This window comes from Gavia stellata, unplaced genomic scaffold (assembly GCF_030936135.1).
Source record: "Gavia stellata isolate bGavSte3 unplaced genomic scaffold, bGavSte3.hap2 HAP2_SCAFFOLD_279, whole genome shotgun sequence".
Classification (NCBI taxonomy): domain Eukaryota; kingdom Metazoa; phylum Chordata; class Aves; order Gaviiformes; family Gaviidae; genus Gavia; species Gavia stellata.
Genome location: NW_026777031.1, coordinates 4,921 through 77,009, shown reverse-complemented (window position 1 = coordinate 77,009; position 72,089 = coordinate 4,921). Strand labels below are relative to the sequence as shown.

Genomic DNA, 72,089 nt, shown 5'->3' with positions numbered 1-72,089 from the left:
AGCACTGTCATCCCCACAGAGGGGACCTCCTCTGCAGCCCCCACCACCTCACAAGATGTCTCCACGCTCTTCCCGACCACTGGAGACACCTCCACTGCTCTCACCTCCACTGAGGTGATCTCCACAACATCTCCCACCACCTCCGGAGACTTTCCCACTTCCTTCTCGACCACCGGAGCCACCCCCAGCACTGTCATCCCCACAGAGGGGACCTCCTCAGCAGCCCCCACCACCTCAGAAGACCTTTCCACAGTCTTCACCACTGGAGCCACCACCACTCCTGTCACCTCCACACATATGACCTCAGTGGCATCTGCCACCACCACACACTTACCCACTTCCTTCCCAACCACTGGACTCACCCCCAGCACTGTCATCCCCACAGAGGGGACCTCCTCTGCAGCCCCCACCACCTCACAAGATGTCTCCACGCTCCTATCGACCACAGGAGCTACATCCACTGCTCTCAGCTCCACTGAGATGACCTCCATGGCTTCAATGACCACCTCAGGAAACTTTCCCACTTCCTTCTCAACCACTGGAGCCACCCCCAGCAGTGTCATCTCCACAGATGTGACCACCACAGCAGCCCCCACCACCTCAGAAGACCTTTCCACGGTCTTCTCAACTGGAACCACCTCCACTCCTGTCACGTCAACACAGGTGACCTCAATGGCATCTGCCACCACCACAGACTTATCTACTTCCTTCTCAACCGCTGAAGCCACCCCCAGCACTGTCATCCCCACAGAGGGGACCTCCTCAGCCCCCACCACCTCACAAGATGTCTCCACGCTCTTTTCGACAACAGGAGCCCCCTCCACTGCTGTCACCTCCACGGAAGTGTTCTCCACAGCATCTCCCACCACCTCCGGAGACTTTCCCACTTCCTTCTCGACCACTGGAGCCACCCCCAGCACTGTCATCCCCACAGAGGGGACCTCCTCAGCAGCCCCCACCACCATAGATGTCTCCACGCTCTTTCCATCCACTGGAGCCACCTCCACTGAGGTGAGGTCCACTGAGGTGACCTCCACTGAGGTGATCTCCACAACATCTCCCACCACCTCAGGAGACTTATCCACTTCCTTATCGACCACTGGAGCCACCCCCAGCACTGTCATCCCCACAGAGGGGACCACCACCGCAGCCCCCACCACATCAGAGAGCCTTTCCACGGTCTTCACCACTGGAGACACCTCCACTCCTGTCACCTCCACACATATGACCTCAATGGCATCTGAGACCACCACGGACTTATCTACTTCCTTCTCGACCACTGGAGCCACCCCCACCACGGTCATCCCCACAGAGGGGACCTCCTCCTCAGCCCCCACCACCTCAGAAAACGTCTCCACGCTCTTCTCAACCACTGCAGCCACCTCCACTGCTCTCTCCTCTACTGAGATGACCTCCATGGCTTCTATGACCACCTCAGGAGACTTTCCCACTTCGTTCTCGACCACTGGAGCCACCCCCAGCACTGTCATCCCCACACACACGACCACCACAGGAGCCCCCACCACCTCAGAAGACCTTTCCACCGTCATCTCAACTGGAACTACCTCCACTCCTGTTACCTCGAGACAGGTGACCTCAATGGCATCTGAGGCCACCACAGACTTATCCACTTCCTTCTCAACCACCGGAGCCACCCCCAGCACTGTCACCCCCACAGAGGAGACCACCACAGCAGCCCCCACCACCTCAGAAGACCTTTCCACGATCTTCACCACTGGAACCACCTCCACTCCTGTCACCTCCACACATATGACCTCAATGGTATCTGAGACCACCACGGACTTATCTATTTCCTTCTCAACCATTGAAACCACCCCCAGCACTGTCATCCCCACAGACATGACCACCACAGAAGCCCCCACCACCTCAGAAGAACTTTCCACGGTCTTCACCACTGGAGACACCTCCACTCCTGTCACCTCCACACATATGACCTCAATGGCATCTGAGACCACCACGGACTTATCTACTTCCTTCTCGACCACTGGAGCCACCCCCAGCACTGTCACCCCCACAGAGGGGAACTCCTCCACAGCCCCCACCACCTCAGAAGATGTCTCCACACTCTTCCCGACCACTGGAGCCCCCTCCACTGCTCTCACCTCCACAGATGTGACCTTCACAGAATCACCCACCACCTCAGCAGGTCCCTCCACTGCCATGGCCACCACAGGAGCCACCGCCACTGCTCTCACCTCCACGGAGGTGATCTCCACAACATCTCCCACCACCTCCGGAGACTTTCCCACTTCCTTCTCGACCACCGGAGCCACCCCCAGCACTGTCATCCCCACAGAGGGGACCTCCTCAGCCCCCACCACCTCACAAGATGTCTCCACGATCTTCTCAATCACTGGAGCCACCTCAACTCAGGTGACCTCCATGGATTCCATGACCACCACGGAAAGGTTATCCACTTCCTTCTCGACCACAGGAACCCCCTCCACTGCTCTCACCTCCACACATGTGACCTTCACAGAATCACCCACCACCTCAGCAGGTCCCTCCACTGCCATGGCCACCACAGGAGCCACTGCCACTGCCCTCACCTCCACTGAGGTGACCTCCATGGCTTCCATGACCACCACGGAAAGGTTATCCACTTCCTTCTCGACCACTGGAGCCACCCCCAGCACTGTCATTCCCACAGAGGTGACCACCACAGAAGCCCCCACCACCTCAGAAGACCTTTCCACGGTCTTCACCACTGGAGACACCTCCACTCCTGTTACCTCCACACATATGACCTCAATGGTATCTGAGACCACCACGGACTTATCTATTTCCTTCTCGACCACTGGAGCCACCCCCAGCACTGTCATCCCCACAGACATGACCACCACAGAAGCCCCCACCACCTCAGAAGAACTTTCCACGGTCTTCACCACTGGAACCACCTCCACTCCTGTCACCTCCACACATATGACCTCAATGGCATCTGCCACCGCCACACACTTACCCACTTCCATCTCGACCACTGGACTCACCCCCAGCACTGTCATCCCCACAGAGGGGACCTCCTCCACAGCTCCCACCACCTCAGAAGATCTCTCCACACACTTCCCGACCACTGGAGCCCCCTCCACTGCTCTCACCTCCACAGATGTGACCTTCACAGAATCGCCCACCACCTCAGCACGTCCCTCCACTGCCATGGCCACCACAGGAGCCACCACCACCTCAGATGTCTCCACACTCTTGTCAACCACTGCTGTCACCTCCACTGAGGTGACCTCCATGGCTTCCATGACCACCACGGCAGAGTTATCCACTTCCTTCCTAAGCACTGGAGCCACCCCCAGCACTGTCATCCCCACAGACATGACCACCACAGAAGCCCCCACCACCTCACAAGATGTCTCCACGCTCTTCCCGACCACTGGAGACACCTCCACTGCTCTCACCTCCACTGAGGTGATCTCCACAACATCTCCCACCACCTCCGGAGACTTATCCACTTCCTTCTCGACCACCGGAGCCACCCCCAGCACTGTCATCCCCACAGAGGGGACCTCCTCAGCAGCCCCCACCACCTCAGAAGACCTTTCCACAGTCTTCACCACTGGAGCCACCACCACTCCTGTCACCTCCACACATATGACCTCAGTGGCATCTGCCACCACCACACACTTACCCACTTCCTTCCCAACCACTGGACTCACCCCCAGCACTGTCATCCCCACAGAGGGGACCTCCTCTGCAGCCCCCACCACCTCACAAGATGTCTCCACGCTCCTATCGACCACAGGAGCTACATCCACTGCTCTCAGCTCCACTGAGATGACCTCCATGGCTTCAATGACCACCTCAGGAAACTTTCCCACTTCCTTCTCAACCACTGGAGCCACCCCCAGCAGTGTCATCTCCACAGATGTGACCACCACAGCAGCCCCCACCACCTCAGAAGACCTTTCCACGGTCTTCTCAACTGGAACCACCTCCACTCCTGTCACGTCAACACAGGTGACCTCAATGGCATCTGCCACCACCACAGACTTATCTACTTCCTTCTCAACCGCTGAAGCCACCCCCAGCACTGTCATCCCCACAGAGGGGACCTCCTCAGCAGCCTCCACCACCTCACAAGATGTCTCCACACTCTTCCCGACCACTGGAGCCCCCTCCACTGCTCTCACCTCCACAGATGTGACCTTCACAGAATCGCCCACCACCTCAGCACGTCCCTCCACTGCCATGGCCACCACAGGAGCCACCACCACCTCAGATGTCTCCACACTCTTGTCAACCACTGGAGCCACCTCCACGGAGGTGACCTCCATGGCTTCCATGACCACCACGGCAGAGTTATCCACTTCCTTCCTAAGCACTGGTGCCACCCCCAGCACTGTCATCCCCACAGAGGGGACCTCCTCTGCAGCCCCCACCACCTCACAAGATGTCTCCACGCTCTTCCCGACCACTGGAGACACCTCCACTGCTCTCACCTCCACTGAGGTGATCTCCACAACATCTCCCACCACCTCCGGAGACTTTCCCACTTCCTTCTCGACCACCGGAGCCACCCCCAGCACTGTCATCCCCACAGAGGGGACCTCCTCAGCCCCCACCACCTCAGATGTCTCCACGCTCTTCTCAACCACTGGAGCCACCTCCACTGAGGTGACCTCCATGGATTCCATGACCACCACGGAAAGGTTATCCACTTCCTTCTCGACCACAAGAACCCCCTCCACTGCTCTCACCTCCACAGATGTGACCTTCACAGAATCACCCACCACCTCAGCAGGTCCCTCCACTGCCATGGCCACCACAGGAGCCACCGCCACTGCTCTCACCTCCACTGAGGTGATCTCCACAACATCTCCCACCACCTCCGGAGACTTTCCCACTTCCTTCTCGACCACCGGAGCCACCCCCAGCACTGTCATCCCCACAGAGGGGACCTCCTCAGCCCCCACCACCTCACAAGATGTCTCCACGATCTTCTCAACCACTGGAGCCACCTCCACTGAGGTGACCTCCATGGATTCCATGACCACCACGGAAAGGTTATCCACTTCTTTCTTGACCACTGGAGCCCCCTCCACTGCTCTCACCTCCACAGAAGTGACCTTCACAGAATCACCCACCACCTCAGCAGGTCCCTCCACTGCCATGGCCAACACAGGAGCCACCGCCAATGCTCTCACCTCCACGGAGGTGATCTCCACAACATCTCCCACCACCTCCGGAGACTTTCCCACTTCCTTCTCGACCACTGGAGCCACCCCCACCACGGTCATTCCCACAGAGGGGACCTCCTCCACAGCCCCCACCACCTCAGAAAGTGTCTCCACACTCTTATCGACCACTGCAGCCACCTCCACTGCTGTCACCTCCACTGAGATGACCTCCATGGCTTCTATGACCACCTCAGGAGACTTTCCCACTTCCTTCTCGACCACTGAAGCCACCCCCAGCACTGTCACCCCCACAGAGGGGACCTCCTCCACAGCCCCCACCACCTCAGAAGATGTCTCCACACTCTTCCCGACCACTGGAGCCCCCTCCACTGCTCTCACCTCCACAGATGTGACCTTCACAGAATCGCCCACCACCTCAGCACGTCCCTCCACTGCCATGGCCACCACAGGAGCCACCACCACCTCAGATGTCTCCACACTCTTGTCAACCACTGGAGCCACCACCACTGAGGTGACCTCCATGGCTTCCATGACCACCACGGCAGAGTTATCCACTTCATTCCTAAGCACTGGAGCCACCCCCAGCACTGTCATCCCCACAGAGGGGACCTCCTCTGCAGCCCCCACCACCTCACAAGATGTCTCCACGCTCTTCCCGACCACTGGAGACACCTCCACTGCTCTCACCTCCACTGAGGTGATCTCCACAACATCTCCCACCACCTCCGGAGACTTTCCCACTTCCTTCTCGACCACCGGAGCCACCCCCAGCACTGTCATCCCCACAGAGGGGACCTCCTCAGCAGCCCCCACCACCTCAGATTTCTCCACGCTCTTCTCAACCACTGGAGCCACCTCCACTGAGGTGACCTCCATGGATTCCATGACCACCACGGAAAGGTTATCCACTTCCTTCTCGACCACAGGAACCCCCTCCACTGCTCTCACCTCCACAGATGTGACCTTCACAGAATCACCCACCACCTCAGCAGGTCCCTCCACTGCCATGGCCACCACAGGAGCCACCGCCACTGCTCTCACCTCCACTGAGGTGATCTCCACAACATCTCCCACCACCTCCGGAGACTTTCCCACTTCCTTCTCGACCACCGGAGCCACACCCAGCACTGTCATCCCCACAGAGGGGACCTCCTCAGCCCCCACCACCTCACAAGATGTCTCCACGCTCTTTTCGACAACAGGAGCCCCCTCCACTGCTGTAACCTCCACAGAAGTGTTCTCCACAACATCTCCCACCACCTCCGGAGACTTTCCCACTTCCTTCTCGACCACTGGAGCCACCCCCACCACTGTCATCCCCACAGAGGTGACCACCACCGCAGCCCCCACCACCTCAGAAGACCTCTCCACAGCCTTCACCACTGGAGCCACCTCCACACATATGACCTCAATGGCATCTGAGACCACCACGGACTTATCTACTTCCTTCTCGACCATTAAAGCCACCCCCAGCACTGTCATCCCCACAGAGGGGACCTCCTCCTCAGCCCCCACCACCTCAGAAAGTGTCTCCACACTCTTATCGACCACTGCAGCCACCTCCACTGCTGTCACCTCCACTGAGATGACCTCCATGGCTTCTATGACCACCTCAGGAGACTTTCCCACTTCCTTCTCGACCACTGAAGCCACCCCCAGCACTGTCACCCCCACAGAGGGGACCTCCTCCACAGCCCCCACCACCTCAGAAGATGTCTCCACACTCTTCCCGACCACTGGAGCCCCCTCCACTGCTCTCACCTCCACTGAGGTGACCTCCACAACATCTCCCACCACGTCCGGAGACTTTCCCACTTCCTTCTTGACCACTGGAGCCACCCCCACCACGGTCATCCCCACAGACGTGACCACCACAGAAGCCCCCACCACCTCAGAAGACCTTTCCACGGTCTTCACCACTGGAGCCACCTCCACTCCTGTCACCTCCACACATATGACCTCTATGGTATCTGAGACCACCACAGACTTATCTACTTCCTTCTCGACCACTGGACTCACCCCCAGCACTGTCACCCCCACAGAGGGGACCTCCTCAGCAGCCCCCACCACCTCACAAGATGTCTCCACTCTCTTCCCGACCACTGGAGCCACCTCCACTGCTCTCACGTCCACTGAGGTGACCTCCATGGATTCCATGACCACCTCGGAAAGGTTATCCACTTCCTTCTCGACCACTGGAGCCACCCCCAGCACTGTCATCCCCACAGACGTGACCACCACCGCAGCCCCCACCACCTCAGAAGACCTTTCCACGGTCTTCACCACTGGAACCACCTCCGTTCCTGTCACCTCCACACATATGACCTCAATGGCATCTGAGACCACCACAGACTTATCTACTTCCTTCTCGACCACTGGAGCCACCCCCAGCACTGTCATCCCCACAGAGGGTCCCACCACAGAAGCCCCCACCACCTCAGAAGAACTTTCCACGGTCTTCACCATTGGAACCACCTCCACTCCTGTCACCTCCACACAGGTGACCTCAATGGCATCTGCCACCACCACACACTTACCCACTTCCTTCTCGACCACTGGAGCCACCCCCAGCACTGTCATCCCCATAGAGGGGACCACCACCGCAGCCCCCACCACCTCAGAAGACCTTTCCACGGTCTTCACCACTGGAGCCACCTCCATTCCTGTCACCTCCACACATATGACCTCAATGGCATCTGAGACCACCACGGACTTATCTACTTCCTTCTCGACCACTGGAGCCACCTCCAGCACTGTCATCCCCACAGAGGGGACCTCCTCAGCAGCCCCCACCACCGCAGATGTCTCCACGCTCTTCTCAACCACTGGGGCCACCTCCACTGAAGTGACCTCCATGGATTCCATAACCACAACGGCAGGGTTATCCACTTCCTTCTTGACCACTGGAGCCCCCTCCACTGCTCTCACCTCCACTGAGGTGACCTCCATGGCTTCCATGACCACCACAGCAGGGTTATCCACTTCTTTCTTGACCACAGGAGCCACCTCCATTACTTTCACCACCACAGAGGTGACCTCCATGGCAGCCCCCACCACCTCAGGAGACACCTCCACTTCCTTCACGACCACTAGTGCCACTTCCACTGCTGCCACCTCCACAGAGCTCACCTCCACTGCAGCCCCCACCACCTCAGCAGATGCCTCTACAGTCTCCTTCACCACTGGAGCCACCTCTACTGCTGTCACCTTCACGGAGGTGACCTCCACGGCAGCACCTGTCACCTCAGCAGACTCCTCCACAATTTCCTTGACCACCTCTGCTGCTGTCACCTCCATGTCATCCCCCATCACCTCAGAAGACACTTCCACAGTCTTCTCCACCACTGGAGCCACCTCCACAGAAGTGACTCCCACAGCAGTACCCACCACCTCAGGAGACTCCTCCACTACAGGCACCTCCACTGCTGTCACCTCCACAGAGGTGACCTCCATGGCAGCACCTACCACCATCGAGGTGACATCCACAGCCACCTCTACCACCCAAGAGACCTCCAAAACACCCACCACCACCACCCAAGTGACCTCCATGGCAGCCACTACCACCCAAGAGACCTCCACAACACCCAACACCCAGTCTACCTCTGCAGCAACCACCACCGAACTGACCTCCACAGCCACCTCTGCCATCCAGGAGACCTCCATGACACCCAACACCCAGTCTACCTCTACAGCACCCACCACGTCCACCCAAGAGACATTCACAGACACCTCTGCCACCCAAGAGACTTCCATGACACCCATCACCCAAGGTACCACTACAGCACCCACCACCACCACCCAAGTGACCTCCACAGCCACCTCTGACACCCAGGAGACCTCCACAACACCCAACACCCAGTCTACCTCTGCAGCAACCACCACCACCACCCAAGTGACCTCCACAGCCACCTCTGCCACCCAGGAGACCTCCATGACACCCACCACCCAGTCTACCTCTACAGCACCCACCACCACCACCCAAGTGACCTCCACAGCCACCTCTGCCACCCAGAACATCTCCATGACACCCACCACCCAGTCTACCTCAACAGCACCCACCACCACCCCCCAAGAGACCTCTACAGCCACCTCTGCCACTCAGGAGACCTCCACGACACCCAACACCCAGTCTACCTCTGCAGCACCCACCACCACCACCCAAGAGACCTCCACAGCCACCTCTGCCACCCAGGAGACCTCCACAACACCCACCTCTCAGTCTACCTCAACAGCACCCACCACCACCACCCAAGAGACCTCTACAGCCACCTCTGCCACTCAGGAGACCTCCACGACACCCAACACCCAGTCTACCTCTGCAGCACCCACCACCACCCCCCAAGAGACCTCCACAGCCACCTCTGCCACCCAGGAGACCTCCACAACACCCACCTCTCAGTCTACCTCTGCAGCACCCACCACCACCACCGAACTGACCTCCACAGCCACCTCTGACACCCAGGAGACCTCCATGACACCCACCACCCAGTCTACCTCAACAGCACCCACCACCACCACCCAAGACACCTCCACGGCCACCTCTACCACCCAGGAGACCTCCACGACAGCCTCCAGCACAGCTATTCCTCCTGGTGAGTCCCCCACCCACCCACCTCCACCCCAACGGGCCATCATGTCCCACCCATCACCTCCACCCTCCCCAGCTCCAGGCGGGTGCCCCGGCCCTGGGGGTCCCCCCAAATTCCTCTGCTGACCCCCCGCACCCTTCTCCCTCCCAGTTTTCTGCCAGAATGGCGGCACCTACGATGGCATCAAGTGTCTCTGCACCCCCTATTTCTACGGCCCCTTGTGCGAGTACTCCACCAACTCCATCGAGACCAACCTCCGTAAGTCTCACCTCCACCCAACCCCATGGCCGCCCCCGAGGTCCTGGCCTCCGTGGAGGTCCTGGACGCCCTGGAGGTCCTGGATGCCGTGGAGGACCTGGCCGTCTTGGTGGTCCTGGACACCATGGAGGTCCTGGACACCATGGAGGTCCCGGCCTCTCTGGAGGTCCTGGACGCCCTGGAGGTCCCGGCCTCCCTGGAGGTCTTGGACACCATGGAGGTCCTGGACACCATGGAGGTCCTGGACGCCCTGGAGGTCCTGGACACCATGGAGGTCCCGGCCTCCCTGGAGGTCCTGGATGCCCTGGAGGTCCTGGACACCCTGGAGGTCCTGGACACCATGGAGGTTCCTGGACTCCATGGAGGTCCTGGCCTCGCTGGAGGTCCTGGACACCCTGGAGGTCCCGGCCACCCCGGGCCAACGTTCTGAGCTCCCTTCCTTCCCCCCTTGTGTCCTCTAGCTTACCCGGGGACCATCGTGGCAGACGTGGAGCTGGTGGTGACCGTCACCAACTTCAACTACACGGAGGAGCTGAAGGACAACCGGTCGGAGACCTACCGTGACTTTGAGGAGCACTTCCGGAGGGAGGTGAGGAGAGGGGGGCTGAGTTGTCCCTCTGCGGCCATCTTGTCCCCTCGGTGGTGGCTCACGCAACCCTTTGGCTTCGCAGATAAAGAAGATCTACGGTAACATCCCCGGCTACGAGGGTGTGAGGATCATCAGCCTCAAGTAAGGGGTCCCTGACAGGCAGGGAACCGAGGTGTCGGGGTGGGGTGGGGTGGGTGTGGGGTCTCCTCGTTGACCTTTAACCCCCACAGCGCCCCTTTCCCAAAGGCCCGGCAGCATCGTGGTGGACCACGAGATCATCTTCACCACGATGGAGAGCGGCAACCTGACGGAGAAGTTCGAGGCCATAACGAAGAGCCTGGTGGAGAGGTTGCAAGAGACGGAGGCCAACCAGGGCGCCTGCCAGCACAACACCTGTGGGTGCCCCTTCTGTGTCCCCCCGCCCCTCTCCCCCCCACACTTGGGTCCCACCCGGGCACCCATGGATGGGTCTTTGATGCCACCTCCTCTCTCTTCCCCCCCCAACCACCACAGCCATCCTCTGCCTCACTGTGTCGCCCAACCCCGTCGTCAGGAACATGATGGAGGTGTCTTCCCTGGATGGTGAGACCCCCGGGGACCTTTCTGCCCATCCCACCAGCCCCCAGTGCACCCCACACCAGTTACCCCAGTGCACCCCACCAGTTACCCCAGCTCCCTATGCACCCCACCTTTCCCTCACATACCCCACAAGTTTTTCCCATTCTCCCAGTGCACTCCACCAGTTCCTGGCCCACCCCACCAGCCCCTTGCCCACTCCACCAGCCCCCCATGCACCCCACCAGTTCCTGGCCCACCCCACCAGTTCCTGGCACACCCCACCACCCCCCAGTGCACCCCACCAGTCCCCCGTGCACCCCACCAGTTCTTTGACCACCCCACCAGCCCCCAGTGCACCCCACCAGTTCCTTGACCACCCCACCAGCCCCCAGTGCACCCCACCAGTTCCTTGACCACCCCACCAGTTCCTGGCCCACTCCGCCAGTCCCCAGTGCACCCCACCAGTCCCCTGTGCACCCCACCAGTTCCTTGACCACCCCACCAGCCCCCAGTGCACCCCACCAGTCCCCTGTGCACCCCACCAGCCCCCCATGCACCCCACCAGTTCCTTGACCACCCCACCAGTTCCTGGCCCACCCCACCAGTCCCTTCCCCACCCCACACCCCCCAAGCACATCCCACCAGTGCTCCCATTCCCCCCTAACCCTCCCACCCTCACCCCCCCAGAGATCTGCCGGCAGCGAGCACCCAACAAATACCGGGATTTCTACTACCCGGTGACCACGGAGGGCATCATCCACTGCATCACCGACTGCACGCCCAACAGGCCGACCACCATGGATTGCCACTACGGCCAGTGCCACATCACCCTCACCGGTCCCCAGTGCTTGTGAGTGCCACCGCCGCTGCCCGCGGCCATGGGGTTGGCCGGTGGAGGAGTCTCCATCATCCCTGCTCCGGTCCCATGATCCTGTCTCCTTCCCACAGCTGCCAGGAGGAAGCCCTGTACTGGTACACGGGTGCCCACTGCTCCGGGCGCGTCAGCAAGTTGGCCACGGGGTTGGGGCTGGTGGCCGTCGTGTTGCTCATCAGCTGCATCGTCCTCGCCGCGGCGCTGGTCAGGGGCCGCCGGAGGAAGTACATGCTGAGGTAGAGGAGCCCGGACACCTGGGTTCCCTGTTCCGGGGGGAGCGGATCATCCAGTTCGGAGGAGGGTTGGCACCCAGACGCCTGGGTTCGCTGGCGGAGGGGACCCCCCTCCTCTGGTTCTCTCCCCCACCACCTCTGAGACACCCTCTTGTTGCCCACCCAGTGATCTTCAACCCTACGCCGGTGGCGACTGGTACGAGGAGGATGGTCTCACCTGGCGCTCGCCTGATGGTTTCCTCTATCACAACACGGGAGCCCACAGCACCACAGGTGACCCCCAGCCCCAATTGGGGCTGATGGAGACCAACGCTTGGGGAAGACCCCCGAGATATCCAACAGCCCCCCACCATCTCCCCATAGGTGCTGAGATGCCACACAACTTCACGCCTTCGTTGGAGCTGGTGGATACCTCCACCCCGGTATGTTCTCCTCCTTCTCCTGCAGCACCCACCACCCTCCCCTGGACTGAGGACCCAAGGGAGACCCCCACACCGCTCTCACCCCTTTCCCCCTCCTTCTTTTCCCCCCACCCCAGATGAAGATCTCCAGGCCGAAGGTCACAACCCAGTTCTGATCCCGCATCGGGGACATCCGGGGTGTCAACAAAGGGAATTCCCAACTGGGATGAAGACTTGAGACCCCCCCCAACCTCAACACAACGGGTCTTTTCTCTCCCACGGGGACACCCCAATCCACCCGGCGTGGCCGGACCACCGGCACGCGGGCCGTGCCAAAAGCCGGGCAAGATGCTCGGGGCGGGCAAGCCCCAATATTTATTATTTATTTGGACGATGAACTCTACAGCGCCGGGCGCCACAAAACCTCCCACCGCTCAAGGGCTGAGTCCGGGGGGGGTCCACAAAGAGATGACGCCCCTCCCTGCTCCCCACATTAGCAGGGGGGCGCAGGACTCCTAATGGGGGTGCGGGCTGTGGCGAGCCGCAGGGAGGCTGCCACGGAGGACCCTCCCCCCTTTCCCCCCCCAAATTTCACGCGAGTATCACGTGGTGTAATAAATTTATTGTTATTCTTACTCTTGCTCATCTTAATTACTTTCTTTTCCTTTCCGGGGGGAGGTTTGCCCGGCACGTCTCGGGGCGGGGGAGAGGGACGATCCCGGGGACTCCAGAGCAATTGCTGGGGAGGGCGCTTCGACACCTCCCCTCCCCCCCAACATGGCAGACCAGCCCCATACGGGTTTGGGGGGTGCCCAGCACCCCGGAGGGGCCCCCAGCACCTCTTGCCTCAGGGTGAGGCTCAGCCCTGGGGTGCACCGGGGGACACTGGGGAGCGTGTGGTGCCTGGGTCATGCTGGGATGCACTGGGGAGCCCTGGGAGGTACGGGGACACCCCGAGGAGCACGTGGCACCTAAAACAAACTGGGGAGCCCTGGGAGGTACTGGGACACCCCGAGGAGCACATGGCACCCAGGACAAACTGGGGAGCCTGTGGCACCCAGGACAAACTGGGGAGCCCTGGGAGGTACTGGGACACCCCGAGGAGCACGTGGCACCCAGGACAAACTGGGGAGCCCTGGGTGGTACTGGGACACCCTGGGGAGCACGTGGCACCCAGAAGACACTGGGACACCCCTGGAAGAAGGGAGCACAATGGGGTGACATGGGACACCCCAGAGGGGAGGGAGAAGGTGGGGGAGGACGGACATGGGACACCCTGGGAGGGGTGACACGCCCAGTGCCTGGCTCGTCAGCACCACGGACAGCGCCGGGCCGCGGGGGGGCACCCATGGGTGCCTGGGGATGGGGGGACAGGGATGGCACCCATGGGTGCCTGGGGACAGAGGGTCCTGGGGACACTGCCCACAGGTGTCTGGTGATGGGGGGAGGCCGGGGATGGCACCCATGGGTGCCTGGTGATGGGGGGGGGGTGTGGTGATGGCACCCATGGTTGGTTGCACAGGGGGGTGGGGGGGTCGGGGGCACTGCCCACAAGTGCCTGGGGACGGAGGACCCCGGGGATGGCACCCATGGGTGGCACAGGGTCCCCCCCACCCAGCACCCAAGGGACTCGTACCCCTGGGGATGGCATGGGGGTGGCACAGGGTGTCCCCCACCCAGCACCCAAGGGGCTTGTACCCCTGGGGATGGTGTGGGGGTGGCACAGGGTGTCGTCCACCTGGGGATGGCATGGGGGTGGCACAGGGTGTCGTCCCCCCCAGCACCCAAGGGACTCGTACCCCCGGGCTGGCGGTGAGTAGAGAGGAGAGGGTACGTGGACGTGGCGTCGCTTTGCCGCGTCCCAGCCTGGCTCCGGCCATCCGGGATGATTCAGCAGGACCCAAGCTCTTGACCCCCCCTTTCCTTCTCCATCCATCTCCAGGAGGTTTGGGGAGGGGGACAACGCCCCAAGGTGGAGCAGGACGAGTGGGTGCCGGTAACAGAGGGGACCCGCCACGTCTCGCCCTAATCTTATCAGCCTGCCGTGGGAAACGCAGCTCCCTCCCTCCCTCGTCTCCGGCGCAAGGGTTGGGCCCATTGTGGCCGGTCCAGAGCTGCCCGGGAAGGTGGAACACCATGGGGACGTCCGGATCTTCTCACGCCCTTTCTATTTCGGGATTCGATAAAAATTACTCAGCGATTATTTACCGGCGTGGTCCTACCTTGCGGTTGATGACCGTGCCGGACTCAACACACAAAGTCACTGCGTCCGGTGCCTCCGGCTCAGTCGTTCCGTGGCTCCCTGCTCCTTCAGGTTCTGCTGGTGATGGCTCTGGATTGCTGCTTCTTCCTCCTCCTCCTCCTCTTCGTCCCCTTGGAGGCTCTGTCAGGTAAGAGAGGGACAAGATGGAGAGATCTCCATCCTGCTGGCAGCGAGGCATCATCCCACCCTGTCCTCCTCCTCCCACCCCCTTCCCACCTCCCCTGAAAAATCCCTCGAGGGGGGTTTTGGCTCTTCCTGGGCTTCCCGGTCCACTGGAAGCTCCTCGTCAAAGAACTTGGACCACCCAACTGCCCTCGGCACATGGGTGTTATTCCCAGCCTAGGGTGCCCCACCTGCCCTCCAAGGGCAACGTCACCCTGTGGGTGCCCGGTTCCTTTTCTGGGTGGGGGTTTAGCACCTTGGGCACCTCTCAGATGTGGCTTTTGGGGAGGGGGCTCCCCGACTCCCTCCCCGGACTCCTGGGTCCTCTCCCGGGGAGGTGGGTTGGAGGGTGTTGACTCACCAGAGGTGGGGTGGGAGCGGAGCCGGTCTCCCGGATCCCTCCTCCAGCCCGGGGGAATCCGGGATTCGCACACACGTCCCCCCACGCCTGCCCTACCCCCCCCCCAACCTGAGGTACCTTCCAGCCTCCTGCGAGAACGGCGGCACGGCGGTGGGGGAGGGATGCGTGTGCCCCCCCGGCTACAACGGCACCCGCTGTGAGACCGGTGACCCCGCCAAGGCTTGCCAAAACGGCGGCACCGCCGTGGGAACGAAGTGCTACTGCCCGCCGGGATTTCGGGGTCCCCTTTGTGAACGCCCCGACCCCGCCAGCGCCTGCCGGAATGGGGCCACGGCTTTTGGGATGGCGTGCGTGTGTCCGCCGGGATACCGGGGAGAAGTCTGCCAGTACCCAGAGCAGCCCGTCTCCTGCCTAAACGGTGGCACGTTGGTGGGGGCGGCCTGCCGTTGCCCCCCGGCAGCCTGGGGACCCCGGTGCGAGTGCACCAGCCCGTCCACCACCACGGTGCTCACCACGGCCGGGAGCCCAAGCACAATGGGTGGTGAGAAGGTCTCCACGCCGGCGTTGTATATCAACCGCATCACACATCCCATGGAGACCCATGCCACCATCCTGACCACCCTGGAAAGCAACTCCACGACCACGCTTCCGACTACCCCCCCGGAAAGCAAGGCTACGGCCATGCTACTGGCACGCCGGGAAAGAAACACCATGGCCACCCCCCTAGAAAGCAACACCACAGCCGTGGCAAGCAACACCACGGCCATCCCCATGGAAAGCGAAACCATGACCACACTAACGACCACCACGGTAAGCAACACCACAGCCGTGGCAAGCAACACCGTGGCCATCCCCATGGAAAGCGAAACCATGACCACACTAACGACCACCACGGTAAGCAACACCACGGCCATGGCAAGCAACACCATGACCATCCCCATGGATAGCGAAACCACGGCCACACTAACGACCACCATGGTAAGCAACACCACGGCCGTGGAAAGCAACACGACAGCCATCGCCATCGCAAACAACACCATGGCCATGGAAAGTGAAACCACGGCCACACTAACGACCACCACGGTAAGCAATACCATGGCCGTGGAAAGCAACACCATGGCCATCCCCATGGAAAGCAAAACCACGGCCACACTAACGACCACCACAGTAAGCAACACCACGGCCATGGCAAGCAACACCGCGGCCATCCCCACGGAAAGCAAAACCACAGCCACACTAACGACCACCACGGTAAGCAACACCATGGTTGTGGAAAGCAACACCATGGCCATCCCCATGGAAAGGACCACCATGGCCACGGAAAGCGAAACCACAGCTACACTAACGACCACCGTGGTAAGCAACACCATGGCTGTGGAAAGCAACACCACGGCCATCCCCATGGAAAGCGAAACCACGGTCACACTAACGACCACCATGGTAAGCAACACCACGGCTGTGGAAAGCAACACCACGGCCAACCCCATGGAAAGCGAAACCACGGCCATGTTACCAAACCCTCTAGAAAGCAACACCATGGCCATGGAAAACACCACGGCCACCACCCTGGAAAGCAACACCACGGCCATGCTCCCGACCACGTCCACCAACGCCTCTGCTACCCCAGCGCTGGCTCAGCCCAATGCCACCCACACGGTCCCCCTGGATGGCACCACAGTATGTGCCGGCAACTGCACCAGCCCCGCCACCGAGACCACAGCGGTGACGCCACAGTCCCCTCCTAACACCACGGTGCCCACCACGACGTCGGGTCCTGGCTCCACCACCGTCACCACCTGGTCCTCTTCAACCGGCAGAGCCACCAGCACCAGCACCACGTTGGCCGCCCTCTGCCTCTACCTCCCGCACGGGTCCAGCCCTCCAGCTAGTGGGTGTCTTGGCATGGGGGTCCTTGGGGTGGGTGGGTGGGTGGGGGTCTCCTTCCCAGGACCAGGAGGGGCATGGGGTCTTCCGGGGTGAGGGGAGAGGAAGAGGAGGGCGAGAAGGATGGATTTGGGTCCAGCCCTGTGGTTGGTGGGTGTCCTGGCATGGGGTCCTTGTGGTGGGGGGTCTCCTTCGCAGGGGATAAAGGGGGAGGAAGAAGGATGGATGTGGGTCTACCATGCCCACGGACCAGAGCCGGGGTGGGGGGGAGGCCAGGACGCCTGGGTCCCCTCACCAAGTCCTTCCGCCCCCACCTCTCTTCCAGTCATCTGCCACAACGGCGGCGTCGCCAACTTGACCGAATGCCTCTGCCCGCCCGGCTACTCCGGCCCCACTTGCGAGACGGTGGATGCCACCGACCAGTGCGCCGGCGGCAGCACGGCAGTGGGCAACCGGTGCGTCTGCCCGCCGGGGAGGTCGGGGCCCCGTTGTGACAGACATGACGAAGCCACGGCTTGCCGGAATGGAGGCACGGCCGTGGGCACTGAGTGCTACTGCTCCGGTGGGTTTTACGGCCCACGGTGTGAGTACCACCACACCACGGCTGTCCCCACCACTGGAAGGACCACCACATCCCGAGCAACACCCACGCACCCTACGAGGAGCAGAGCTACACCAAGGAGCACCAGGAGAACCACCACCACACCCGTCCCTACCACCACAGGTGGGTCTTCCTTGGCATGGGTGCTCATGCGAAGACCCCACCCTGGCCATTTCTGGGAGAGGACACCCACCCACCCACCCAAAGGGGCTTGCACCCCTGAAGCCCCACTGTTGGCCCCACCCAAGGGGGGGACACACCAGGGAGCCGCCGGTTGGCACCAGGCACCACTTTTCTCCTTGTCCCAGTTGGGTGCACCCAACTGGATAGATCTGGGAAGGGACGCGGGGTGCTGGACATCATGGGAGGGGGGAAAAAGGGGGTGCAGGCAGGCAATGGCGGGGGGCACCCATGCGTCCTTGTGTCCTTCTCCCCACAGACCCTTGCCAGAATGGGGGACACTGGACGGGGACGGGTTGTCTCTGCCCCCCCAACGTGGACGGAGCCCGCTGCCAGTTCGGGGCATCAACCATCAACATCACGGCAGGTATGGGACACCCCAACCCTGTCCTCCCTGTCCCCAAGAGGGACACCCCATGGGACGTCCCCATCTCAACGGGCATCCTACCCCTTCCCATGAAGAGCTGGGCCCCTCCGTGATGATGCTGGCGCGTGTCACCAACCGGAACTTCTCCGAGGACATGGGGGACGCCTCGTCCCCCACCTATCGCAGCTTCGTGGCTGAGTTCAGCCGGACGGTGAGTCCCCCGTTGTGTCCTCCCCCAAGTCATTGGGGGACCTTCGGGACCACCCCAAGGGACCACCCAACCCCGCCCCGCTGGTGACACGTGTGTCTCTGTCCCCAGATGGACCGGATCTACCGCAACGTCTCCGGCTACCGTGGCACCCGGGTCCTCACCCTGACGTGAGTGCGTGGCTGATGGTGGGGATGGGATGGGATGGGATGAGATGGGATGAGGAACCCATGGGATGGGATGGGATGGGATGGGATGGGATGGGATGGGATGGGATGGGATGGGATGGGATGGATGGGTGAGGAAACCCTGGGATGGGATGGGATGAGGTGGGATGGGATGGGATGGGATGGGATGGGATGGGATGGGATGGGATGGGATGGGATGGGATGAGGACCCCCTGGTATGGGATGGGGTGAGGAACTCCTGGAATGGGATGGGTGAGGAACACGTGGGATGGGATGGGATAGGTGAGGAACGCATGGGATGGGATGGGATAGGTGAGGAACCCCTGGGATTGGATCGGATAGGTGAGGAACCGATGGGATGAGGTGGGATGGGATGGGATGAGGACCCCCTGGTATGGGATGGGGCGAGGAACTCCTGGAACGGGATGGGTGAGTAACACCTGGGATGGGATGGGATAGGTGAGGAACGCATGGGATGGGATGGGTGAGGAACCGATGGGATGGGATGGGATGGGATGGGATGGGAGAGGAACCCCTGGGATTGGATCGGATAGGTGAGGAACCGATGGGATGGGATGGGATGGGATGGGATGGGATGGGATGGGATGGGTGAGGAACCCCTGGGAAGGGATGGGTGAGGAACCCTGTGCCCCATGCCGATGCTCTCGCTGCCCCACAGAAGAGGCAGCGTGGTGGTGAACTACAAAGTCCTGCTGGACCCGCCGGCCAGAGACAAGCCCACCACCAGCCTTGACGACCGAGCCCGGGAGCTGCTGGAGGCTGCCAACGCCGCGGCTCAGCCCCGAAACTGCAGCCATTCAGGGGGTAGGCACCAAGCGACCCACTGCCAACCAGGGCTGATCCCCCACATCTCTGGTGGCCTCCGGTGACCGCTCTCCACTCTTCCTTCCCCCAGAAGGACTCTGCTTCAGCATGTCCTCCTCCAGATCTGCCCACGCCGAGATGCCGGTGCTCAATGCCACGGGTGAGTGCGAGTGGCTGGGACACAACGGGGAGTCAGATGGGGTCGGGGCTCACCTGACTGATGCTTCTCCCCTCCAGAGCTCTGCAGAAAGTACACGCCGGCCAACTTCAGCCGGTATTACTACCCCTACCGCATGCAGAACAGCCTCCTCTGCGTCACCAACTGCACCCTCAACGTCCCCGGCTCCATCAACTGCAACAGCGGGTTCTGCCGGCTGACGTTGGAGGGACCCCGCTGCTTGTGAGTGGACCCAAACCTCACCCCTCCCCGTCCCTTACCCATAATTCCCACCTTACCCCCAAAGTCTTGAACCCTCACCCGGGCCCAAACCTCCCCCTAACGCTGACGGTAAACCTGATTCCGGTCCTAAACCTAATGAGGACCCTAATAATAACCCCAGCCCTAACCCAAACCTACTCCCAGTCACAGCATTAACCTTTTAACCTTAACCTGACCTTTAACCCCACCCAAGCCCTAAAACCCCAGTGGTAACCTGAACCCCAATCCTTGACCCCAACAGCCCAACCCTTGACCCCCAGGCTCCCACCGCAACCCAAAACCTTGACCCCCAACACCCCAACCCTTGACCCCCAAGCTCCTACCACAACCCAAAACCTTGACCCCAAAACCTTGACCCCACCACCCCAACCCTTGACCCCCAAGCTCCCACCACAACCCAAAACCTTGACCCCAGACACAAAACCTTGAGCCCAACACCCCTACTCTCGCCCTCCAAACCCAACCCTTGCCCCCCCCAAGCCCCAACTCTTGACCCCCAAGCCCCAAAGCTGTCCTCCAAACCCAACCCTTGACCCTCAAGCCTCAACTCTTGACCCCAAAGCCCCAACCCTGCCCTCCAAACCCAACCCCTGACCCCCAGGATGCAAATTTGAGCCCAGCACCTCAACCTTTGCCCTCCAAACCCAACCCTTGACTCCCAAAAGCCCTTCACCACAACCCCAAACCTCAAGCCCAACCCATGGACATGGGGATGGGTCTCCTGAGTTCTCCCCAGCTCTGGGAAGAGCCCAGAGGGTTTCCTGGAGGATCCCAACCCCCAGTGCCCACCCTGGGCCAGATCCAGGGGGGAGGGACCCTGCCCATGACGCGTCACACCCGCAGCTGCCCGGACATGCCCTGGTACCTGACATCCGGCGACCGCTGCCAGACCCACATCAGCAAACTGGGGCTGGGGCTGGGTGTGGGGCTGGGGCTGGGACTGACCCTCCTCATCCTGCTCGTCCTTTGCATCGTCCTCACCATCTGCTTGGCCCAAGGGAAGAAGAAATCTGCTGATCCCAGGTGAAAGGGCTGGGGGGGGTCCATGGGGGGTCCAGGGAGGAGAGTTGGGGTTGGTACCAAGCTGGGCTGCCCTCAAACGTGCTGCTTGACCAAAACTTGGGGGGGCAGCAGCTTTTCCCCGTGGGGGTGGGAGAGTTCAGCCCCCCCAACCCCAGAGAGGGCTGAGACCCCCAACGCTGGAACCCATGAGCTCCAGCATCTCCCCCCACCCTCCACCAGCCCCACACACAAGACCCATGGGCTCACCGGTTCCCGGCTTTGCAGCCTGACCAGCGAGGACGGCAGCTGGCCGGAGGGCAGGCGCAACGCCCGTGCCACCGGCATCTACCACGTGAACGGCAGAGGCTCCACGCCCCAGCAAAGTGAGACTCATTGACGGGGGGGGGCAAAACCATCCCCTTAGTGGGGAGACCCCCACCGTTGCCAGACCCTCACCCCGCCTTCCTCTTCCAGGCCCCTACGGACACAGCTCCTACAAGTCCAACGCAGAGGTGGCAGCACCCACCACGCCGGTAGGTGCCTGGGCAACGCCGGTTCTGTATCCGGCACCGTGGATGTCGGGGGGGACCCATCCTCACTGCTCCCTCCCCTCTTTGCAGGTGCTGGCAGAAGGTGCAGCATCCCTGTGACACCCCCCCCCCTCCAAAAATAGCTGGTGGGGGGCTGGCCAAGGCTTCCTTGGTGCCCCACACCGGGCAAGACCCTTGGCACAGGGTGGGGGGCAGCGACCGAAGACCTCAGCCCCTCTGCAGAGGGGAAGTGGGGAATGTCCATTCCCCCTCCCCAGCATTTTTGGGGCAAAAGCAGGTGGGATGCGGTTCCTCTGTGAGAAAAGAGGGGTCTCCCCATGGTTGGGAGGGGGACTCCTCACTGGAGAGGATATCCCTGCGCCCGGCTGGGGCTCAATCCCGCTCGTGAAGCCTGACCTAAGTCGGATAAGCCTTATCTTGGCGGAAATTATATTTATTAACGTATTTATTTCACCTCCTGAAAAATAAGCTGGATAGGTGGAGTGGGGCGGGGCGGAAGGGGGGAGAATTCCCAAAGGCAGGATGCCAACGCTGCCATCCCACTTGGGAGGTCAAGATTTGGGGATGGGGGTCACGGCTGGGGTTTTGGGGGTCCCAGTTAGAGCCTTGTGGGACACGACTGGGGTCTTGAGCATCCAGATTGGGGTTGTGGGGGGTCACGGTTGAGGTTTTGGAGGTCACAGTTGAGGTTTTGGAGGTCACAGTTGAGGTTTTGGAGGTCAAGGGGTGGGTTTGGAGGGGGATTCCCAGGGCAGTGCAACCAGCCAGGGCTGGAAATGATGCAGGAAGACCCAACCTCAACTGTTTGCTCAGCAAGGAGGAGGAGGAGGAAGAAATTCTGCAAAAAAAAAACTTGTTTGCCAAATACCGGCGGGGAGGAAACCCTCAGGCGACACCTGCCCATCCAGAAATACAATAAAAATTTACCCTCTGCCACAACAAATTATTACGTGCCCTGCCCAGCATCTCCTCACCCCTCCCAGTGCCATAACGGAGAGATTACGAGTATTTGCTTTCTGGGTGGAAAACGGTCCTTCCCCTCTCGCCGCTGTGCGTGGGGCGGGGGGGTGGGAAAAGCGGGAGGAGGGTGGCCAACAATTTTTGGGTAGGTCTTGGGGTGGGGGGCGTTGCAAGGGGCCCCCATTTTCCCCACTGGCGATGTGCGATGGGTAGCGCTGGCGTGTCGCCCGTGCCCATCTCGTGGTGGGGTGGCGGGGGGGGGATGCAGCGCCGAGTTCCACCCCCCTCCCGGCCAAGACTGGGGGTTGGCTTCGGCTTCATCCCCCGGCTTGGGAAAATGAGGCTCAACGATGCCCCAACGGCTCTCAACGGCCACGAGGGGTTTTGGGAGAGCCTCAGCAGCTCAACCTCCAACGGATCATCAAATGGGGTGTGCGGTTTGGTCCCTGCCCACTATGGGGCAAAGGTCTTCCTTTGCCTCTTCTGCCTGCTCCGAGCGCAGTCCGGGCTCTGGGATGTTGCCGGCGTGGGATTGATGAATGGGAAGATGAGAGTTTCCATCTTTCGTCTCCCCTTCTCCCTCCTCCTCCTCCTCGCTGGAGGCAGAATGAGTGAGTAGGGCTGGCGGGGGGGCTTGCCTTGCGTGTTTTGGGGGGGACAGAGGGGATGCCACAAGGTGGGATGGGAGGTGCCGTCTCCTGTTGGGTTTCTCCGTGGGATCCCCCTGCAAAGGGGCAGCTTCGCCCCCCACTATCTCCATCCCCTGGCCAAAAAAATCCAACCCCCCCCCTCCAAGCTCCCATCCCACCCCACGGGGGTCCACGGAGATGGGTCAGGGTTCCAAGCCAGCTGCCCCCCACCATGGGCTGGTGTCCCCAAACGGGTGACACTCGGCGCCTTCCCATAACCATGTCCAGTCCCACCACCGGGACGTGGTTGCACCTCCGGATCTAAGCCAACGTGCCCCCCACCACCCCACGCAACCAAGAGCTGACCCCCCCCACCACCACCCCACATCACCATCACCCTCTCTGCTCCAGCTTTTCACCGGTTATCCACCCCCATCCTCCTCTCCTGCAGCCGCTGCATCGCAGCCGGCGGCCGCCGATGCCAATTCACCCCCCGCCCGCGTCCCCCCCCGCCACGCACAGCGGCTGGCGTGCGCCGGAGCTTTTAAACCTCGTTAAGAGCAGGGAAGACGGGGAGTTGATTGCATAAGGGAGGCTAATTTAGGAGAAAGGCAGCACGGCCTCGGCTGGAGAACATCAGTTAAGAGCAAACGGGCTGGAAAGACGGAGCTTTTTGAAACAGCATGGATTTGGGGCGGGTGTGGGGGTGGTTTTTTGTTGTTTTTGGGTTTTTTTGGAGGAGGGGGTCGTTTTGGGTTGGGGGTTTGGTTTTTTTTTTGAGCTAAAACCAGCTCAAACAAGCTGGGGAATTTTCTAGGGCAAATTTGAGGAAAAAACTTCATTTGAAGGACACCATCGCCATGATGGGGAGGTGGTCTCCTCATCAGCCTCCACCCAGTGCCGGGATGTCCTATGATTGAGCAAGAGATAACAGCTCAAGTGTGTCACCATCATTCACCCCTAAATGGCATGTGTTCCCGGTCCTGTTCACCTCGACCTTGGCACGAGCCCACACCCCAACTGTTGGCGGTGACTTCTTGTGCTACACGTGCTGCCAGCCACGTGTGTGGGTTCATCCCTCTCCTTCGAAAAGGAAAGTCAGGGAGATGGCAGGGAAAAGACAAGGCCATGGACATGGTCCAAGGAGAATGAGCTGTCGAGGAAACTCGTTCTGATAACAGATTCTAGGCTGGGTGGAGGACATCCAAGGGGTGCTTTGGGTGGGAACTGCTGGTGGGACGGGACTGGGGCCACCGCCTGAACCCCGGGGGGACACAGCACCCAGGGCAGCAGTGGATCCACAGGGAGAAAGAGGAGGATGAAGTTCTCCTTCTTCCCAGCCCTGAGGAACCCTGTCCTACAGCAACCACTGACACATGCCTCCCCCTCAACTCCTTCACAACAACCCCGGGGCTCTCTGCGAGCACCCCCACACCCACCACAACCACCAGCTGGTCTCCCAAAACTACCAGCTCCAATGAGGCCATCGACACCACTACACCCACCAAAGCTACTACCTCCTCTGCACCCACCACAGACACCAGAACCTCTGCTCTCTCCACAGACTCCAGCACCACTGTAACCTCCACGGTCACCACCACCTCTGCTACCACCACAGCTACCAGCACCTCTGCACCCACCACAGGCACTGGCACATCTGCTCCCCCCACAGACACCGGCTCCTCTACGCCCACCACCGCCACGGGCACCTCTGCAACCACCACGGCAACCAGCACTACTGCTCCCACCACAGCTACCAGCACATCTGCTCTTACCACAGCCACGGGAATATCAGAAACCTCCCCAGACACCACAACATCTGCTCCTGCCATGGCCACCACCACCTCTGAACGCACCACGACAGCCTTGAGAACCTCTGAAGCCACCACAGCCACCAGCACAGCTGAAACCACCATGGCCACCACCACTTCTACACCCACCACAGCTACCTCCACCTCTGCACCCACTGCACACACTGGCACATCCGCAGCCACAATGGCCACCACCACCTCTGCTCCCACCACCACAGCCTTGAGAACCTCTGAAGCCACCACAGCCACCAGCACAGCTGAAACCACCATGGCCACCACCACCTCTGCTACCACCACAGGCACGGGCATCTCTCAACCCTCCACAGACACCAGCACCTCCGCTCCCAACACAGCTACCACCACTTCTACACCCACCACAGCTACCTCCACCTCTGCACCCACTGCACACACTGGCACATCCGCAGCCACAATGGCCACCACCACCTCTGCACTCACCACAGGCACCGGCACCTCTGCTCCCACCACTACAGCCTTGAGCGCCTCTGAAGTCACCACAGGCACAAGCACTTCTGTTCCCACCACAGCCACCACCACCTCTGCAACCACTACAGCTACTACCACCTCTGCACACACTACAGACTCCGACACATCTGCTCCCACCATGGCCACCACCACCTCTGAACCCACCACCACAGCCTTGAGAACCTCTGAAGCCACCACAGCCACCGGCACCTCTGCACCCACTATGGCCACCACCTCCTCTGCTACCACCACAGCTACCAGCACATCTGCTCTTACCACAGCTACCACCACCTCTGCACCCACCACAGACACGGGCATCTCAGAAACCTCCCCAGACACCACAACATCTGCTCCTGCCATGGCCACCACCACCTCTGAACCCACCACCACAGCCTTGAGAACCTCTGAAGCCACCACGGCCACCAGCACAGCTGAAACCACCGTGGCCACCACCACCTCTACTCCCATTACAGACACTCTCACATCTGCATCCACCATGGCCACCTCTGAACCCACCACAGTCACCAGCACCCCTGCACCCACCACCACGGCCTTCAGCACTTCGGAACCCACCACATTTACCAGATCCTCTCAGCCCTCCACGGACAATGGCATATCTGAAACCACCACTGCCACCACCACCTCTGCACGTACCACGGTGGCCTACAGCACCTACGAACCCTCCACAGGCAACAGCATGTCTACTCCCATGACCACCACCACTGGCACCTCTGCAATCTCCACTGCCACCAGCCCCTTCGAACCCACCACGGGCACCACCACCTCTGCTCCCACTACAGCTACTACCACCTCGGCACACACTACAGACTCTGGCACATCTGCTCCCACCATGGCCACCACCACCTCTGCGACCACCACTACAGCCTTGAGAACCTCTGAAGCCACCACGGCCACTGGTACCTCTGCACCCACTATGGACACCACCACCTCTGCTCCCACCACCACAGCCTTGAGAACCTCTGAAGCCACGACGGCCACTGGTACCTCTGCACCCACTATGGACACCACCAACTCTGCTACCACCACCACAGACTTGAGAACCTCTGAAGCCACGACGGCCACCAGCACAGCTGAAACCACCATGGCCACCACCACCTCTGCAACCAACACAGCTACCTCCACCTCTGCACCCACTGCACACACTGGCACATCTGCAGCCACAATGGCCACCACCACCTCTGTGCCCACCACCACAGCCTTGAGAACCTCTGAAGCCACCACGGCCACCGGCACCTCTGAAAGCACCACAGCTACCAGCACCTCTGCACCCACCACAGGCACCACCACATCTGCTCCCTCCACAGACACCGGCACCTCTACTCCCACCACCACCATGGGCACCTCTACACCCACCTCTGCAACCAGCACTACTGCTCCCACCACAGCTACCAGCACATCTGCTCTTACCACAGCTACCACCACCTCTGCACCCACCACCACAGCCTTGAGAACCTCTGAAGCCACCACAGCCACCAGCACAGCTGAAACCACCATGGCCACCACCACCTCTGCTACCACCACAGGCACGGGCATCTCTCAACCCTCCACAGACACCAGCACCTCCGCTCCCAACACAGCTACCACCACTTCTACACCCACCACAGCTACCTCCACCTCTGCACCCACTGCACACACTGGCACATCCGCAGCCACAATGGCCACCACCACCTCTGCACACACCACAGGCACCGGCACCTCTGCTCCCACCACTACAGCCTTGAGCGCCTCTGAAGTCACCACAGGCACAAGCACTTCTGTTCCCACCACGGCCACCACCACCTCTGCAACCACTACAGCTGCTACCACCTCTGCACACACTACAGACTCTGACACATCTGCTCCCACCATGGCCACCACCACCTCTGAACCCACCACCACAGCCTTGAGAACCTCTGAAGCCACCACAGCCACCGGCACCTCTGCACCCACTATGGCCACCACCTCCTCTGCTACCACCACAGCTACCAGCACATCTGCTCTTACCACAGCTACCACCACCTCTGCACCCACCACAGACACGGGCATCTCAGAAACCTCCCCAGACACCACAACATCTGCTCCTGCCATGGCCACCACCACCTCTGAACCCACCACCACAGCCTTGAGAACCTCTGAAGCCACCACAGCTGAAACCACCATGGCCACCACCACCTCTGCTACCACCACAGGCACGGGCATCTCTCAACCCTCCACAGACACCAGCACCTCCGCTCCCAACACAGCTACCACCACTTCTACACCCACCACAGCTACCTCCACCTCTGCACCCACTGCACACACTGGCACATCCGCAGCCACAATGGCCACCACCACCTCTGCACACACCACAGGCACCGGCACCTCTGCTCCCACCACTACAGCCTTGAGCGCCTCTGAAGTCACCACAGGCACAAGCACTTCTGTTCCCACCACGGCCACCACCACCTCTGCAACCACTACAGCTACTACCACCTCTGCACACACTACAGACTCTGACACATCTGCTCCCACCATGGCCACCACCACCTCTGAACCCACCACCACAGCCTTGAGAACCTCTGAAGCCACCACAGCCACCGGCACCTCTGCACCCACTATGGCCACCACCTCCTCTGCTACCACCACAGCTACCAGCACATCTGCTCTTACCACAGCTACCACCACCTCTGCACCCACCACAGACACGGGCATCTCAGATACCTCCCCAGACACCACAACATCTGCTCCTGCCATGGCCACCATCACCTCTGAACCCACCACCACAGCCTTGAGAACCTCTGAAGCCACCACGGCCACCAGCACAGCTGAAACCACCGTGGCCACCACCACCTCTACTCCCATTACAGACACTCTCACATCTGCATCCACCATGGCCACCTCTGAACCCACCACAGTCACCAGCACCCCTGCACCCACCACCACGGCCTTCAGCACTTCGGAACCCACCACATTTACCAGATCCTCTCAGCCCTCCACGGACAATGGCATATCTGAAACCACCACTGCCACCACCACCTCTGCACGTACCACGGTGGCCTACAGCACCTACGAACCCTCCACAGGCAACAGCATGTCTACTCCCATGACCACCACCACTGGCACCTCTGCAATCTCCACTGCCACCAGCCCCTTCGAACCCACCACGGGCCCCACCACCTCTGCTCCCACTACAGCTACTACCACCTCGGCACACACTACAGACTCTGGCACATCTGCTCCCACCATGGCCACCACCACCTCTGCGACCACCACTACAGCCTTGAGAACCTCTGAAGCCACCACGGCCACTGGTACCTCTGCACCCACTATGGACACCACCACCTCTGCTCCCACCACCACAGCCTTGAGAACCTCTGAAGCCACGACGGCCACCAGCACAGCTGAAACCACCATGGCCTCCACCACCTCTGCAACCAACACAGCTACCTCCACCTCTGCACCCACTGCACACACTGGCACATCTGCAGCCACAATGGCCACCACCACCTCTGTGCCCACCACCACAGCCTTGAGAACCTCTGAAGCCACCACGGCCACCAGCACCTCTGCAACCACCACAGGCACCACCACATCTGCTCCCTCCACAGACACCGGCACCTCTACTCCCACCACCACCATGACCACCACCACTGGCACCTCTGCAATCTCCACTGCCACCAGCCCCTTCGAACCCACCACGGGCACCACCACCTCTGCTCCCACTACAGCTACTACCACCTCGGCACACACTACAGACTCTGGCACATCTGCTCCCACCATGGCCACCACCACCTCTGCAACCACCACTACAGCCTTGAGAACCTCTGAAGCCACCACGGCCACTGGTACCTCTGCACCCACTATGGACACCACCAACTCTGCTACCACCACCACAGCCTTGAGAACCTCTGAAGCCACCACGGCCACTGGTACCTCTGCACCCACTATGGACACCACCAACTCTGCTACCACCACCACAGACTTGAGAACCTCTGAAGCCACGACGGCCACCAGCACAGCTGAAACCACCATGGCCTCCACCACCTCTCCAACCAACACAGCTACCTCCACCTCTGCACCCACTGCACACACTGGCACATCTGCAGCCACAATGGCCACCACCACCTCTGTGCCCACCACCACAGCCTTGAGAACCTCTGAAGCCACCACGGCCACCAGCACCTCTGCAACCACCACAGGCACCACCACATCTGCTCCCTCCACAGACACTGGCACCTCTACTCCCACCACCACCATGACCACCACCGCTGGCACCTCTGCAATCTCCACTGCCACCAGCCCCTTCGAACCCACCACGGGCCCCACCACCTCTGCTCCCACTACAGCTACTACCACCTCGGCACACACTACAGACTCTGGCACATCTGCTCCCACCATGGCCACCACCACCTCTGCAACCACCACTACAGCCTTGAGAACCTCTGAAGCCACCACGGCCACTGGTACCTCTGCACCCACTATGGACACCACCAACTCTGCTACCACCACCACAGCCTTGAGTACCTCTGAAGCCACCACGGCCACCAGCACAGCTGAAACCACCATGGCCACCACCACCTCTGCAACCACCACAGCTACCTCCACCTCTGCACCCACTATACACTCTGGCACATCTGCAGCCACAATGGCCACCACCACCTCTGCGACCACCACTACAGCCTTGAGCACCTCTGAAACCACCACGGCCACCAGCACAGCTGAAACCACCATGGACACCACCACCTCTGCTCCCACCACCACAGCCTTGAGAACCTCTGAAGCCACCACGGCCACTGGTACCTCTGCACCCACTATGGACACCACCAACTCTCCAACCACCATCACAGCCTTGAGAACCTCTAAAGCCACGACGGCCACCAGCACAGCTGAAACCACCATGGCCACCACCACCTCTCCAACCAACACAGCTACCTCCACCTCTGCACCCACTGCACACACTGGCACATCTGCAGCCACAATGGCCACCACCACCTCTGTGCCCACCACCACAGCCTTGAGAACCTCTGAAGCCACCACGGCCACCAGCACCTCTGCAACCACCACAGGCACCACCACATCTGCTCCCTCCACAGACACCGGCACCTCTACTCCCACCACCGCCATGGGCAACTCTGCACCCACCTCGGCAACCAGCACTACTGCTCCCACCACAGCTACCAGCACATCTGCTCCCACCACAGCTACCACCACCTCTGCACCCACCACCACAGCCTTGAGAACCTCTGAAGCCACCACAGCCACCAGCACAGCTGAAACCACCATGGCCACCACCACCTCTGCTACCACCACAGGCACGGGCATCTCTCAACCCTCCACAGACACCAGCACCTCCGCTCCCAACACAGCTACCACCACTTCTACACCCACCACAGCTACCTCCACCTCTGCACCCCCTGCACACACTGGCACATCCGCAGCCACAATGGCCACCACCACCTCTGCACACACCACAGGCACCGGCACCTCTGCTCCCACCACCACAGCCTTGAGCGCCTCTGAAGTCACCACAGGCACAAGCACTTCTGTTCCCACCATGGCCACCACCACCTCTGCAACCACTACAGCTACTACCACCTCTGCACACACTACAGACTCTGACACATCTGCTCCCACCATGGCCACCACCACCTCTGAACCCACCACCACAGCCTTGAGAACCTCTGAAGCCACCACAGCCACCGGCACCTCTGCACCCACTATGGCCACCACCTCCTCTGCTACCACCACAGCTACCAGCACATCTGCTCTTACCACAGCTACCACCACCTCTGCACCCACCACAGACACGGGCATCTCAGAAACCTCCCCAGACACCACAACATCTGCTCCTGCCATGGCCACCACCACCTCTGAACCCACCACCACAGCCTTGAGAACCTCTGAAGCCACCACGGCCACCAGCACAGCTGAAACCACCGTGGCCACCACCACCTCTACTCCCATTACAGACACTCTCACATCTGCATCCACCATGGCCACCTCTGAACCCACCACAGTCACCAGCACCCCTGCACCCACCACCACGGCCTTCAGCACTTCGGAACCCACCACATTTACCAGATCCTCTCAGCCCTCCACGGACAATGGCATATCTGAAACCACCACTGCCACCACCACCTCTGCACGTACCACGGTGGCCTACAGCACCTACGAACCCTCCACAGGCAACAGCATGTCTACTCCCATGACCACCACCACTGGCACCTCTGCAATCTCCACTGCCACCAGCCCCTTCGAACCCACCACGGGCACCACCACCTCTGCTCCCACTACAGCTACTACCACCTCGGCACACACTACAGACTCTGGCACATCTGCTCCCACCATGGCCACCACCACCTCTGCGACCACCACTACAGCCTTGAGAACCTCTGAAGCCACCACGGCCACTGGTACCTCTGCACCCACTATGGACACCACCACCTCTGCTCCCACCACCACAGCCTTGAGAACCTCTGAAGCCACCACAGCCACCACAACAGCTGAAACCACCACGGCCACCACCACCTCTGCTACCACCACTGGCACGGGCATCTCTCAACCCTCCACAGACACCAGCACCTCTGCTCCCAACATGGCAACCACCACTTCTACACCCCCCACAGCTACCTCCACCTCTGCACCCACTGCACACACTGGCACATCTGCAGCCACAATGGCCACCACCACCTCTGTGCCCACCACCACAGCCTTGAGAACCTCTGAAGCCACCACGGCCACCAGCACCTCTGAAAGCACCACAGCTACCAGCACCTCTGCACCCACCACAGGCACCACCACATCTGCTCCCTCCACAGACACCGGCACCTCTACTCCCACCACCGCCATGGGCAACTCTGCACCCACCACGGCAACGAGCACTACTGCTCCCACCACAGCTACCAGCACATCTGCTCTTACCACAGCTACCACCACCTCTGCACCCACCACAGACACGGGCATCTCAGATACCTCCCCAGACACCACAACATCTGCTCCTGCCATGGCCACCACCACCTCTGAACCCACCACCACAGCCTTGAGAACCTCTGAAGCCACCACGGCCACCAGCACAGCTGAAACCACCGTGGCCACCACCACCTCTACTCCCATTACAGACACTCTCACATCTGCATCCACCATGGCCACCTCTGAACCCACCACAGTCACCAGCACCCCTGCACCCACCACCACGGCCTTCAGCACTTCGGAACCCACCACATTTACCAGATCCTCTCAGCCCTCCACGGACAATGGCATATCTGAAACCACCACTGCCACCACCACCTCTGCACGTACCACGGTGGCCTACAGCACCTACGAACCCTCCACAGGCAACAGCATGTCTACTCCCATGACCACCACCACCGGCACCTCTGCAATCTCCACTGCCACCAGCCCCTTCGAACCCACCACGGGCACCACCACCTCTGCTCCCACTACAGCTACTACCACCTCGGCACACACTACAGACTCTGGCACATCTGCTCCCACCATGGCCACCACCACCTCTGCGACCACCACTACAGCCTTGAGAACCTCTGAAGCCACCACGGCCACTGGTACCTCTGCACCCACTATGGACACCACCAACTCTGCTACCACCACCACAGCCTTGAGAACCTCTGAAGCCACCACGGCCACTGGTACCTCTGCACCCACTATGGACACCACCAACTCTGCTACCACCACCACAGCCTTGAGAACCTCTGAAGCCACGACGGCCACCAGCACAGCTGAAACCACCATGGCCTCCACCACCTCTGCAACCAACACAGCTACCTCCACCTCTGCACCCACTGCACACACTGGCACATCTGCAGCCACAATGGCCACCACCACCTCTGTGCCCACCACCACAGCCTTGAGAACCTCTGAAGCCACCACGGCCACCGGCACCTCTGAAAGCACCACAGCTACCAGCACCTCTGCACCCACCACAGGCACCACCACATCTGCTCCCTCCACAGACACCGGCACCTCTACTCCCACCACCACCATGGGCACCTCTACACCCACCTCTGCAACCAGCACTACTGCTCCCACCACAGCTACCAGCACATCTGCTCTTACCACAGCTACCACCACCTCTGCTCCCACCACCACAGCCTTGAGAACCTCTGAAGCCACCACAGCTGAAACCACCATGGCCACCACCACCTCTGCTACCACCACAGGCACGGGCATCTCTCAACCCTCCACAGACACCAGCACCTCCGCTCCCAACACAGCTACCACCACTTCTACACCCACCACAGCTACCTCCACCTCTGCACCCACTGCACACACTGGCACATCCGCAGCCACAATGGCCACCACCACCTCTGCACACACCACAGGCACCGGCACCTCTGCTCCCACCACTACAGCCTTGAGCGCCTCTGAAGTCACCACAGGCACAAGCACTTCTGTTCCCACCACGGCCACCACCACCTCTGCAACCACTACAGCTACTACCACCTCTGCACACACTACAGACTCCGACACATCTGCTCCCACCATGGCCACCACCACCTCTGAAACCACAGTGGCCACCACCACCTCTGCTACCACCACAACGGCCTTGAGAACCTCTGAAGCCGCCACAGCCACCGGCACCTCTGCACCCACTATGGCCACCACCTCCTCTGCTACCACCACAGCTACCAGCACATCTGCTCTTACCACAGCTACCACCACCTCTGCACCCACCACAGACACGGGCATCTCAGATACCTCCCCAGACACCACAACATCTGCTCCTGCCATGGCCACCACCACCTCTGAACCCACCACCACAGCCTTGAGAACCTCTGAAGCCACCACGGCCACCAGCACAGCTGAAACCACCGTGGCCACCACCACCTCTACTCCCATTACGGACACTCTCACATCTGCATCCACCATGGCCACCTCTGAACCCACCACAGTCACCAGCACCCCTGCACCCACCACCACGGCCTTCAGCACTTCGGAACCCACCACATTTACCAGATCCTCTCAGCCCTCCACGGACAATGGCATATCTGAAACCACCACTGCCACCACCACCTCTGCACGTACCACCGTGGCCTACAGCACCTACGAACCCTCCACAGGCAACAGCATGTCTACTCCCATGACCACCACCACTGGCACCTCTGCAATCTCCACTGCCACCAGCCCCTTCGAACCCACCACGGGCACCACCACCTCTGCTCCCACTACAGCTACTACCACCTCGGCACACACTACAGACTCTGGCACATCTGCTCCCACCATGGCCACCACCACCTCTGCGACCACCACCACAGCCTTGAGAACCTCTGAAGCCACCACGGCCACTGGTACCTCTGCACCCACTATGGACACCACCAACTCTGCTACCACCACCACAGCCTTGAGAACCTCTGAAGCCACCACGGCCACTGGTACCTCTGCACCCACTATGGACACCACCAACTCTGCTACCACCACCACAGACTTGAGAACCTCTGAAGCCACGACGGCCACCAGCACAGCTGAAACCACCATGGCCACCACCACCTCTCCAACCAACACAGCTACCTCCACCTCTGCACCCACTGCACACACTGGCACATCTGCAGCCACAATGGCCACCACCACCTCTGTGCCCACCACCACAGCCTTGAGAACCTCTGAAGCCACCACGGCCACCGGCACCTCTGAAAGCACCACAGCTACCAGCACCTCTGCACCCACCACAGGCACCACCACATCTGCTCCCTCCACAGACACCGGCACCTCTACTCCCACCACCACCATGGGCACCTCTACACCCACCTCTGCAACCAGCACTACTGCTCCCACCACAGCTACCAGCACATCTGCTCTTACCACAGCTACCACCACCTCTGCACCCACCACAGACACGGGCATCTCAGAAACCTCCCCAGACACCACAACATCTGCTCCTGCCATGGCCACCACCACCTCTGAACCCACCACCACAGCCTTGAGAACCTCTGAAGCCACCACGGCCACCAGCACAGCTGAAACCACCGTGGCCACCACCACCTCTACTCCCATTACGGACACTCTCACATCTGCATCCACCATGGCCACCTCTGAACCCACCACAGTCACCAGCACCCCTGCACCCACCACCACGGCCTTCAGCACTTCGGAACCCACCACATTTACCAGATCCTCTCAGCCCTCCACGGACAATGGCATATCTGAAACCACCACTGCCACCACCACCTCTGCACGTACCACCGTGGCCTACAGCACCTACGAACCCTCCACAGGCAACAGCATGTCTACTCCCATGACCACCACCACTGGCACCTCTGCAATCTCCACTGCCACCAGCCCCTTCGAACCCACCACGGGCACCACCACCTCTGCTCCCACTACAGCTACTACCACCTCGGCACACACTACAGACTCTGGCACATCTGCTCCCACCATGGCCACCACCACCTCTGCGACCACCACTACAGCCTTGAGAACCTCTGAAGCCACCACGGCCACCAGCACAGCTGAAACCACGGTGGCCACCACCACCTCTGCTACCACCACCACAGCCTTGAGAACCTCTGAAGCCACCACGGCCACCAGCACCTCTGCAACCACCACAGGCACCAGCACATCTGCTCCCTCCACAGACACCGGCACCTCTACTCCCACCACCGCCATGGGCAACTCTGCACCCACCTCGGCAACCAGCACTACTGCTCCCACCACAGCTACCAGCACATCTGCTCCCACCACAGCTACCACCACCTCTGCACCCACCACCACAGCCTTGAGAACCTCTGAAGCCACCACAGCCACCAGCACAGCTGAAACCACCATGGCCACCACCACCTCTGCTACCACCACAGGCACGGGCATCTCTCAACCCTCCACAGACACCAGCACCTCCGCTCCCAACACAGCTACCACCACTTCTACACCCACCACAGCTACCTCCACCTCTGCACCCACTGCACACACTGGCACATCCGCAGCCACAATGGCCACCACCACCTCTGCACACACCACAGGCACCGGCACCTCTGCTCCCACCACCACAGCCTTGAGCGCCTCTGAAGTCACCACAGGCACAAGCACTTCTGTTCCCACCACGGCCACCACCACCTCTGCAACCACTACAGCTACTACCACCTCTGCACACACTACAGACTCTGACACATCTGCTCCCACCATGGCCACCACCACCTCTGAACCCACCACCACAGCCTTGAGAACCTCTGAAGCCACCACAGCCACCGGCACCTCTGCACCCACTATGGCCACCACCTCCTCTGCTACCACCACAGCTACCAGCACATCTGCTCTTACCACAGCTACCACCACCTCTGCACCCACCACAGACACGGGCATCTCAGATACCTCCCCAGACACCACAACATCTGCTCCTGCCATGGCCACCACCACCTCTGAACCCACCACCACAGCCTTGAGAACCTCTGAAGCCACCACGGCCACCAGCACAGCTGAAACCACCGTGGCCACCACCACCTCTACTCCCATTACAGACACTCTCACATCTGCATCCACCATGGCCACCTCTGAACCCACCACAGTCACCAGCACCCCTGCACCCACCACCACGGCCTTCAGCACTTCGGAACCCACCACATTTACCAGATCCTCTCAGCCCTCCACGGACAATGGCATATCTGAAACCACCACTGCCACCACCACCTCTGCACGTACCACCGTGGCCTACAGCACCTACGAACCCTCCACAGGCAACAGCATGTCTACTCCCATGACCACCACCACTGGCACCTCCAATCTCCACTGCCACCAGCCCCTTCGAACCCACCACGGGCACCACCACCTCTGCTCCCACTACAGCTACTACCACCTCGGCACACACTACAGACTCTGGCACATCTGCTCCCACCATGGCCACCACCACCTCTGCAACCACCACTACAGCCTTGAGAACCTCTGAAGCCACCACGGCCACCAGCACCTCTGCAACCACCACAGGCACCACCACATCTGCTCCCTCCACAGACACCGGCACCTCTACTCCCACCACCGCCATGGGCAACTCTGCACCCACCTCGGCAACCAGCACTACTGCTCCCACCACAGCTACCAGCACATCTGCTCCCACCACAGCTACCACCACCTCTGCACCCACCACCACAGCCTTGAGAACCTCTGAAGCCACCACAGCCACCAGCACAGATGAAACCACCATGGCCACCACCACCTCTGCTACCACCACAGGCACGGGCATCTCTCAACCCTCCACAGACACCAGCACCTCCGCTCCCAACACAGCTACCACCACTTCTACACCCACCACAGCTACCTCCACCTCTGCACCCACTGCACACACTGGCACATCCGCAGCCACAATGGCCACCACCACCTCTGCACACACCACAGGCACCGGCACCTCTGCTCCCACCACCATACAGCCTTGAGCGCCTCTGAAGTCACCACAGGCACAAGCACTTCTGTTCCCACCACGGCCACCACCACCTCTGCAACCACTACAGCTACTACCACCTCTGCACACACTACAGACTCCGACACATCTGCTCCCACCATGGCCACCACCACCTCTGAAACCACAGTGGCCACCACCACCTCTGCTACCACCACAACGGCCTTGAGAACCTCTGAAGCCGCCACAGCCACCGGCACCTCTGCACCCACTATGGCCACCACCTCCTCTGCTACCACCACAGCTACCAGCACATCTGCTCTTACCACAGCTACCACCACCTCTGCACCCACCACAGACACGGGCATCTCAGAAACCTCCCCAGACACCACAACATCTGCTCCTGCCATGGCCACCACCACCTCTGAACCCACCACCACAGCCTTGAGAACCTCTGAAGCCACCACGGCCACCAGCACAGCTGAAACCACCGTGGCCACCACCACCTCTACTCCCATTACGGACACTCTCACATCTGCATCCACCATGGCCACCTCTGAACCCACCACAGTCACCAGCACCCCTGCACCCACCACCACGGCCTTCAGCACTTCGGAACCCACCACATTTACCAGATCCTCTCAGCCCTCCACGGACAATGGCATATCTGAAACCACCACTGCCACCACCACCTCTGCACGTACCACCGTGGCCTACAGCACCTACGAACCCTCCACAGGCAACAGCATGTCTACTCCCATGACCACCACCACTGGCACCTCTGCAATCTCCACTGCCACCAGCCCCTTCGAACCCACCACGGGCACCACCACCTCTGCTCCCACTACAGCTACTACCACCTCGGCACACACTACAGACTCTGGCACATCTGCTCCCACCATGGCCACCACCACCTCTGCGACCACCACCACAGCCTTGAGAACCTCTGAAGCCACCACGGCCACTGGTACCTCTGCACCCACTATGGACACCACCAACTCTGCTCCCACCACCACAGCCTTGAGAACCTCTGAAGCCACGACGGCCACTGGTACCTCTGCACCCACTATGGACACCACCAACTCTGCTACCACCACCACAGACTTGAGAACCTCTGAAGCCACGACGGCCACCAGCACAGCTGAAACCACCATGGCCACCACCACCTCTCCAACCAACACAGCTACCTCCACCTCTGCACCCACTGCACACACTGGCACATCTGCAGCCACAATGGCCACCACCACCTCTGTGCCCACCACCACAGCCTTGAGAACCTCTGAAGCCACCACGGCCACCGGCACCTCTGAAAGCACCACAGCTACCAGCACCTCTGCACCCACCACAGGCACCACCACATCTGCTCCCTCCACAGACACCGGCACCTCTACTCCCACCACCACCATGGGCACCTCTACACCCACCTCTGCAACCAGCACTACTGCTCCCACCACAGCTACCAGCACATCTGCTCTTACCACAGCTACCACCACCTCTGCACCCACCACAGACACGGGCATCTCAGAAACCTCCCCAGACACCACAACATCTGCTCCTGCCATGGCCACCACCACCTCTGAACCCACCACCACAGCCTTGAGAACCTCTGAAGCCACCACGGCCACCAGCACAGCTGAAACCACCGTGGCCACCACCACCTCTACTCCCATTACGGACACTCTCACATCTGCATCCACCATGGCCACCTCTGAACCCACCACAGTCACCAGCACCCCTGCACCCACCACCACGGCCTTCAGCACTTCGGAACCCACCACATTTACCAGATCCTCTCAGCCCTCCACGGACAATGGCATATCTGAAACCACCACTGCCACCACCACCTCTGCACGTACCACCGTGGCCTACAGCACCTACGAACCCTCCACAGGCAACAGCATGTCTACTCCCATGACCACCACCACTGGCACCTCTGCAATCTCCACTGCCACCAGCCCCTTCGAACCCACCACGGGCACCACCACCTCTGCTCCCACTACAGCTACTACCACCTCGGCACACACTACAGACTCTGGCACATCTGCTCCCACCATGGCCACCACCACCTCTGCGACCACCACTACAGCCTTGAGAACCTCTGAAGCCACCACGGCCACCAGCACAGCTGAAACCACGGTGGCCACCACCACCTCTGCTACCACCACCACAGCCTTGAGAACCTCTGAAGCCACCACGGCCACCAGCACCTCTGCAACCACCACAGGCACCAGCACATCTGCTCCCTCCACAGACACCGGCACCTCTACTCCCACCACCGCCATGGGCAACTCTGCACCCACCTCGGCAACCAGCACTACTGCTCCCACCACAGCTACCAGCACATCTGCTCCCACCACAGCTACCACCACCTCTGCACCCACCACCACAGCCTTGAGAACCTCTGAAGCCACCACAGCCACCAGCACAGCTGAAACCACCATGGCCACCACCACCTCTGCTACCACCACAGGCACGGGCATCTCTCAACCCTCCACAGACACCAGCACCTCCGCTCCCAACACAGCTACCACCACTTCTACACCCACCACAGCTACCTCCACCTCTGCACCCACTGCACACACTGGCACATCCGCAGCCACAATGGCCACCACCACCTCTGCACACACCACAGGCACCGGCACCTCTGCTCCCACCACCACAGCCTTGAGCGCCTCTGAAGTCACCACAGGCACAAGCACTTCTGTTCCCACCACGGCCACCACCACCTCTGCAACCACTACAGCTACTACCACCTCTGCACACACTACAGACTCTGACACATCTGCTCCCACCATGGCCACCACCACCTCTGAACCCACCACCACAGCCTTGAGAACCTCTGAAGCCACCACAGCCACCGGCACCTCTGCACCCACTATGGCCACCACCTCCTCTGCTACCACCACAGCTACCAGCACATCTGCTCTTACCACAGCTACCACCACCTCTGCACCCACCACAGACACGGGCATCTCAGAAACCTCCCCAGACACCACAACATCTGCTCCTGCCATGGCCACCACCACCTCTGAACCCACCACCACAGCCTTGAGAACCTCTGAAGCCACCACGGCCACCAGCACAGCTGAAACCACCGTGGCCACCACCACCTCTACTCCCATTACAGACACTCTCACATCTGCATCCACCATGGCCACCTCTGAACCCACCACAGTCACCAGCACCCCTGCACCCACCACCACGGCCTTCAGCACTTCGGAACCCACCACATTTACCAGATCCTCTCAGCCCTCCACGGACAATGGCATATCTGAAACCACCACTGCCACCACCACCTCTGCACGTACCACGGTGGCCTACAGCACCTACGAACCCTCCACAGGCAACAGCATGTCTACTCCCATGACCACCACCACTGGCACCTCTGCAATCTCCACTGCCACCAGCCCCTTCGAACCCACCACGGGCACCACCACCTCTGCTCCCACTACAGCTACTACCACCTCGGCACACACTACAGACTCTGGCACATCTGCTCCCACCATGGCCACCACCACCTCTGCAACCACCACTACAGCCTTGAGAACCTCTGAAGCCACCACGGCCACCAGCACCTCTGCAACCACCACAGGCACCACCACATCTGCTCCCTCCACAGACACCGGCACCTCTACTCCCACCACCGCCATGGGCAACTCTGCACCCACCTCGGCAACCAGCACTACTGCTCCCACCACAGCTACCAGCACATCTGCTCCCACCACAGCTACCACCACCTCTGCACCCACCACCACAGCCTTGAGAACCTCTGAAGCCACCACAGCCACCAGCACAGATGAAACCACCATGGCCACCACCACCTCTGCTACCACCACAGGCACGGGCATCTCTCAACCCTCCACAGACACCAGCACCTCCGCTCCCAACACAGCTACCACCACTTCTACACCCACCACAGCTACCTCCACCTCTGCACCCACTGCACACACTGGCACATCCGCAGCCACAATGGCCACCACCACCTCTGCACACACCACAGGCACCGGCACCTCTGCTCCCACCACCACAGCCTTGAGCGCCTCTGAAGTCACCACAGGCACAAGCACTTCTGTTCCCACCACGGCCACCACCACCTCTGCAACCACTACAGCTACTACCACCTCTGCACACACTACAGACTCCGACACATCTGCTCCCACCATGGCCACCACCACCTCTGAAACCACAGTGGCCACCACCACCTCTGCTACCACCACAACGGCCTTGAGAACCTCTGAAGCCGCCACAGCCACCGGCACCTCTGCACCCACTATGGCCACCACCTCCTCTGCTACCACCACAGCTACCAGCACATCTGCTCTTACCACAGCTACCACCACCTCTGCACCCACCACAGACACGGGCATCTCAGAAACCTCCCCAGACACCACAACATCTGCTCCTGCCATGGCCACCACCACCTCTGAACCCACCACCACAGCCTTGAGAACCTCTGAAGCCACCACGGCCACCAGCACAGCTGAAACCACCGTGGCCACCACCACCTCTACTCCCATTACAGACACTCTCACATCTGCATCCACCATGGCCACCTCTGAACCCACCACAGTCACCAGCACCCCTGCACCCACCACCACGGCCTTCAGCACTTCGGAACCCACCACATTTACCAGATCCTCTCAGCCCTCCACGGACAATGGCATATCTGAAACCACCACTGCCACCACCACCTCTGCACGTACCACCGTGGCCTACAGCACCTACGAACCCTCCACAGGCAACAGCATGTCTACTCCCATGACCACCACCACTGGCACCTCTGCAATCTCCACTGCCACCAGCCCCTTCGAACCCACCACGGGCACCACCACCTCTGCTCCCACTACAGCTACTACCACCTCGGCACACACTACAGACTCTGGCACATCTGCTCCCACCATGGCCACCACCACCTCTGCGACCACCACCACAGCCTTGAGAACCTCTGAAGCCACCACGGCCACTGGTACCTCTGCACCCACTATGGACACCACCAACTCTGCTCCCACCACCACAGCCTTGAGAACCTCTGAAGCCACGACGGCCACTGGTACCTCTGCACCCACTATGGACACCACCAACTCTGCTACCACCACCACAGACTTGAGAAACTCTGAAGCCACGACGGCCACCAGCACAGCTGAAACCACCATGGCCACCACCACCTCTCCAACCAACACAGCTACCTCCACCTCTGCACCCACTGCACACACTGGCACATCTGCAGCCACAATGGCCACCACCACCTCTGTGCCCACCACCACAGCCTTGAGAACCTCTGAAGCCACCACGGCCACCGGCACCTCTGAAAGCACCACAGCTACCAGCACCTCTGCACCCACCACAGGCACCACCACATCTGCTCCCTCCACAGACACCGGCACCTCTACTCCCACCACCACCATGGGCACCTCTACACCCACCTCTGCAACCAGCACTACTGCTCCCACCACAGCTACCAGCACATCTGCTCTTACCACAGCTACCACCACCTCTGCACCCACCACCACAGCCTTGAGAACCTCTGAAGCCACCACAGCCACCAGCACAGCTGAAACCACCATGGCCACCACCACCTCTGCTACCACCACAGGCACGGGCATCTCTCAACCCTCCACAGACACCAGCACCTCCGCTCCCAACACAGCTACCACCACTTCTACACCCACCACAGCTACCTCCACCTCTGCACCCACTGCACACACTGGCACATCCGCAGCCACAATGGCCACCACCACCTCTGCACACACCACAGGCACCGGCACCTCTGCTCCCACCACTACAGCCTTGAGCGCCTCTGAAGTCACCACAGGCACAAGCACTTCTGTTCCCACCACGGCCACCACCACCTCTGCAACCACTACAGCTACTACCACCTCTGCACACACTACAGACTCCGACACATCTGCTCCCACCATGGCCACCACCACCTCTGAAACCACAGTGGCCACCACCACCTCTGCTACCACCACAACGGCCTTGAGAACCTCTGAAGCCACCACAGCCACCGGCACCTCTGCACCCACTATGGCCACCACCTCCTCTGCTACCACCACAGCTACCAGCACATCTGCTCTTACCACAGCTACCACCACCTCTGCACCCACCACAGACACGGGCATCTCAGAAACCTCCCCAGACACCACAACATCTGCTCCTGCCATGGCCACCACCACCTCTGAACCCACCACCACAGCCTTGAGAACCTCTGAAGCCACCACGGCCACCAGCACAGCTGAAACCACCGTGGCCACCACCACCTCTACTCCCATTACAGACACTCTCACATCTGCATCCACCATGGCCACCTCTGAACCCACCACAGTCACCAGCACCCCTGCACCCACCACCACGGCCTTCAGCACTTCGGAACCCACCACATTTACCAGATCCTCTCAGCCCTCCACGGACAATGGCATATCTGAAACCACCACTGCCACCACCACCTCTGCACGTACCACCGTGGCCTACAGCACCTACGAACCCTCCACAGGCAACAGCATGTCTACTCCCATGACCACCACCACTGGCACCTCTGCAATCTCCACTGCCACCAGCCCCTTCGAACCCACCACGGGCACCACCACCTCTGCTCCCACTACAGCTACTACCACCTCGGCACACACTACAGACTCTGGCACATCTGCTCCCACCATGGCCACCACCACCTCTGCAACCACCACTACAGCCTTGAGAACCTCTGAAGCCACCACGGCCACCAGCACCTCTGCAACCACCACAGGCACCACCACATCTGCTCCCTCCACAGACACCGGCACCTCTACTCCCACCACCGCCATGGGCAACTCTGCACCCACCTCGGCAACCAGCACTACTGCTCCCACCACAGCTACCAGCACATCTGCTCCCACCACAGCTACCACCACCTCTGCACCCACCACCACAGCCTTGAGAACCTCTGAAGCCACCACAGCCACCAGCACAGATGAAACCACCATGGCCACCACCACCTCTGCTACCACCACAGGCACGGGCATCTCTCAACCCTCCACAGACACCAGCACCTCCGCTCCCAACACAGCTACCACCACTTCTACACCCACCACAGCTACCTCCACCTCTGCACCCACTGCACACACTGGCACATCCGCAGCCACAATGGCCACCACCACCTCTGCACACACCACAGGCACCGGCACCTCTGCTCCCACCACCACAGCCTTGAGCGCCTCTGAAGTCACCACAGGCACAAGCACTTCTGTTCCCACCACGGCCACCACCACCTCTGCAACCACTACAGCTACTACCACCTCTGCACACACTACAGACTCTGACACATCTGCTCCCACCATGGCCACCACCACCTCTGAACCCACCACCACAGCCTTGAGAACCTCTGAAGCCACCACAGCCACCGGCACCTCTGCACCCACTATGGCCACCACCTCCTCTGCTACCACCACAGCTACCAGCACATCTGCTCTTACCACAGCTACCACCACCTCTGCACCCACCACAGACACGGGCATCTCAGAAACCTCCCCAGACACCACAACATCTGCTCCTGCCATGGCCACCACCACCTCTGAACCCACCACCACAGCCTTGAGAACCTCTGAAGCCACCACGGCCACCAGCACAGCTGAAACCACCGTGGCCACCACCACCTCTACTCCCATTACAGACACTCTCACATCTGCATCCACCATGGCCACCTCTGAACCCACCACAGTCACCAGCACCCCTGCACCCACCACCACGGCCTTCAGCACTTCGGAACCCACCACATTTACCAGATCCTCTCAGCCCTCCACGGACAATGGCATATCTGAAACCACCACTGCCACCACCACCTCTGCACGTACCACCGTGGCCTACAGCACCTACGAACCCTCCACAGGCAACAGCATGTCTACTCCCATGACCACCACCACTGGCACCTCTGCAATCTCCACTGCCACCAGCCCCTTCGAACCCACCACGGGCACCACCACCTCTGCTCCCACTACAGCTACTACCACCTCGGCACACACTACAGACTCTGGCACATCTGCTCCCACCATGGCCACCACCACCTCTGCGACCACCACTACAGCCTTGAGAACCTCTGAAGCCACCACGGCCACTGGTACCTCTGCACCCACTATGGACACCACCAACTCTGCTCCCACCACCACAGCCTTGAGAACCTCTGAAGCCACGACGGCCACTGGTACCTCTGCACCCACTATGGACACCACCAACTCTGCTACCACCACCACAGACTTGAGAACCTCTGAAGCCACGACGGCCACCAGCACAGCTGAAACCACCATGGCCACCACCACCTCTCCAACCAACACAGCTACCTCCACCTCTGCACCCACTGCACACACTGGCACATCTGCAGCCACAATGGCCACCACCACCTCTGTGCCCACCACCACAGCCTTGAGAACCTCTGAAGCCACCACGGCCACCGGCACCTCTGAAAGCACCACAGCTACCAGCACCTCTGCACCCACCACAGGCACCACCACATCTGCTCCCTCCACAGACACCGGCACCTCTATTCCCACCACCGCCATGGGCAACTCTGCACCCACCTCGGCAACCAGCACTACTGCTCCCACCACAGCTACCAGCACATCTGCTCCCACCACAGCTACCACCACCTCTGCACCCACCACCACAGCCTTGAGAACCTCTGAAGCCACCACAGCCACCAGCACAGCTGAAACCACCATGGCCACCACCACCTCTGCTACCACCACAGGCACGGGCATCTCTCAACCCTCCACAGACACCAGCACCTCCGCTCCCAACACAGCTACCACCACTTCTACACCCACCACAGCTACCTCCACCTCTGCACCCACTGCACACACTGGCACATCCGCAGCCACAATGGCCACCACCACCTCTGCACACACCACAGGCACCGGCACCTCTGCTCCCACCACCACAGCCTTGAGCGCCTCTGAAGTCACCACAGGCACAAGCACTTCTGTTCCCACCACGGCCACCACCACCTCTGCAACCACTACAGCTACTACCACCTCTGCACACACTACAGACTCCGACACATCTGCTCCCACCATGGCCACCACCACCTCTGAAACCACAGTGGCCACCACCACCTCTGCTACCACCACAACGGCCTTGAGAACCTCTGAAGCCACCACAGCCACCGGCACCTCTGCACCCACTATGGCCACCACCTCCTCTGCTACCACCACAGCTACCAGCACATCTGCTCTTACCACAGCTACCACCACCTCTGCACCCACCACAGACACGGGCATCTCAGAAACCTCCCCAGACACCACAACATCTGCTCCTGCCATGGCCACCACCACCTCTGAACCCACCACCACAGCCTTGAGAACCTCTGAAGCCACCACGGCCACCAGCACAGCTGAAACCACCGTGGCCACCACCACCTCTACTCCCATTACAGACACTCTCACATCTGCATCCACCATGGCCACCTCTGAACCCACCACAGTCACCAGCACCCCTGCACCCACCACCACGGCCTTCAGCACTTCGGAACCCACCACATTTACCAGATCCTCTCAGCCCTCCACGGACAATGGCATATCTGAAACCACCACTGCCACCACCACCTCTGCACGTACCACCGTGGCCTACAGCACCTACGAACCCTCCACAGGCAACAGCATGTCTACTCCCATGACCACCACCACTGGCACCTCTGCAATCTCCACTGCCACCAGCCCCTTCGAACCCACCACGGGCCCCACCACCTCTGCTCCCACTACAGCTACTACCACCTCGGCACACACTACAGACTCTGGCACATCTGCTCCCACCATGGCCACCACCACCTCTGCGACCACCACTACAGCCTTGAGAACCTCTGAAGCCACCACGGCCACTGGTACCTCTGCACCCACTATGGACACCACCACCTCTGCTCCCACCACCACAGCCTTGAGAACCTCTGAAGCCACGACGGCCACCAGCACAGCTGAAACCACCATGGCCTCCACCACCTCTGCAACCAACACAGCTACCTCCACCTCTGCACCCACTGCACACACTGGCACATCTGCAGCCACAATGGCCACCACCACCTCTGTGCCCACCACCACAGCCTTGAGAACCTCTGAAGCCACCACGGCCACCGGCACCTCTGAAAGCACCACAGCTACCAGCACCTCTGCACCCACCACAGGCACCACCACATCTGCTCCCTCCACAGACACCGGCACCTCTACTCCCACCACCACCATGGGCACCTCTACACCCACCTCTGCAACCAGCACTACTGCTCCCACCACAGCTACCAGCACATCTGCTCTTACCACAGCTACCACCACCTCTGCACCCACCACCACAGCCTTGAGAACCTCTGAAGCCACCACAGCCACCAGCACAGCTGAAACCACCATGGCCACCACCACCTCTGCTACCACCACAGGCACGGGCATCTCTCAACCCTCCACAGACACCAGCACCTCCGCTCCCAACACAGCTACCACCACTTCTACACCCACCACAGCTACCTCCACCTCTGCACCCACTGCACACACTGGCACATCCGCAGCCACAATGGCCACCACCACCTCTGCACACACCACAGGCACCGGCACCTCTGCTCCCACCACTACAGCCTTGAGCGCCTCTGAAGTCACCACAGGCACAAGCACTTCTGTTCCCACCACGGCCACCACCACCTCTGCAACCACTACAGCTGCTACCACCTCTGCACACACTACAGACTCTGACACATCTGCTCCCACCATGGCCACCACCACCTCTGAACCCACCACCACAGCCTTGAGAACCTCTGAAGCCACCACAGCCACCGGCACCTCTGCACCCACTATGGCCACCACCTCCTCTGCTACCACCACAGCTACCAGCACATCTGCTCTTACCACAGCTACCACCACCTCTGCACCCACCACAGACACGGGCATCTCAGAAACCTCCCCAGACACCACAACATCTGCTCCTGCCATGGCCACCACCACCTCTGAACCCACCACCACAGCCTTGAGAACCTCTGAAGCCACCACGGCCACCAGCACAGCTGAAACCACCGTGGCCACCACCACCTCTACTCCCATTACAGACACTCTCACATCTGCATCCACCATGGCCACCTCTGAACCCACCACAGTCACCAGCACCCCTGCACCCACCACCACGGCCTTCAGCACTTCGGAACCCACCACATTTACCAGATCCTCTCAGCCCTCCACGGACAATGGCATATCTGAAACCACCACTGCCACCACCACCTCTGCACGTACCACCGTGGCCTACAGCACCTACGAACCCTCCACAGGCAACAGCATGTCTACTCCCATGACCACCACCACTGGCACCTCTGCAATCTCCACTGCCACCAGCCCCTTCGAACCCACCACGGGCACCACCACCTCTGCTCCCACTACAGCTACTACCACCTCGGCACACACTACAGACTCTGGCACATCTGCTCCCACCATGGCCACCACCACCTCTGCGACCACCACTACAGCCTTGAGAACCTCTGAAGCCACCACGGCCACCAGCACCTCTGCAACCACTATGGACACCACCAACTCTGCTCCCACCACCACAGCCTTGAGAACCTCTGAAGCCACCACAGCCACCAGCACAGCTGAAACCACCATGGCCACCACCACCTCTGCTACCACCACAGGCACGGGCATCTCTCAACCCTCCACAGACACCAGCACCTCCGCTCCCAACACAGCTACCACCACTTCTACACCCACCACAGCTACCTCCACCTCTGCACCCACTGCACACACTGGCACATCCGCAGCCACAATGGCCACCACCACCTCTGCACACACCACAGGCACCGGCACCTCTGCTCCCACCACTACAGCCTTGAGCGCCTCTGAAGTCACCACAGGCACAAGCACTTCTGTTCCCACCACGGCCACCACCACCTCTGCAACCACTACAGCTGCTACCACCTCTGCACACACTACAGATTCCGACACATCTGCTCCCACCATGGCCACCACCACCTCTGAAACCACAGTGGCCACCACCACCTCTGCTACCACCACAACGGCCTTGAGAACCTCTGAAGCCACCACAGCCACCGGCACCTCTGCACCCACTATGGCCACCACCTCCTCTGCTACCACCACAGCTACCAGCACATCTGCTCTTACCACAGCTACCACCACCTCTGCACCCACCACAGACACGGGCATCTCAGATACCTCCCCAGACACCACAACATCTGCTCCTGCCATGGCCACCACCACCTCTGAACCCACCACCACAGCCTTGAGAACCTCTGAAGCCACCACGGCCACCAGCACAGCTGAAACCACCGTGGCCACCACCACCTCTGCTACCACCACCACAGCCTTGAGAACCTCTGAAGCCACCACGGCCACTGGTACCTCTGCACCCACTATGGACACCACCAACTCTCCAACCACCACCACAGCCTTGAGAACCTCTGAAGCCACCACGGCCACCAGCACAGCTGAAACCACCATGGCCACCACCACCTCTCCAACCAACACAGCTACCTCCACCTCTGCACCCACCACAGGCACTGGCACATCTGTTCCCTCCACAGACACCGGCTCCTCTACTCCCACCACCACCACGGGCACCTCTGCAACCACCACGGCAACCAGCACTACTGCTCCCACCACAGCTACCAGCACATCTGCTCTTACCACAACTACCACCACCTCTGCAACCACCACAGACATGGGCATCTCCCAACCCTCCACAGACACCACAACATCTGCTCCCAACACGGCCACCACCACTTCTACACCCACTACAGCTACCTCCACCTCTGCACCCACCACAGACACGGGCATCTCAGAAACCTCCCCAAACATCACAACATCTGCTCCCACCATGGCCACCACCACCTCTGAACCCACCACGACAGCCTTGAGCGCCTCTGAAGTCACCACAGGCACAAGCACTTCTGTTCCCACCATGGCCACCACCACCTCTGCAACCACTACAGCTACTACCACCTCTGCACACACTACAGACTCTGACACATCTGCTCCCACCATGGCCACCACCACCTCTGAACCCACCACCACAGCCTTGAGAACCTCTGAAGCCACCACAGCCACCGGCACCTCTGCACCCACTATGGCCACCACCTCCTCTGCTACCACCACAGCTACCAGCACATCTGCTCTTACCACAGCTACCACCACCTCTGCACCCACCACAGACACGGGCATCTCAGAAACCTCCCCAGACACCACAACATCTGCTCCTGCCATGGCCACCACCACCTCTGAACCCACCACCACAGCCTTGAGAACCTCTGAAGCCACCACGGCCACCAGCACAGCTGAAACCACCGTGGCCACCACCACCTCTACTCCCATTACAGACACTCTCACATCTGCATCCACCATGGCCACCTCTGAACCCACCACAGTCACCAGCACCCCTGCACCCACCACCACGGCCTTCAGCACTTCGGAACCCACCACATTTACCAGATCCTCTCAGCCCTCCACGGACAATGGCATATCTGAAACCACCACTGCCACCACCACCTCTGCACGTACCACGGTGGCCTACAGCACCTACGAACCCTCCACAGGCAACAGCATGTCTACTCCCATGACCACCACCACTGGCACCTCTGCAATCTCCACTGCCACCAGCCCCTTCGAACCCACCACGGGCACCACCACCTCTGCTCCCACTACAGCTACTACCACCTCGGCACACACTACAGACTCTGGCACATCTGCTCCCACCATGGCCACCACCACCTCTGCGACCACCACCACAGCCTTGAGAACCTCTGAAGCCACCACGGCCACCAGCACAGCTGAAACCACCGTGGCCACCACCACCTCTGCTACCACCACCACAGCCTTGAGAACCTCTGAAGCCACGACGGCCACCAGCACAGCTGAAACCACCGTGGCCACCACCACCTCTCCAACCAACACAGCTACCTCCACCTCTGCACCCACTGCACACACTGGCACATCTGCAGCCACAATGGCCACGACCATCTCTGTGCCCACCACCACAGCCTTGAGAACCTCTGAAGCCACCACGGCCACCAGCACCTCTGCAACCACCACAGGCACCGGCACATCTGCTCCCTCCACAGACACCGGCACCTCTACTCCCACCACCGCCATGGGCAACTCTGCACCCAGCTCTGCAACCAGCACTACTGCTCCCACCACAGCCACCAGCACATCTGCTCCCACCACAGCTACCAGCACATCTGCTCTTACCACAGCTACCACCACCTCTGCAACCACCACCACAGCCTTGAGAACCTCTGAAGCCACCACAGCCACCAGCACAGCTGAAACCACCGTGGCCACCACCACCTCTACTCCCATTACAGACACTCTCACATCTGCATCCACCATGGCCACCTCTGAACCCACCACAGTCACCAGCACCCCTGCACCCACCACCACGGCCTTCAGCACTTCGGAACCCACCACATTTACCAGATCCTCTCAGCCCTCCACGGACAATGGCATATCTGAAACCACCACTGCCACCACCACCTCTGCACGTACCACGGTGGCCTACAGCACCTACGAACCCTCCACAGGCAACAGCATGTCTACTCCCATGACCACCACCACTGGCACCTCTGCAATCTCCACTGCCACCAGCCCCTTCGAACCCACCACGGGCACCACCACCTCTGCTCCCACTACAGCTACTACCACCTCGGCACACACTACAGACTCTGGCACATCTGCTCCCACCATGGCCACCACCACCTCTGCGACCACCACTACAGCCTTGAGAACCTCTGAAGCCACCACGGCCACTGGTACCTCTGCACCCACTATGGACACCACCAACTCTGCTACCACCACCACAGCCTTGAGAACCTCTGAAGCCACCACGGCCACTGGTACCTCTGCACCCACTATGGACACCACCAACTCTGCTACCACCACCACAGACTTGAGAACCTCTGAAGCCACCACGGCCACCGGCACCTCTGAAAGCACCACAGCTACCAGCACCTCTGCACCCACCACAGGCACCACCACATCTGCTCCCTCCACAGACACCGGCACCTCTACTCCCACCACCACCATGGGCACCTCTACACCCACCTCTGCAACCAGCACTACTGCTCCCACCACAGCTACCAGCACATCTGCTCTTACCACAGCTACCACCACCTCTGCTCCCACCACCACAGCCTTGAGAACCTCTGAAGCCACCACAGCTGAAACCACCATGGCCACCAGCACCTCTGCAACCACCACAGGCACCACCACATCTGCTCCCTCCACAGACACCGGCACCTCTACTCCCACCACCGCCATGGGCAACTCTGCACCCACCTCGGCAACCAGCACTACTGCTCCCACCACAGCTACCAGCACATCTGCTCCCACCACAGCTACCACCACCTCTGCACCCACCACCACAGCCTTGAGAACCTCTGAAGCCACCACAGCCACCAGCACAGCTGAAACCACCATGGCCACCACCACCTCTGCTACCACCACAGGCACGGGCATCTCTCAACCCTCCACAGACACCAGCACCTCCGCTCCCAACACAGCTACCACCACTTCTACACCCACCACAGCTACCTCCACCTCTGCACCCACTGCACACACTGGCACATCCGCAGCCACAATGGCCACCACCACCTCTGCACACACCACAGGCACCGGCACCTCTGCTCCCACCACTACAGCCTTGAGCGCCTCTGAAGTCACCACAGGCACAAGCACTTCTGTTCCCACCACGGCCACCACCACCTCTGCAACCACTACAGCTGCTACCACCTCTGCACACACTACAGACTCTGACACATCTGCTCCCACCATGGCCACCACCACCTCTGAACCCACCACCACAGCCTTGAGAACCTCTGAAGCCACCACAGCCACCGGCACCTCTGCACCCACTATGGCCACCACCTCCTCTGCTACCACCACAGCTACCAGCACATCTGCTCTTACCACAGCTACCACCACCTCTGCACCCACCACAGACACGGGCATCTCAGAAACCTCCCCAGACACCACAACATCTGCTCCTGCCATGGCCACCACCACCTCTGAACCCACCACCACAGCCTTGAGAACCTCTGAAGCCACCACGGCCACCAGCACAGCTGAAACCACCGTGGCCACCACCACCTCTACTCCCATTACAGACACTCTCACATCTGCATCCACCATGGCCACCTCTGAACCCACCACAGTCACCAGCACCCCTGCACCCACCACCACGGCCTTCAGCACTTCGGAACCCACCACATTTACCAGATCCTCTCAGCCCTCCACGGACAATGGCATATCTGAAACCACCACTGCCACCACCACCTCTGCACGTACCACCGTGGCCTACAGCACCTACGAACCCTCCACAGGCAACAGCATGTCTACTCCCATGACCACCACCACTGGCACCTCTGCAATCTCCACTGCCACCAGCCCCTTCGAACCCACCACGGGCACCACCACCTCTGCAACCACTACAGCTACTACCACCTCGGCACACACTACAGACTCCGACACATCTGCTCCCACCATGGCCACCACCACCTCTGAAACCACAGTGGCCACCACCACCTCTGCTACCACCACAACGGCCTTGAGAACCTCTGAAGCCACCACAGCCACCGGCACCTCTGCACCCACTATGGCCACCACCTCCTCTGCTACCACCACAGCTACCAGCACATCTGCTCTTACCACAGCTACCACCACCTCTGCACCCACCACAGACACGGGCATCTCAGATACCTCCCCAGACACCACAACATCTGCTCCTGCCATGGCCACCACCACCTCTGAACCCACCACCACAGCCTTGAGAACCTCTGAAGCCACCACGGCCACCAGCACAGCTGAAACCACCGTGGCCACCACCACCTCTACTCCCATTACAGACACTCTCACATCTGCATCCACCATGGCCACCTCTGAACCCACCACAGTCACCAGCACCCCTGCACCCACCACCACGGCCTTCAGCACTTCGGAACCCACCACATTTACCAGATCCTCTCAGCCCTCCACGGACAATGGCATATCTGAAACCACCACTGCCACCACCACCTCTGCACGTACCACCGTGGCCTACAGCACCTACGAACCCTCCACAGGCAACAGCATGTCTACTCCCATGACCACCACCACTGGCACCTCTGCAATCTCCACTGCCACCAGCCCCTTCGAACCCACCACGGGCACCACCACCTCTGCTCCCACTACAGCTACTACCACCTCGGCACACACTACAGACTCTGGCACATCTGCTCCCACCATGGCCACCACCACCTCTGCGACCACCACTACAGCCTTGAGAACCTCTGAAGCCACCACGGCCACTGGTACCTCTGCACCCACTATGGACACCACCAACTCTGTTACCACCACCACAGCCTTGAGAACCTCTGAAGCCACCACGGCCACTGGTACCTCTGCACCCACTATGGACACCACCAACTCTGCTACCACCACCACAGCCTTGAGAACCTCTGAAGCCACGACGGCCACCAGCACAGCTGAAACCACCATGGCCACCACCACCTCTCCAACCAACACAGCTACCTCCACCTCTGCACCCACTGCACACACTGGCACATCTGCAGCCACAATGGCCACGACCACCTCTGTGCCCACCACCACAGCCTTGAGAACCTCTGAAGCCACCACGGCCACCGGCACCTCTGAAAGCACCACAGCTACCAGCACCTCTGCACCCACCACAGGCACCACCACATCTGCTCCCTCCACAGACACCGGCACCTCTACTCCCACCACCACCATGGGCACCTCTACACCCACCTCTGCAACCAGCACTACTGCTCCCACCACAGCTACCAGCACATCTGCTCTTACCACAGCTACCACCACCTCTGCACCCACCACCACAGCCTTGAGAACCTCTGAAGCCACCACAGCCACCAGCACAGCTGAAACCACCATGGCCACCACCACCTCTGCTACCACCACAGGCACGGGCATCTCTCAACCCTCCACAGACACCAGCACCTCCGCTCCCAACACAGCTACCACCACTTCTACACCCACCACAGCTACCTCCACCTCTGCACCCACTGCACACACTGGCACATCCGCAGCCACAATGGCCACCACCACCTCTGCACACACCACAGGCACCGGCACCTCTGCTCCCACCACTACAGCCTTGAGCGCCTCTGAAGTCACCACAGGCACAAGCACTTCTGTTCCCACCACGGCCACCACCACCTCTGCAACCACTACAGCTGCTACCACCTCTGCACACACTACAGACTCTGACACATCTGCTCCCACCATGGCCACCACCACCTCTGAACCCACCACCACAGCCTTGAGAACCTCTGAAGCCACCACAGCCACCGGCACCTCTGCACCCACTATGGCCACCACCTCCTCTGCTACCACCACAGCTACCAGCACATCTGCTCTTACCACAGCTACCACCACCTCTGCACCCACCACAGACACGGGCATCTCAGAAACCTCCCCAGACACCACAACATCTGCTCCTGCCATGGCCACCACCACCTCTGAACCCACCACCACAGCCTTGAGAACCTCTGAAGCCACCACGGCCACCAGCACAGCTGAAACCACCGTGGCCACCACCACCTCTACTCCCATTACAGACACTCTCACATCTGCATCCACCATGGCCACCTCTGAACCCACCACAGTCACCAGCACCCCTGCACCCACCACCACGGCCTTCAGCACTTCGGAACCCACCACATTTACCAGATCCTCTCAGCCCTCCACGGACAATGGCATATCTGAAACCACCACTGCCACCACCACCTCTGCACGTACCACCGTGGCCTACAGCACCTACGAACCCTCCACAGGCAACAGCATGTCTACTCCCATGACCACCACCACTGGCACCTCTGCAATCTCCACTGCCACCAGCCCCTTCGAACCCACCACGGGCACCACCACCTCTGCTCCCACTACAGCTACTACCACCTCGGCACACACTACAGACTCTGGCACATCTGCTCCCACCATGGCCACCACCACCTCTGCTCCCACCACCACAGCCTTGAGAACCTCTGAAGCCACCACGGCCACTGGTACCTCTGCACCCACTATGGACACCACCAACTCTGCTACCACCACCACAGCCTTGAGAACCTCTGAAGCCACCACGGCCACCAGCACAGCTGAAACCACCATGGCCACCACCACCTCTCCAACCAACACAGCTACCTCCACCTCTGCACCCACTGCACACACTGGCACATCTGCAGCCACAATGGCCACGACCATCTCTGTGCCCACCACCACAGCCTTGAGAACCTCTGAAGCCACCACGGCCACCAGCACAGCTGAAACCACCGTGGCCACCACCACCTCTACTCCCATTACAGACACTCTCACATCTGCATCCACCATGGCCACCTCTGAACCCACCACAGTCACCAGCACCCCTGCACCCACCACCACGGCCTTCAGCACTTCGGAACCCACCACATTTACCAGATCCTCTCAGCCCTCCACGGACAATGGCATATCTGAAACCACCACTGCCACCACCACCTCTGCACGTACCACCGTGGCCTACAGCACCTACGAACCCTCCACAGGCAACAGCATGTCTACTCCCATGACCACCACCACTGGCACCTCTGCAATCTCCACTGCCACCAGCCCCTTTGAACCCACCACGGGCACCACCACCTCTGCTCCCACTACAGCTACTACCACCTCGGCACACACTACAGACTCTGGCACATCTGCTCCCACCATGGCCACCACCACCTCTGCGACCACCACTACAGCCTTGAGAACCTCTGAAGCCACCACGGCCACTGGTACCTCTGCACCCACTATGGACACCACCAACTCTGCTACCACCACCACAGCCTTGAGAACCTCTGAAGCCACCACGGCCACTGGTACCTCTGCACCCACTATGGACACCACCACCTCTGCTACCACCACCACAGCCTTGAGAACCTCTGAAGCCACCACGGCCACCAGCACAGCTGAAACCACCATGGCCACCACCACCTCTCCAACCAACACAGCTACCTCCACCTCTGCACCCACTGCACACACTGGCACATCTGCAGCCACAATGGCCACGACCACCTCTGTGCCCACCACCACAGCCTTGAGAACCTCTGAAGCCACCACGGCCACCGGCACCTCTGAAAGCACCACAGCTACCAGCACCTCTGCACCCACCACAGGCACCACCACATCTGCTCCCTCCACAGACACCGGCACCTCTACTCCCACCACCACCATGGGCACCTCTACACCCACCTCTGCAACCAGCACTACTGCTCCCACCACAGCTACCAGCACATCTGCTCTTACCACAGCTACCACCACCTCTGCACCCACCACAGACACGGGCATCTCAGAAACCTCCCCAGACACCACAACATCTGCTCCTGCCATGGCCACCACCACCTCTGAACGCACCACCACAGCCTTGAGAACCTCTGAAGCCACCACGGCCACCAGCACAGCTGAAACCACCATGGCCACCACCACCTCTGCTACCACCACAGGCATGGGCATCTCTCAACCCTCCACAGACACCAGCACCTCTGCTCCCAACACAGCTACCACCACTTCTACACCCACCACAGCTACCTCCACCTCTGCACCCACTGCACACACTGGCACATCCGCAGCCACAATGGCCACCACCACCTCTGCACACACCACAGGCACCGGCACCTCTGCTCCCACCACTACAGCCTTGAGCGCCTCTGAAGTCACCACAGGCACAAGCACTTCTGTTCCCACCACGGCCACCACCACCTCTGCAACCACTACAGCTGCTACCACCTCTGCACACACTACAGATTCCGACACATCTGCTCCCACCATGGCCACCACCACCTCTGAAACCACAGTGGCCACCACCACCTCTGCTACCACCACAACGGCCTTGAGAACCTCTGAAGCCACCACAGCCACCGGCACCTCTGCACCCACTATGGCCACCACCTCCTCTGCTACCACCACAGCTACCAGCACATCTGCTCTTACCACAGCTACCACCACCTCTGCACCCACCACAGACACGGGCATCTCAGAAACCTCCCCAGACACCACAACATCTGCTCCTGCCATGGCCACCACCACCTCTGAACCCACCACCACAGCCTTGAGAACCTCTGAAGCCACCACGGCCACCAGCACAGCTGAAACCACCGTGGCCACCACCACCTCTGCTACCACCACCACAGCCTTGAGAACCTCTGAAGCCACCACGGCCACTGGTACCTCTGCACCCACTATGGACACCACCAACTCTCCAACCACCACCACAGCCTTGAGAACCTCTGAAGCCACCACGGCCACCAGCACAGCTGAAACCACCATGGCCACCACCACCTCTCCAACCAACACAGCTACCTCCACCTCTGCACCCACCACAGGCACTGGCACATCTGTTCCCTCCACAGACACCGGCTCCTCTACTCCCACCACCACCACGGGCACCTCTGCAACCACCACGGCAACCAGCACTACTGCTCCCACCACAGCTACCAGCACATCTGCTCTTACCACAACTACCACCACCTCTGCAACCACCACAGACATGGGCATCTCCCAACCCTCCACAGACACCACAACATCTGCTCCCAACACGGCCACCACCACTTCTACACCCACTACAGCTACCTCCACCTCTGCACCCACCACAGACACGGGCATCTCAGAAACCTCCCCAAACATCACAACATCTGCTCCCACCATGGCCACCACCACCTCTGAACCCACCACGACAGCCTTGAGAACCTCTGAAGCCACCACGGCCACCAGCACTTCTGTTCCCACTATGGCCACCACCACCTCTGCAACCACTACAGCTACTACCACCTCGGCACACACTACAGACTCCGGCACCTCTGCACCCACCACAACTGCCTCCAGCACCTCTTTGCCCACCTCTTCTCTTAACACTACCGACACCAGCACCCCTGCACCCTCCACAGCCACCAGCCCCCCTGCAGCCCCCACAGCCAGCATCACCTCTGCATCAACCACAGACGCCATTAGCTCTGTACCTGGTGTTGTTACCAGCACCTCTGCACCCATCATGACACATCCCAACAACGTGACTTCGCCTCCCAACATGACCAGTTCTACTGTCAGCAACTCTTCATCCCCCAAGCCTACCACCACGAGTTCATCTCCCACCACCACCACTACTCTCCGTCCCACCACCACTCCAGGTACATGCCAGCCCACCGTTTGCTCCAGGCAGGATGGCCACATTCCTTCCCTTTCATTCGGTATCACTCCCTTGGCTTGTTTTTTTTCCAGTGTTCTGCCATAATGGAGGTACTTGGGTGGACGGCCACTGCAAGTGCCCCATCGGTTTCACGGGTGACACGTGCATGGACATCAGTAACACCATCGAAACAAACGCTGGTAGGAAATCCGTCTTGTTGAGGTTCATCCAGTGCAGGACAAAATCCACTGGGGAAGGAGCAACAGTGAGGGGGTTCTCCACGGGGGGAAGGATGAACCAAGAGTGACCATAGCACAAGCAACGTTCTCCCTAACCAAGGCACAGTCCCACAGCACCCAAAAACGTGGGCAGAGCGTGTACTGAGCACCCTGGGTGAGGCAGGGCCAAGATCTGCACGGGGTGGGGGGAATCAGAGAGGAAGAGCAGGGGATGGAGCAACAACACAGGTCCAAGATAAAGCCAGGAGCTGGGATTAGGGATGGATCCAGAGGTTGATCACCCTCAACAGAGCTCAACCACCCTCAACAGAGCTCAGACAAGCTCTTAGTGTGCTGGGCTGAGCTTAAATGGTCCAATGAGCAGAGGGTGGAGGACTCAGGTGAGGCTGGTCAGGGCACTTAAGGCTCTTCAGTGCCCTAAGGAGCTCACGTGTGTGAAGCCCAGCAGTAACGTTGAGGAGTTAGTGGTGGGGTCAATGCCTGCATCCAGAGGAGTAGATGGGCTGCTGACGTCTAGATAAGCTCCCGGCTGCTTGCAACGGCTGGAGGAAGTTTCTCTTGGCTCCTTTGCAACAAACCCTAAAGCCATGGGTGTTAAATGGAGATATTTGGGGCTCCTCCTGTCTTCTTCATGCCCTGGTCTTGACTTGCATCCCCCACCTCTTCCCCAAAAGAGACAAACGGGACAGTGCAGGTGAAGCTGCGGGTCACCAACCGGGAGTTCACCGATGACCTCCGAAACACCAGCTCTCCCGCCTACTTGGAGTTTGTCGAGGACTTCACGAAGCAGGTAAAGAGATGTGGGGAAGGGGCTGACCCTACCTGGGGTCGTGATGCGCCTGGTTATGCATCCAAATGCATCCCATGGGTGCTGCAAGTGCCGGGGGGTTCTCTGCGTGATCTTTTCTGGGTACGCTGGGACATATTTTGGGGGGACACCCAAGATGAGGGAGATCCAGGAGGAGGGGAAGGGAATAGGGCCCCAACATCCCCACTGGAGACCTCTTCTCTTTCAGATGAATGCGGTCTACAGCAACGTTGAGGGCTACAAGGGCATCCAGATCCTGAATCTAACGTGAGTGCTGGGCTGCTGGTCAATGGGAAGAGGGTGTTGGGGTGCGCTAACCGGCCCCACTCCCCAGGAGCTGCGGTAATCCCTTGGGAAAAGGGCATTTGCAACAGGACGGTAGCTTTTCTCACCAGGTCCGGCAGCGTGGTGGTGGACCACATCGTCATCATCTCCTTGCTGGTGACCACCCAAACCCAGGAGAAGCTCCACAACATCACGGTGGACCTGCAGGAAGAAATTCACGCTGCAGTGGAGCAGCAGAACTGCACAAATGGTACCTGTGAGCTTCCTGGCAAGGGGACGGGGAGGAGTCGGGCAACCCATGGGGCGGGGGACAGCTTCCCACCCACCTGAAACCTCACGGCCACCCCTGGGAGTGGGCTGTGCGGCATCCCTCCCATGTTACCTCTTTTGTAGACATGCTGTGCTTCAACTCCTCCGACGTGGTGATCAGCAACAGCTCGCTCAACTTCGACGAAGAGGGTGAGCGGTTGGGGCTGCCCCACTGGGGGGGATGCAGCCAGGTTTGGGGTGGCTGACATCCCCCCAACCAACGTATCTTCCCTCTCCAGCCTACTGCCGTCAGGCAATTTCTGCCGACTACCAGGACTATTACTTTCCCAACCTGACGAGCTCCGGTTTCTACTGCATATCCAACTGTACTCCGGGCACCTCCGGCACCATCAACTGCAACAAGGGGCAGTGCCAGCTCACCCGGAGCGGTCCACAGTGCTTGTAAGGGCTGTGGTAAAACCATCACCCACCTCCAAAACCATCCCACTTCCATCCAACCCTTCTGGTGAACCTCCATGCCCATCCCCAAGCTCCTCTCTGCGTGGAAATGGGCTAAAAACCCCGGCTTGGAGGAGGGTCTTGTTCCAAGCAGGGCTTGAGTTTGCACAAATGGGTTGGGGGGGGTTGCTTCTGGGGGTCCCAGCTTTGCGTTCACCCCTCTATCCCCTCCCCACAGCTGCTACGAGACCGATATCTACTGGTACCAAGGCGATCGCTGCAAGACCCGGGTCAGCAAGCTGGCGGTGGGGTTGGGCTTGGCCGTGGCAGTTCTGGCCACGACGGTCGCCGTCCTCGCCGTCTTCTTATTCCGAGCTCAGAGGACCAGATCGTTTTACAGGTGATGGGGGAGAGGTGGTGGTGGGGGTTTGGGGAGTCTGGCTCCATCGTCCTCCCGGGGGTGGGAGATCTCGTTGAGCCATTGATTTATTTATTTCTTTTTTTTTAAACGTCTGATGCAATATGTTCCTCATCCTGAACAAAGCCCAGTAGGGCGGTGGGAGTCCTGGGGAGCCGGGGTGGGGGGCTTGGCCCTTTGCAGGGGGGAGGTGGGTCCAGGCAAGGGATGGACCCGCTGGTGGTGACCCCACATGCATCCCCCACCCGCTGTCTCCAGCACCCAGAAGGCGATGAAGCAGAGGTGGTACGAGGACAACGCGGTTGACGTGTGGAGCCTCCCGGGAAGCTTCACCTTCCAGAACCAAGGTGGGTGTGGGGTGGGAGGGTCCCTGGTGATGCCATAGGGTTGGGGGTGCTGGCTCATGCCCCCCTCCATCCCTACCCCGAGCATCCCTGCTGAGGCCCCTCGTCCCACAGGCGCCCAGCTCGAGGACAACTTTCAGGTCAACCTTGACTCTGTGGACACCTCAGCACCGGTGAGTTCCCGCCCACCCTGGTGGGACACGGGCAGTGGAGTCACCCCAATTCCTGCTGACGCCCTCTCTGTTTCCCCCCCTGCCCCCCAACCCCGGCAGGTCCAGGTCCCGAGGCCGGAGAAGGTCTTCACACAGCTCTGATCCATGGCAGGGTGGGGGGCACCAGGATGCTGATTCCCACCACCACCATCACCCCACACAGGCGTCACTGGCGGTACGGGGTCTGCCCCAGCACTGTGGGAGAGCCTGGACCCTCTTCAGGGCGGGCTTTGACCCCATGCCAGGAGTCCTTGTCCTCTTCTTGTGAGCACTTTTAGGGTTGTGACCCTGCTTCCAGGTCATGACCCCACTTTTAGGGTGGTGACCTCACTAATTGTCATCACTGGACAGGTCACAACCTCACACCCATTGGCACTTTCGGGCCATGACCCCACCTCCAGGGTCGTGTCCCCACTCCCTTCCCTCTCCAAACTCACTTTAAGGGTGAGGATCCCCCCCACTAAAACTGGGGCTGGACCCCCTCTTTCTTCCCAATAAAGACACTAGAATGGCTCTGGTGATACTGGTTTGTACTGGGACAGCCCCAATGTAGACTCGGGGAGGGGGCAAGAGGCCATTACCGCCCCTTTTGCAGCCCTTCTTTGGGGTGACACCCCCCCATGCCACCCCACCCACCCTGCTTCTCCCCATGGGACCCTGCTGCTCCCCACGGGGGACCCTCTTACCCCACACCAGGACCTGCCAGGTAGGATTGGGGCCACACCTCCCCACACCGCCAAGGTATTTCTGGCACCGTTTGGACTTTGTGTCCCCCCCCCACCCCTCCCAGCTGCCAGGTAAGGTGGAAAAAACATATAAAACTGCTAATTTTAGCACTCGGGAACAGGGCAAGGTGCGAATTGGCCGGGAGCCCAAGCGATGGCATGCGAACTTGGGCACGTTTCCACCTTTCTCACCCCGCTGTGGGAACAGCGGTGACCTCGGGGGTGACAACCCCCAAGGATAACCTGTATGGGGTGGAGGTGATGCGCAGATGGGTGACCCCAGACCCCGTTTCCTTCCTTGCATGACCCACCATCCACGGGTGGTACCACCTTGGGACCCCCCCTCGATGTTCCCCCACCCCAAAGCCACCACAGCTGCCCTCCACCCCACAGCCCTTTGCCCCCTTCCCCGTGGGGAGGGTGGGAAGGAGGCGTGGATGAACCTCCGGTCTGATATTTAACCCCGGGGTGGGGACAAGAACAAATTCTCCCATGTGCGTCACTCATCGGACTTGCACCTTTGGGGTGATCCGATGGCAATTCCTAATTGCTCACTCAGCAATTAACTCATCCCGAACCTTTTCCCTTTCTGTTTTGAGGGTGGTTTGGGCATGATTTGCATCCCACCACCAGCCCCATCCCTCAGCCAAGCCCACATTCCCCCCACCACGGGGCATGGGACCATCTTGCGTGTCCCCAACAGCATGTGGAAACAGGCAGGTGACAATAAAATTAATTTTTTATTCAACTACAAAAAACCGCTGTTGTAAACAGCCACCCAAGGAGGAAGACGATGGTGGATTTCCCGGTTTTGCCATCCTGAGACCCACACCCACCCCCGTGTCCCCATGTTCCCCTCCGCTCGCTGCTGGCTCTTGGGTGGCTCCGCTCAGGGGATGACGATGTGGGACGGTCGCTGGATGTGGACCTGGGGGAGGAAGGAGAGATGGGGGGTGAGATGGGGGGCGGGATTGTCCCCACTGCAGCGGGTGGGATGGGACAGCATCAGGGTCCTGGGGACGTGGCACCCACCTTCTGCAAGGTGTCCACCTTCTCCAGGTTGATGTAGGTGGTGCTGGGGGTCTCCAAGTCTGCGGGGTGGAAGAAGAGGTGGTGTGGACCACCAGTGGCTCCCCAAGTGCCGCAGCCCCCCCCCAGTCCACTGCCATCCAGCCCCCCCACCAGCCCCGTTACCTTCCCACGTAGCTGCCTGGTTGCTGGCGGCAAAGCCCTGGGACCCGGTCCAGCTCTCGTCCATGCCGCAATACAGCTCCGAGCGGGAAGTCAGCTTATCCCTGCGTGACGGGATGGAGACGGATGAGAACCAGGCACCGTCCCCACGGGACCCCCCCACCCCACGGTGATGATGCACTTGCCTGTACTCTTTCTTCTGCCTCCGAGCCCGCACCAGGAAGGCGGTGAAGATGGTGGTGGCCACGACCAGCCCGGCCACCGGTACCCCTACGGCCACCCCGACCTTGCTGACCCGTGAGCTGCAGGCGCTGTCTCGGTACCAGAATGCCGACCGGTCCGAGCACCTGGTGGAGATGTCCATGAGGTAAGACCGATGCCGGCTTCACCCCAAACCCGGGGGGGGCACCTGTTCTGGAGGGGGGGTTGGATGCACAATGGGGTGCTTACTCGCACTGTGGTCCCGAGAATGCCACGATGCACGTGCCGTGGACGCAGGGGTAAGGGTCGGCAGAACGTTGGTGACATCTGGTGATGCAGACGACGCCGGTGGCAGTGACGAGCGGGGAGTAGTAGGACTTGAAATCCTCCGAGGTGTGGCTGTTGCACAGACCTAAGGGTGGAGGTACATGGCTCAGGGTGCGCAGCGATGTGGTTTAGGGGTCCTGGGCTGGGGACAAGCGTCCTGTGGGCTCACTTACTTGCTTCAACCTCTTGCACCCCGTAGTTGGTGACGCTGGTGAATGAAGAGTTGAAGCAGAAAGCACCTGGGATGGAGAGAGCAGCTGCTGGTGGGCGCCCTTGGGCTCAACGCCCCCACCAAGGACCTTGCCCTGGTGCCAACCGACGCGTGGTGGGGACAACCACTAGCATCACTCACAGTCGTTTCCTTCACAGCTTTCATTGCAGCTGGTGTAGTTGTCGAAGGCGCTGATGAGGTTCTCGGAGATGCTCTCCACTGTCTTATTGGCCGTGGTGCTGGCAAGCACCTTCAGGAGGACCGTATAGTTCACCACGATGCTGCCCTGGCTGCAAGGAGAAGAGGCACCGGTGGCTCGCAGAGCTAGGTTGTGGTCCCACACTGCAGGGAACCCAACTGGGACCAGTTTGGGGTCCCCAGTGTGGCCACCGTTACATGGGGCTTGGACCATCCTGGAGGAGCCCCAGGGACAGCACATGGCTTGGAGGGATGCGGATGCCCCAACCTTGGAAAGCATCACCTCGAATTGACCCCTGTGGGTCCCATCACCCCAGACCAGCCTGCCGGAGCAGATGGAGGTGGTCAGTACCCCATGAGGACACACCACCCGGCCCACGGTGGACACTCACGTCAGTTCGTGGATCACCACATCTTGGTAGCCCTCTATCTGCTTGTAAACCTCCCTCATCTGGAAGACAAAGAGGAGCCGTGGGGAGATCCTGGCACCAGCCCCGTCATGCCCCGAATACCCCCCGCCAAGGGTGCTGCCCCAGGATGGGGATGCCCCCTGTGTCGTTGCCCCCTGACCTTCTCCTTGAAGTCCTTCTCAAAGTCCTTGAAAGCTCGAGAGGACTTATTTTTGAGTTCATCTGTGAAATTCCTGTTATAAACCTTCGTCTTCATCTCCACCGTCGCATTCACCATCGCTTCACCAAGCAGAAGGAGACCCATAAGCAATAGATCCGGGTGTCCCCATCCCACCCCACCCCCCCGGTGCCCTTGATCAGGGGACCAGGTCAGTCCCTCCATGGTGGCCCCATTCCCAGGTTGGTCCCTCTGAGGTGACCTCAGCCCAGGGCTGGGGTTGGTGGCCCCCCACAGCAGCCCCGGCGCGGTGTAGCAATGCCTGGGATGGCTCCCTACCATCTTTGATCTCGATGGTCTCCTTGGCCAACTGGCACTCAAAGCCGTGGAAATTTTCGGTGCATTGGCAGAGACCGTTGGCCCAGGTGCCACCATTTTGGCAGATGGCCATCTCGCAGAGGTTGCCGTAGTACCCGTCAGGACATATGCACTTGATTCCGTCCCACGTGGCCCCATTCTGGCATTGACCTGGAAGAGGCACCCCAGGACATGGATGCTGTGAGACGGCCTGGAGAAAGCCCAGGAGCACGAAGCCACCTGGAGAACTCTTGAGGTATGGTGGGAGGTCAGGGAGTAGGGACATGGCAAGGTGGTGCCACCAAGGAGGAAGACACACCTGGACTGGTGGTGGCTGTAGTGGTCGGGGTGGTGGTGGTGGCCGCCATGGTGGTTGTAGTGGTGGCGGTGTTGGTACTCGTAGTGGTGGTGATGGGATCGGGGGTGGTCGTAGTGGTAGGGTCGGGGGTGGGGATGGTCATAGTGGTAGGGACTGTGGTGGGGTTGGGGGTCGTGGTAGGGACTGAGGTGGGGTTGGGGGTTGTGGTAGGGACTGTGGTGGTGGTGGGGGTCATGGTAGGGTCGGGGGTGGGGGGGTGGGGGTCGTGGTAGGGACTGAGGTGGGGTTGGGGGTTGTGGTAGGGACTGTGGTGGTGGTGGGGGTCATGGTAGGGTCGGGGGTGGGGGTGGGGGTCGTGGTAGGGACTGTGGTGGGGGGTGGGGGGTCGTGGTAGGGACTGTGGTGGTGGTGGGGGTCATGGTAGGGTCGGGGGTGGTCGTAGTGGTAGGGTCAGGGGTGGGGGTGGTCGTAGTGGTAGGGACCATGGTGGGCGTGGGGGTGGTAGGGACCGTGGTGGGGGTGGTGGTGGTGGTAGGGACCGTGGTGGGGTTGGGGGACGTGGTAGGGTCGGGGGTGGGGGTCATGGAAGGGTTGGTGGTGGGGGTGTTCATAGTGGTATGGAAGGTGGTGGGAATTATCGTAGCAGTAGAGGGGGTGGTGGTCGCTGGAGTCGTGGTGCCTGCTGTGGTAGCTGTAGAGCCACCAGGACTTGTGGGGCCAGGAGAGCTGGGAGGGTGATCGGGGCTAGTAGGACTGGTGATGTCAGCAGTAGGTGTAGAGCTGAACATGCTCACGGCGCTGGAAGGATCAGTGGTGGCCGTGGTGTCCCCTGATTCCTCTGTGATCCCTGATGTCCAGGTGGTGACTGTTGTGCTCGGCATGGTCACGGTGGTGGTTGGCTCCGTGGTGGCCGTGGTGTCCCCCGATTCCTCAGTGATCCCTGATGTCCAGGTGGTGACAATTGTGCTTGGCATGGTCACGGTGGTGGTTGGCTCTGTGGTGGCCGTGGTGTCCCCTGATTCCTCTGTGTTCGCTGATGTCCAGGTGTGACAATTGTGCTCGGCATGGTCACGGTGGTGGTTGGCTCCGTGGTGGCCGTGGTGTCCCCCGATTCCTCAGTGATCGCCGATGTCCAGGTGGTGACAATTGTGCTCGGCATGGTCACGGTGGTGGTTGGCTCCGTGGTGGCCGTGGTGTCCCCTGATTCCTCTGTGTTCGCCGATGTCCAGGTGGTGACAATTGTGCTCGGCATGGTCACGGTGGTGGTTGGCTCCGTGGCGGCCGTGGTGTCCCCCCGATTCCTCTGTGATCCTGATGTCCAGGTGGTGAAAATTGTGCTCGGCATGGTCACGGTGGTGGTTGGCTCCGTGGTGGCCGTGGTGTCCCCCTGATTCCTCAGTGATCCCTGATGTCCAGGTGGTGACAATTGTGCTCGGCATGGTCACGGTGGTGGTTGGCTCCGTGGTGGCCGTGGTGTCCCCCGATTCCTCAGTGATCGCCGATGTCCAGGTGGTGACAATTGTGCTCGGCATGGTCACGGTGGTGGTTGGCTCTGTGGTGGCCGTGGTGTCCCCCGATTCCTCAGTGATCGCCGATGTCCAGGTGGTGACAATTGTGCTTGGCATGGTCACGGTGGGTGGTTGGCTCCGTGGTGGCCGTGGTGTCCCCCCGATTCCTCTGTGTTCGCTGATGTCCAGGTGGTGACAATTGTGCTCGGCATGGTCACGGTGGTGGTTGGCTCCGTGGTGGCCGTGGTGTCCCCCGATTCCTCTGTGTTCGCCGATGTCCAGGTGGTGACAATTGTGCTTGGCATGGTCACGGTGGTGGTTGGCTCCGTGGTGGCCGTGGTGTCCCCCGATTCCTCTGTGTTCGCTGATGTCCAGGTGGTGACAATTGTGCTTGGCATGGTCACGGTGGTGGTTGGCTCCGTGGTGGCCGTGGTGTCCCCCGATTCCTCAGTGATCCCTGATGTCCAGGTGGTGACAATTGTGCTCGGCATGGTCACGGTGGTGGTTGGCTCTGTGGTGGCCGTGGTGTCCCCCGATTCCTCAGTGATCGCCGATGTCCAGGTGGTGACAATTGTGCTCGGCATGGTCACGGTGGTGGTTGGCTCCGTGGTGGCCGTGGTGTCCCCCGATTCCTCTGTGATCCCTGATGTCCAGGTGGTGACAATTGTGCTCGGCATGGTCACGGTGGTGGTTGGCTCCGTGGTGGCCGTGGTGTCCCCCGATTCCTCTGTCATCTCTGATGTCCAGGTGGTGACAATTGTGCTCGGCATGGTCACGGTGGTGGTTGGCTCCGTGGTGGCCGTGGTGTCCCCTGATTCCTCTGTGTTCGCTGATGTCCAGGTGGTGACAATTGTGCTCGGCATGGTCACGGTGGTGGTTGGCTCCGTGGTGGCCGTGGGTGTCCCCCGATTCCTCTGTAATCCCTGATGTCCAGGTGGTGACAATTGTGCTTGGCATGGTCACGGTGGTGGTTGCTCTGTGGTGGCCGTGGTGTCCCCTGATTCCTCTGTGTTCGCTGATGTCCAGGTGGTGACAATTGTGCTCGGCATGGTCACGGTGGTGGTTGGCTCCGTGGTGGCCGTGGTGTCCCCCGATTCCTCTGTGATCACCGATGTCCAGGTGGTGACAATTGTGCTCGGCATGGTCACGGTGGTGGTTGGCTCCGTGGTGGCCGTGGTGTCCCCTGATTCCTCTGTGTTCGCTGATGTCCAGGTGGTGACAATTGTGCTCGGCAATGGTCACGGTGGTGGTTGGCTCTGTGGTGGCCGTGGTGTCCCCCGATTCCTCAGTGATCGCCGATGTCCAGGTGGTGACAATTGTGCTTGGCATGGTCACGGTGGTGGTTGGCTCTGTGGTGGCCGTGGTGTCCCCCGATTCCTCAGTGATCGCCGATGTCCAGGTGGTGAAAATTGTGCTTGGCATGGTCACGGTGGTGGTTGGCTCCGTGGTGGCCGTGGTGTCCCCGATTCCTCTGTGTTCGCTGATGTCCAGGTGGTGACAATTGTGCTCGGCATGGTCACGGTGGTGGTTGGCTCCGTGGTGGCCGTGGTGTCCCCCGATTCCTCTGTGTTCGCCGATGTCCAGGTGGTGACAATTGTGCTTGGCATGGTCACGGTGGTGGTTGGCTCTGTGGTGGCCGTGGTGTCCCCCGATTCCTCAGTGATCCCTGATGTCCAGGTGGTGACAATTGTGCTCGGCATGGTCACGGTGGTGGTTGGCTCTGTGGTGGCCGTGGTGTCCCCCGATTCCTCAGTGATCGCCGATGTCCAGGTGGTGACAATTGTGCTCGGCATGGTCACGGTGGTGGTTGGCTCCGTGGTGGCCGTGGTGTCCCCCGATTCCTCTGTGATCCCTGATGTCCAGGTGGTGACAATTGTGCTCGGCATGGTCACGGTGGTGGTTGGCTCCGTGGTGGCCGTGGTGTCCCCCGATTCCTCTGTCATCTCTGATGTCCAGGTGGTGACAATTGTGCTCGGCATGGTCACGGTGGTGGTTGGCTCCGTGGTGGCCGTGGTGTCCCCTGATTCCTCTGTGTTCGCTGATGTCCAGGTGGTGACAATTGTGCTCGGCATGGTCACGGTGGTGGTTGGCTCCGTGGTGGCCGTGGTGTCCCCCGATTCCTCTGTGTTCGCCGATGTCCAGGTGGTGACAATTGTGCTCGGCATGGTCACGGTGGTGGTTGGCTCCGTGGTGGCCGTGGTGTCCCCCGATTCCTCAGTGATCCCTGATGTCCAGGTGGTGACAATTGTGCTTGGCATGGTCACGGTGGTGGTTGGCTCTGTGGTGGCCGTGGTGTCCCCTGATTCCTCTGTGTTCGCTGATGTCCAGGTGGTGACAGTTGTGCTCGGCATGGTCACGGTGGTGGTTGGCTCTGTGGTGGCCGTGGTGTCCCCCGATTCCTCAGTGATCGCCGATGTCCAGGTGGTGACAATTGTGCTCGGCATGGTTACGGTGGTGCTTGGCTCCGTGGTGGCCGTGGTGTCCCCCGATTCCTCAGTGATCCTGATGTCCAGGTGGTGACAATTGTGCTCGGCATGGTCACAGTGGTGGTTGGCTCCATGGTGGCCGTGGTGTCCCTGTCCACGTCTCTGGATGTGCTTTTATTTTCTTTGATGTCCAGGTATTGATACGTGACTTTGGCGTTCTATTGATGATAAATATGCCCCTCATGTCCGATGTGTCCTTTGATATATCCGTCTTCTCCAGCATGTCCATGTTCTGTGTCGCCAGTTTGTCGAGACTCCAGCTCACGTCTTTCTCCTGCAGTATCTCCGTGTCCTCTGACGCTCGTCTTGTTCCCAGTGCACCCTTCTCTCTTTCTTTTGTGAACTCTGGTAGATAGACAGTCCCCAACTCCTCCACCGGAGTGCCATCATCCTTCTGAAACACCGCAGCCCCTCCTCATCCTCGCCTGTCCCTGCTTCTCAACCGGCACCAATGGGTTTCTCCTGCTGGTGGCTGCTGGAGGACCTTCATTTCTGCTGTTCAGCTTCACTTCTGGGGCATGAGGAGTCCAATGCCACGTCTTGGGTGAAGACGAACTCTGCCTGACTGGTTGTCCTTTGTCCCATGGTGCATGCTGGTCAGCATCATCTATGCAGCGTAAGTCAGAAGATTGGGGTGTCACAAGGGCCTTTGGATCTTGACCCAATTTTCTGATGGCTACGTGCACCCTTGATCCATGTATGGGGTGTCACCCCAACAGCCTCCAGTCTCCTTGATGGGTGCCCTCCCACCACCTCCTATGTGTCCAGCACCTACCCTAGCCCCACAAATACCCACATCCCCCCCAAACCCATTGACCCCGCACCCACCCACATCCACTATAGACCAACGTCCCCCCAAAACCTGCCATGGGTTCTCCAAAGATTCCCCGAAGACACCCATTTGGGTCCCAAAAACCCATGGACCCCCAAAGACCCACATCCACCACA

The 72,089-nt window shown here is 60.3% G+C and overlaps 1 protein-coding gene across 1 annotated transcript; it reads left to right on the top strand.

Moving 5' to 3' along the window:
- Nucleotides 1–40,774: 40,774 nt before the first annotated feature.
- LOC132321608 (mucin-2-like) lies at nt 40,775–63,153 on the top strand. The gene is made up of 24 exons (XM_059835081.1): nt 40,775–40,978; nt 41,147–41,549; nt 41,862–42,779; nt 44,175–44,719; nt 45,503–46,070; nt 49,680–49,900; nt 51,338–51,575; nt 52,203–52,862; nt 54,000–54,436; nt 54,860–55,265; nt 55,971–56,095; nt 57,761–57,829; nt 57,997–58,180; nt 59,265–60,038; nt 60,130–60,237; nt 60,951–61,066; nt 61,293–61,351; nt 61,480–61,625; nt 61,763–61,828; nt 61,918–62,080; nt 62,316–62,477; nt 62,754–62,842; nt 62,954–63,012; nt 63,112–63,153. Exons 1-24 carry the CDS (start codon nt 40,775–40,777, stop codon nt 63,151–63,153), a joined length of 6,762 nt encoding a protein of 2,253 aa, XP_059691064.1.
- Nucleotides 63,154–72,089: the final 8,936 nt, after the last annotated feature.

Coding starts and splice junctions, on each gene's coding strand:
- LOC132321608 (XM_059835081.1), top strand. CDS start 40,775: ATGGCCACCACCTCCTCTGCTACCACCACAGCTACCAGCACATCTGCT. Junction 61,067..61,292: donor TCGAGGACTTCACGAAGCAG/GTAAAGAGATGT, acceptor CTTCTCTTTCAG/ATGAATGCGGTCTACAGCAA. Junction 61,829..61,917: donor GCTCAACTTCGACGAAGAGG/GTGAGCGGTTGG, acceptor TTCCCTCTCCAG/CCTACTGCCGTCAGGCAATT.